The sequence below is a fragment of the Rattus norvegicus genome, chromosome 19 (assembly GCF_021556685.1).
Source record: "Rattus norvegicus strain SHRSP/BbbUtx chromosome 19, alternate assembly SHRSP_T2T, whole genome shotgun sequence".
NCBI classification, from domain to species: Eukaryota; Metazoa; Chordata; class Mammalia; order Rodentia; family Muridae; genus Rattus; species Rattus norvegicus.
The window spans coordinates 36,275,122-36,347,210 of record NC_141552.1 but is presented as its reverse complement, the minus strand read 5'-3'; the positions used below and the strand labels follow the sequence as shown (position 1 = coordinate 36,347,210).

At 40.7% G+C, this 72,089-nt stretch overlaps 2 protein-coding genes and 2 pseudogenes across 4 annotated transcripts; 2 read left to right on the top strand and 2 right to left on the bottom strand.

Annotated features, from left to right (window-relative positions):
* Positions 1-2,970: 2,970 nt before the first annotated feature.
* LOC103694302 (mitogen-activated protein kinase 4 pseudogene) lies at positions 2,971-14,410 on the bottom strand (annotated as a pseudogene). Its single transcript, XR_015643985.1, has one exon. The product of XR_015643985.1 is annotated as a mitogen-activated protein kinase 4 pseudogene (transcript).
* A 7,463-nt stretch (positions 14,411-21,873) lies between these two features.
* On the bottom strand, positions 21,874-57,799 carry Vps35 (VPS35 retromer complex component). Its single transcript, NM_001105718.2, has 17 exons — positions 57,737-57,799; positions 53,220-53,318; positions 48,756-48,852; positions 46,566-46,689; positions 45,143-45,325; positions 42,954-43,167; positions 40,787-40,870; positions 40,052-40,161; positions 37,505-37,601; positions 37,245-37,393; positions 34,110-34,317; positions 32,831-32,986; positions 29,864-29,986; positions 25,553-25,732; positions 24,716-24,955; positions 23,492-23,635; positions 21,874-22,794 (listed from the first exon to the last, which is right to left on the bottom strand). Exons 1-17 carry the CDS (start codon positions 57,737-57,739, stop codon positions 22,615-22,617), a joined length of 2,391 nt encoding a protein of 796 aa, NP_001099188.2. The 5' UTR covers positions 57,740-57,799; the 3' UTR covers positions 21,874-22,614.
* LOC120098671 (U6 spliceosomal RNA) lies at positions 43,447-43,544 on the top strand (annotated as a pseudogene).
* A 132-nt stretch (positions 57,800-57,931) lies between the features above and the next one.
* Orc6 (origin recognition complex, subunit 6) lies at positions 57,932-65,702 on the top strand. 2 transcript variants are annotated; one of them, NM_001033690.1, is given in 7 exon segments: positions 57,932-58,276; positions 59,092-59,221; positions 60,431-60,594; positions 60,962-61,051; positions 62,736-62,848; positions 63,865-63,966; positions 65,205-65,701. In NM_001033690.1, coding segments are annotated over 7 exon segments (789 nt in total). In that variant the 5' UTR covers positions 57,932-58,211; the 3' UTR covers positions 65,330-65,701.
* The last annotated feature ends 6,387 nt before the right edge of the window (positions 65,703-72,089 follow it).

Genomic DNA, 72,089 nt, shown 5'->3' with positions numbered 1-72,089 from the left:
CCAAAACTATACAGAATGCCCAGGACACAACCTTCAGGACTCAAGAAGGTTAACAAGATGAAGGGCCCAGGTGAGAATGCTTCAATCCAATTGAGAGGGAGAAGGAAGCAATCACAGGGGGAAAGAGGGAGGGAGGGGTGTTGATTGGAGAGAGGACAGGGACAGGACATGAGGAACATGGTCAGGTTGGGAGGTGGGGGAAAACAGGAGTGAAGCCCTGAGGGCCAGCAGAAAGAATGGAAACAGGCAACCCTCAGAAGGTAGGAGGTGGAGGGACCCTCTAGAATGTACTAGAGACCTGGGAGGTAAGAGACTCTGATGACTCAAAGGGAGGAACCTTAGATGAAATGCCCAACAGTAGGGAGAGGGAACTTGTAGAGTCTGTCTCTAGTAGAAAGACAGAGCATCAAGTGGAGGGATGGGTTTGCCATCACACAGTCAAACACTCTGACCCAGAATTGCTCCATCTAAAAGAACTGCAGGGACAAAAATGGAGAAGAGCCTGAGGGAAATGAGGTTAAGTGACTGGCCCAAACTGGGATCCATCTTAAGGGGAGGCTCCAAGGCCTGACACTATTACTGATGCTTTGATGTGCTTACAGACAGGAGCCTAGCATGACTGCCCTCTGAAAGGCCCAACAAGCAGCTGAAAGAGTCAGATGCAGATACGTACACCTAACCAATAGACTGAAGCCAGGAATGCCTGTGGTTGATTTAGGGAAAGGCTGGAAGAAGCTGAGGAGGAAGGTGACCCCATAGGAAGACCAGCAGTCTCAACTAACCTGGACCCCCAAGATCTCTCAGACACTGAGCCACCAACCAGGCAGCATACACCAGTTGATATGAGGCCCACGACACATGTATAGCAGAGGACTGGCCTCAGTGAGAGAAAAGACACCTAATCCTCAAGATACTTGAGGCCCACAAGACTTGAGGTCTTGTGGGTAGGGGGTTGGAGGATGGGGACATCCTCTTGGAGATGGAGGTGGGGGAGAATGGGATGAAGAACAGTTGGAAGGCTGACCAGGAGAGAGAGGAGGATGACTGAGTGTATAATAATAATAATAATAATAATAATAATAATAATAATAATAATAATAGAAAAGGAAGGTTTAAATTGGAGTAGGTGGTGGGAAGGCCAGTGTCTTAGTTGGGGTTTTATTGCTGTAAAGATATACCATGACCACTGTGCCTCTTATAAAAGAAATCATTTAATTGGAGCTGGCTTAAACTTCAGAGGTTTAATCCATTAACATCATGGCAGAAAGCATGGTGGCATCCAGGAGACATAGTACTGGAGAAGGAGCTGAGAGTTCCTCCTCTTGATCTGCAGGTAGCAGGAAGAGGCAGTCGCACACTCCCTCCAACAACATCACTTCTACTCCAACAAAAGCCACACCTTCCAATAGTACAATGCCCTATGGACCTATGGGGGCCATTTTTATTTCAACCACCATAGCCAGGTAAAGGAGAAAACATGAAGAGAAACAAATAATAGTAAAGGCTATTAGAAAAAAAAGTCATACAGAAACTAGAAGTTTTCTAAAAATATATACATATATACATGTAAAAAGAATTTTAATAGAGCTACCCTACAATGGGGGACAATACCCCAACTAGACATCTCATGTTATGAAACAAAAACCCTAGTATCTAGAATGGGTTACTTTTTACATTGTTAGTAATGGGATCCCACAGACCCCTCCCCCTCAAGCATTGCAGACTCTGTCTCCCCTCCAGAATTCGGCAGTACGATTCTATTGCTAAAGACACCAAACAGCTGAGTCACAGAAGATGGTAAAAGAAAAGCATCAAGCTTCATTCCTACTGGCTAGCTTATATGGTGCTGGAATGTTCTAGGTATGCTGCCAGAGAAGAAAAGTATCAGTTTTCCTCGGCTATGAATTCTGCTACAACAATGACTGGTCTGACAAGCCATGCCCACTAGGGTGATAGTGTTATAAATGTTATGGGAGTAACCAACCAATTTCTGCTTTGATCTAAGGCCTGTTCCACAAGATGGAACCCATGCCTTGCACTGGTATAGGTGCCAAGAACCTGTCTGTGGCTAGATAAATCATGGGCTGAAAGGGAGAAAACAGCACTATTTTCTGCTAAATGGGTATAGAATTAAAATGACTCCCAGTGACATATTGCCATACCCCTACAGTATTTTTCAACCCTCATCAGAGAAGCTTCTCTTGGTAGTATATGACAATTAACAGAGAGACCCTCAACTAGTCAGTGTTGGCATGTTTCTTTTTTACTATGTTATTGGGTTCTTATATCTCTACCTCCTTTTTTATTTATTGATTGATTCATGTATTTATTTATTTTTACTGAACTGTCACTGATAGATGCTAGGACACTGGAAATCAGTTTTTTCCAATAGAGTGACTGGGTATATCAACCACTCCAGGTCAGGCCTTGTGTTCAGGAGTAGTTGAACAATATCCAATAGACCTCCTCACAGTGTGTGTGTGTGTGTGTGTGTGTGTGTGTGTGTGTGTGTGCGCGCGCGCGCGCGCGCGCGAGTGCTTTTATTTGGTTACAATTTGTTGGGTTTTTGTTGTTGTTGTATTTCCCTTTTGTGTGTGGTTTTATTTTGTTTTCTTGGTTTAGGGTGGGGATTTGTCATTGTACTGGGCTGTTGTTTTTTGAGAAAGAATTTTAAAGATGGGTGGGTAGGGAGAGGATATGGAAGGACTTGGGGGAGGGAAAGAATATGTTCCTGCATGTAACTACCCTCATTTCAATTTAAAATTGAAAATTGTTTTCGATAATAAAAAATATAATAAGAAAGAAAAAATCACTGATAATGGTGTTGACTTGTACAAACAAGGGGATCTGACCAAGTGTCTGAATTCACTGTTCACCTTGGTTAACTTCTGTGCAAATGAATGTGTGAATCCTGCTTCTGAACACTCAAGTCATTGAACACTCCCTGGGAAGATAATAATTCTGAGACACTTTTTGAAACCCACAAAGTCTTTAATTTTCCAGCCATTATTATGCTTGTAGAATGAAGTTTTATTGAGGCAATGAGACCATCTGTGGAGGAGCTCAGCTTCCTGGGCTTGCTAGGAGCACTGGTGCAGTGCTGGATACCGACTCTAGGCAGAGGCGTTCCCAACTGAATCATTCTCCCGCTACCACGGCAGGGCAAGCATCCGCATTGCTACTTTACAGATGGACAAAATGAAGCTTTGTAAACTGGAAAGTGGTATCAAGGAGTAAGCCCAGGTCCTGTTATGCTCGAGCCAGCGATTCTCAAGCTTCAGCCTTTCAGTCATCTGAAACTCAGAAGCTGGATCCAGTCCAAAGCTCTGGATCCATTGGATGACCGGGGAAATTTTTCATGCCCAACAGCTTTCCCCAGAGCCCGAAGCTGCACTACGGAACCAAGCTTCTGAGCCATCCCTGCTGTCCTATTTTGTTCAAGCCCCACTTCATTTTCTTTTCAGCAGCTCGGGAGCCATGTCTCTCCTCCCTGCACCTGCAAGAGTTCCATTGAGTCAGCATGTTTCTGGGACCTTAAGCCCGTAGCCCTCATGAGTGGCTGCTGGGGTCACCTCCTGTCCCTGCGTGTAACTACCCTCATTAAACACATTCTATTTACCATCCATGTAGACAAGCTTGGCTGAGCAAGGGCTGTGTCTGCACCTGATGCCCAGGCAGTGCCAAGATGGCGCTCCAGCTGAGTCCTTGTCGGAAGGTTCTCTGGGCTCTGTTCGGGGTCAGGGCTACCCTGAGTTGTCCTTGAAAAGCTGCAGAGCCTGCTTTAGCATCCTCTTCCATCTTTCCAAGCAAGCCCTGAGACCTGAACTGAAGTTCAAAGTCAGGGCAGGATGGTGTTCTCAGCCCTCAGTTCATTGGGCAGATGAAGGCCTCTAGAAGCCCTTAGGGTTGAGGCTGGGAGGGCAACTTGATCAGGTGTAGTTCGAGAAAATGCATCCCAAACTATAAAATAAGCACATGAAAGACCATTCTCCACATCTTTTTTAAAAATGAGGTCTGTCACTGAACGGATTCAGCCAGGCTGTCTGGTCAGCACGCCCCAGCAATTTTGTCTCTGGCTCTTCAGTGCTAAGATCCTAGAGTGAGCTAACATGCTTGCCTTTTTTGCACGGGAGCCCAAACATCCGAACTTGGGACTTCATGCTTGTGGATCACGTCAGGCACTTCATTAACGAAGCCATTTCTTCAACTCCCTTGTGTGATCTGCAATTCTTGCCAGCCCAAAATCCCTGATCTTCAGCACGAGGTCCTCCGTGCTGATGAAAATGTTGGCGGGCTTCAGGTCCCTGTGCAAAACGTTGGAGAGTGGATGTACTTGAGCCCACGAAGAAGCTGGTACATGAACAGCTTAGCTTGCTCCTCGGTCATTGTGACCAGGCATGCCAGGTCAGTTTCCATGTACTCTTGGACAATATAAGCCACGCTTAACTTGAAGAGCTCGCCCTACGGATCGCTACCCTTGGGTCCCAGTACCTCATACACTTTGACAATGTTGTCGTGGTCCAGGCGCCGGATGATTTTGATCTCTCAGAGCACGTGCTTCATGCTTCGAGCATCGCTCAGCACGATCTTCATCACGGTTACCTTCCGGCAAGCCCTGCTATGCGTAGCCGACAGCACCACCCCGTTGACCCCGAAGCCAAGGGGTTGGAAGTCAGTGAAGCGCCCACCAAGGTCGTACCCGTAGACACTGGCGATGCAGTCACCTTTCTCAGCCATTGCTGCCTCAGTGGTCTGGGACTGGCTGTAAAACCCAGGGGCAGAAACTGGGTTCAGTTGCTGGCAATCCATAAATTCAGGTGGCGTGGCATATCTCTGTAATTCCAACATTTGAGGAAAATGGTTTCAAGGTAAGCCATGGCTACACAGAGAGTGCAAGGCTAGCCTGGGCTACATAATACTTCCTATAAACAAAACTGATCAGTGGTTGACAAACTGAGAAAATGGTTGTTTTAACATATGAAGGAGCAATGGGCTCCATCTATGTGGGGAGCACACACACTTCTGGAAGTAACCCCTTCCTTATGCCTTGAGAGTAAGCTCAATAAATGCACTGTTTTTTCCCAGGGTGAACTTTGAGGGAAATTGTGTCTGTGTATCATTGGGACCATTGGAGAATGAGGAGGGGTAGACATTATTTTTAGCTCTTGAGGAAAGAATTTAAGCAACATTTGGCATAGTTGGCAGAACAAGACTGTACTGGCTGGTTTTGTGCATCAACTTGACACAAGCTGGAATTATCACAGAGAAAGGAGCCTCAGTTGAGGAAATGCCTCCATGAGATCCAGCTGTAAGGCATTTTGTCAACTAGCGATCAAGGAGGGAGGACCCAGCCCATTGTGGGTGGTGGTGTCCCTGGGCTGGTAGTCTTGGGTTCCACAAGAAAGCAAGCTGAGAAAGCCAGGGGAAGCAAGGCAGTAAGTAACATCTCTTCATGGCTTCTGCATTAAATCTTGCTTCCTACCCTGTGTGAGTTCCAGTCTGATTTCCTGTGATGATGAACAGTCATGATGTGTTGTGCAGGAATAGAAACCCCAACTAAGAGAAATTGGTACCAGCATAGTGGGGTATTCCTGTGACAACCTGACCACGTTTTGGGGAGGACTGTGGAAGGACTTTGGAACTTTGAGCTAGAAGAGCCATTGGGATGTCAAGAGCTCTGTGGGATATTCTGTAGGAGCTTGGAAGATAATGTGGAGAGCAATGCAGAAGATGGAGGCCTGGCTTGTGAAATTTCAGAGGGAAGATTAAAGACTCTTATCAGGGCCATGTTGTTTTGTTAGTGAAGATTCTGTGGGTTTGGTTAGCTGGGGCTGGAGAATCAGCTGTGATTAACAAGATCCCAGAATCACTAAAGCAAAACCTTTGCATTCCTGGGACTATTGATGCTGTCAGCTGGAGCTAAGAAATTAGTGCTGATTAAGAGACCAGCATCATTGAGGTGAAGTCTTCTGGGAAGTGTTTTCTGAGGAAACAAAGAGGCTATGTTCAAGAGATAGCCACGGTTTTATCTCATGCTGTGGCTGGATTTGGTAATGTGTAAGAGTCATCCAGGTGGTACTTGTTTGAAGGTATGAAGGGGTCATGAAGAGCAGCTGAGGCTGGGCGCTATGAGAGGCCATGGAAGGCCATTGATGAAGATGCAGCCTCAGCTGCAATTGATGGCCCAGGACTGAAGGGGTCATGCAAAGGAGTTAAGGCTTGGCACCATGAAGAGAGCCTATGAGAGGCTATTGGTGAAGCCTAGTTGCAGCACAAGATAGCAGTGTTTTGGAGATGCCAGTACCATGAGATGACCACCAAGAACAGCAGCAGCAGTGGAATACAGGCATCTGGAGCCTAGAAGACAAGGTGTGTGTTACAAAGGGCAGAGCTGGAGAAGTAACCCAAGCTCTTGGAGGAGCCCAGAAGATTGTGAGTGGATTCCAGACATTGTACTGTTAGTTTAATTTTGATTTTGATTTTGACTGTGCCCTGATATTTTTCCCTCTTGAAGGAACAAAGTATTTTAGTGGAGCCCACAGGTAAGAGACTTTGAATTGGAAAAAAGATTGCATTTTAAAAGAGATTGGAAATATTTAAAGGGATTGAAATTTTAATATGTAAGAATTTGTAAAGACTGTGGGACTCTTAAGATTATTTAGATCTTGGGGATGAATAAGAAAGTAAGGGTTGAGGTTTAATAGTGATGTGCTTGTGTTTCAGGTTGACCAGGGGTCAATTGTACTGGCTGGTTTTGTGTGTCAACTTGACACAATCTGGAATTATCACAGAGAAAGGAGCCTCAGTTGAGGAAATGCCTCCATGAGATCCAGCTGTAAGGCATTTTGTCAACTAGCGATCAAGGGGGGAGGACCCAGCCCATTGTGGGTGGTGCTGTCCCTGGGCTGGTAGTCTTGGGTTCCACAAGAAAGCAAGCTGAGCAAGCCAGGGGAAGCAAGGCAGTAAGTAACATCTCTCCATGGCTTCTGTATAAACTGCTGCTGCTTCCTGCCCTGTGTGAGTTCCAGTCCTGACTTCCTTTGGTGATGAACAGCAATGTGGAAGTATAAGCTGAATAAACCCTTTCCTCCCCAGCTTGCTTCTTGGTCATGATGTGTTGTGCAGGAATAGAAACCCTAAGACAATGTCAAAACTAAAAATGTTTGGGAACAGCAATTGTGTCTCTGATATGGATGAGACAAAGAGCTGAAGTGAAGTTGCATGGCTGGAGGAAATGATGTTTGCAGAGAAAATTCTGATATGGTGGCTTGTCCCTATTGAGATTGCAGAAGTAGTGCTTGGGGCATGGTCAGTAGTGAGACATTTGGGACCTTAGGAGAATGAGGAGGAGTAGACATTGTTTTTATCACTCCCAAAGAAGGAATTTTAGCTACACTTAGCATAGTTGGCAGAACATGACAAAAGCAGCAGAAACTGGGTTCAGTTGCCGACAGTACATAAATTCAGGTGGAGTAGCTATCTCTGTAATTCTAATATACCAAGGTGAGGTAACTTAGGTGGAGGATGTTGGTGGGTGAAAACCCAGGATGGCATTCTTTTTCCAGATGGTAAAGAGTGGTACACCTGCTTGGTAGGTGGAATCCACCAGGGAAGTATAGAGATGATATGAGGTCTAGAGCAGACAGAGATTAATGCCCTGGCAATGGCTCATCTTTGGCAGGGGTATCAGCCATCACCTTCAGAAGCAGCCTGGATGCTGCAATCTGTAACACATTTATCTGAGGCCGAGCTGGCATCCCAGAGGGAGACTGGCTGTAAGGAAGGAATCATAGCAAGAAAGAGATATGAAATATGAGACTGAAATCTATGGTATTAGACTCTCAATTTTTAAAGGCTATGAGGCTCAAAATGAGAAGAAGTCCAGAATTCCTCCTAGGACTCCAAAATCAGGAAGCGATGGGAGTAGTAATGTATAAATGAAGAAGGTAGCAACCTGGAAGTGACAGAAGAAACTGACAGAAGCAGGAAAGACATCCAAAAATGCAGTCAAAGTTGAACTTCAAACTACCAAACAAGTGGAAGCCATAATACAGTTGGTGTTAAAAACTCTCATATCCGACAATGTGGACTTGAAAGTAAGACAAGCCAGAAAAAGAGGGTCACCATGTCACAAAGCAAGCAAGTCATAAAGAGGACATAACTGTTGTCAATATTTTTACACCAAATATCAAGTTTCCAAATTCATAAATCAAAAACTAAAATGCATAGAACACAGATTCTGATAGAGTATTAGAAAACCTGAGTATCCCACTCTAAATTTCTTCCAAACTAAAAATCAGCAAAGAAATCTGAGATAAACTCTGCCATAGATCAATGGTATTTAGTAGATACCTACAGAAAATCTTACCCAATTACGTAAGGAAAAAGCATTCTTCTCAGTGGGGCATGGGAGCTTTATTATAACTGTCTCGTTACCAGATGCCAACGAGCTGGCTTTGTTTACTAGCCTCTTTGCCTCTCCCCTTTGTTGAGTATAGACTTTTGTAGTAGGATCTGATGATTTTTTGAATTTTCTCAGTTTCTGTTGTTAAGTCTCCCTTTTCATTTCTGATTCTGTTAATTTGGATACTGTCTATATGCCCTCTAGTTAGTTTAGCTAAGGGTTTATCTATCTTGTTGATTTTCTCAAGCAACCAGCTCCTACTTTTGTTGATTCTTTGTATAATTCTTGTTGTTTCTAATTGGTTGATTTCAGTCCTGAGTTTGATTATTTCTTGCTACCTATTCTTCTTGGGTGCATTTGATTCTTTTTGTTCTAGAGCTTTCAGATGTGTTGTCAAGCTGCTAGTGTATGCTTTGTCCACTTTCTTTATGGAAGCACTCAGAACTATGAGTTTTCCTCTTAGCACTGCTTTCATTCTGTCCCGTAAGTTTGGTATGCTGTGCCTTCATTTTTGTTTTAATTCTAAAAACTCTTTAATTTTTTTCTTTATTTCTTCCCTGACCAAATTATCATTAAAGAGTTGTTCAGCTTCCATTAAGTATGTGGGTTTTTTGTTGTTATTGAAGACTACTCTTAGTCCATGGAGGTCTGATAGAATGCATGGGATTATTTCAATTTCCTTGTGTCTCTTGAGATTTGTTGAAGAAGGTAGCATGAGGTGCTGAGAAGAAAGAAGGTATATTCTTTTGTTTTAGGGTGAAATATTCTGTATATATCTATTAAATCCATTTGGCTCATAACTTCTGTTAGTTTCACTGTGTCTCTTAGTTTCTGTTTTCACTATTGCATGAGGTTCAATTTGTGCTTTGAGCTTTAATATTTCTTTTACAAATGTGGGTACCCTTGCATTTGGGGTATAGATGTTCAGAATTGAGATGGCATCTTGGTGGATTTTTCCTTTGATGAGTATGAAGTGTTCTTCCTCATCTTTTTTTAATGACTTTGGTTGAAAGTCTATTTTATTGGATATTAAAATGGCTACTCCAGCTTTTTCTTGGGACCATTTGCTTGGAATTTTTTCTTCCAGCCTTTTACTCTGAGGAAGTGTCTGAGGAAGTGCTGTCTTTGTCACTAAGGTGTGTTTCCTGTATGCAGCAAAATGCTGGGTCCTCTTTATGTATCCAGTCTATGGCTTTTTATTGCGGTATTGAGTCCATTGATGTTGAGAGATATTAAAGACCAAGGATTGTAGCATCCTGTTATTTTGTTGTTAGAAGTGTTTGTGTGGTTCTCTTCTTATGAGTTTTTGTGAGATTAATTTTTTGGTTTTTCTTGGGTGTGGCTTCCCTCCTGTGTTTGAGTTTTCCTTCTATTATCCTCTGTAGGGCTGGTTTAGTGGAAACATTGTTTAAATTTGGTTTTGTCATGGAAAAACTTCATTTCTCCATCTATGGTAATTGAGAGTTTTGGTGGGTATAGTAGCCTGGGCTGGTATTTGTGTTCTCTTAGGGTCTGTATGAAATCTGCCCAGGAGCTTCTGGCTTTTAGAGTCTCTGGTGAGAAGTCTGGTGTAATTCTGATAGGTCTGCCTTTATATGTTACTTGACCTTTTCCCCTTACCACTTTAACATTCTTTCCTTTTTTGTGCATTTGGTGTTTTATTGTGTGACAGGAGAAATTTCTTTTCTGGTCCAGTCTATTTGGAGTTCTGTAGGCTTCTTGTATGTTTCTAGGCATCTCTTTCTTTAGGTTAGGGAACTTTTCTTCTATAATTTTGTTGAAGATATTTACTGGTCCTTTAAGTTGGCAATCTTCACTCTCTTCTATACCTATTATCCTTAGGTTTGGTCTTCTCATTGTGTCTTCGGTGTTGGATGTTTTGTGTTAGGAGCTTTTTGCCTTTTGCATTTTCTTTGATGGTTGTGTCAACGTTTTCTGTTATCTTCTTCCCCTGAGATTCTCTATCTCTTGTATTCTGTTGGTGATGCTTGCATCTATGCCTCCTGATCGCTTCCCTGGGATTTCTATCTCCATGGTTACCTCCCTTTTTGATTTGTCTCTATTTCCATTTTTACTTTTAGATCCTGGACAGTTTTGTTCAATTCTGTCACCTATTAGATTGTGTTTTCCTATATTTCTTTAAGGGATTTATGTATTCCTCTTTAGGGTCTTCTACCTTTTTACCCATGGTCTTCTGCATTTCTTTACGGGAGTTATTTATGTACTAATAAGGTCCTCTAATATCTTCAAGAGATGGGATTTTAGATCAGAATCTTGCTTTTCAGGTGTGTTAGGATATCCAGGGCTTGCTGTGGTGGGAGAACTGGGTTCTGATGTTGCCAAGTAGCATTGCTTTCTGTTGCTTAAGTTCTTGCTCTTGCCTCTGGCCATCTGGTTATCTCTGGTGTTAACTGGCCTTGCTGTCTCTTATTAGAGCCTGTCCCTCCTATGAGCTTGGTTATGTTGGGCTCCCTGTGTCTGGGTGTGGGAGGGGGTCTAGAGAGCCTGATCTGAGAGCCTGGCTGTGTCAGAACTTCTGGAGGTCAAGGTGTCTCTGGGTGTGGATAGGGTGAGGAGGGGGGCTGGAGCACAGGATCTGCTCCCTGGTGTAGATGCTAGCTGAAAGGAAGGTCTCTATCATAACTTTCAAAGAAGATTGTGGTGCTTTGGATAGGAATGGCCCCCATAGACTCTTGTGTTTGAATGCTTGGCCATATGGAGTGGTACTATTAGAAGGTACCTTGGTGTGACTTTGTTTGAAGAAGTGTGGTCTTGTTGTTGGAAGCAGGCTTTGAGGACTCCTATGCTCAAGCTACTATGCCCAGTATGGCACACAATCTCCTTCTACTGCCTACAGATCAAGATGGAGAACTCTCAACTCCTTCTCTTCATGCTGCCATGTTTCCCACCATAATGGGCTAAACCTCTGAAACTGTAAGCCAGCCCCAATTAAATGTTTTCCTTTAAAGGAGTTGCAGTGGTCATAGTGTCTCTTCACAGCAGTAAAACCCTAACAAAAGACAAAGATCTACAGCCGATGCTTTTATTTTATTCAAAAAATAAAAAAATAAAGGAATTGGGCACTTCCAAATGCTTTGTATGAATCCACTATTACTCTAAAACCAACACCAGGCAAAGACACACACACACACACACACACACACACACACACACACACACACACAAACGCCAATATCCCTGATGAAAAATGGAAAAGCATCAATAAAATACTAGCAAGCTAAATACAGGAACATATCACACAGGTCATCCATCACAATCAAGTGGCTTTATCCTGGGAAAGCAGAGTTGGTTATATGCCAGGGAGGTGGGAGGGGGTGGGTGAGTGGGTGAGTACCCTCATGTAGAGAGGGGAGGAATGAGGGGTTTCCAGAGGGAAAACCAGGAAAGGAAATAACATTTGAAATGTAAATAAAGAAAATACTCAATTTAAAAAAATGACAGGAAAGCTTCACTTATGATTCCTAAACAATATGGCTACCTAAACAAGATCTGAACATGAACAAGACCAATAAGCATGCTAATGTGAAAGGAAGAAATCTCATAGGACATCCCTAGATAAAGAATTAAGTAGTCTTCCTCCCATAGTGAAGACCCCTAAAATTGAATATCCAACACTGTGTTAGTTACTGTACTATTGTTGTGAAAGACATCATGACCAAGGCAACTCTTAAAAAACAAACAAGCATAGTGCTTTGGCAGTAGCTGAGAACTATATATCCTATCTGTGGGCAGGAGAGAGAGGGAGGAGCGGGGAAGAGGTGGGGGGGGAAGGGAAGAGAGACACACAGTCAGACAGCGAGAAAGACAAAAGCAGAGACAGAGAAAGAAGAAAGACACAGGGCCTGGTATGGGCTTTTGAAACCTCAAAGCCCATCCTTCGTGACACACCCCCTCTAACACAGACACATCTCTCTCTCAGTTCCACTTACTGCAGATTTAGAATTCAAACATGAGCCTATGGGGGCCATTCTCATTCAAACCACCACAAACACCAAGTGATCAGCCCTTAAATCGTGTACACATAATACTTAATTCTTAGGCTGTATCTATATATTTCATACCTACATGGGTACACACACACACACCACCAACAACAACAATTAAAGGAGGAGGCTGGAAGTTTCAGAGGAAGGAGCATGGTACAAGTTTGATGAACAAAATAGAATAGGATGCTATGATATTTTAATGTTGAAATGTCTATAAAATTAGGATCACGGGACCAAGCAAGATGACATACACCATTAACCCAAGAACTCGAGGCAGAAGCAAGTAGATCTCTATGAGTTCAAAGTCAACCTTACCTAGTGAGTTCCAGGATAGCTGGGGTTACACAGAGACTATGTGTCAACCCTCCTTGCAAAGAGAATCACAGTTACATGAAAACATACTAAATAATGTATTACAACTGCAAAAAAAATTATATTTCACTAAAAATCCTAAATGAATTTCTAGTGTTGTATCACTACCAAAGTTAAACCTAGATCTAATAAATGCACAATTTAAACAGATCTGTAACTAACAGATCTGTAACTACATTGTATACCTTTATGAAATCCTCAAAGCATAATTTAAAAATATTCTTAAAAAAAAAACAAAACAAAACCAGAAGGGCTTATGGTAGAAGAAGCCTGTAATCCTAACACTGAAGAGGAAGATGTACAGAGTCAGAAGTTTGGAGCCAGCTTGTGCTGAAAAAGGAAAACCTATCTAAAGAAAAAAGTTGGAACATAATTCTCTTGAGTATGGGATAGACTTCTAAGATCAGGTTATCACACGGTATTGTGGTAGCTCCCAATCCCCCGCTCTTTCTGGGGTGTATCCTAGAGAAGCCAGATGCCATGTAAAAACGACCCATAAGCTACGCTATGGGAAGGGCCATGGGACAGGAACTAAAACCTTCATAACAATCATGGGGTACACAAACAGGTCAGTCATAACCAAACCTTCAGATGGCAGCACCCTAAGATGTGATAAAACGGGCCGACCTAGAACCCCAGCTAAGCTGTTCCCAAATTCCTGATCTAGACTACCACAACATAATAGGTTGGCTCCTGAAACTCTGACAAGTAGTAGTGAGGAAATGAAGACATGACAGACAAACAGGTAGAGGAAACCTGGGAACAGGTTGGGTAAGCTAAAAGCCCAAGCAACCAAAAACCTCATAGTGTTAGGAACAGCACAGAGGGAGGGAGGAAGTCTTGTAGGTGAGCAGACAAATACCAAGAAGGAGGAAGCTACAGTTGGCAACTGTCCACAAACACTAATACTCAGCTTCTAGAGAAAAGCCTTGGTATTCCTCTTTAGCCTCACCCAAGTAAAGCTTTACTACACATGTGGATGAGGCACTGGAGTCCTCTATGTCAGTTTCTATGGCAACTATACATATTTATTCAAGACTTTACTTATTCAGGCCTTCCACACTGGACACTACTTCCTACACTGGACAATAGTGAAATGAGTGATTTTAGGCCGTTCTGAGAGTAACTGTTAAACAGTGGTTAACTACACAGGTAGAGAACTTTTAAGGATATTATGGTAACTCCTCATACCCTTAAAAAAAGGGGCGGGGTGATTGAAGGAGGTAATTAGCTGTAAACACCTAACAGATGGTACCTTATTCACTAAGTGCTTACAAGTAGAGTTAAATTGGTAAACACCAAGCAGAAGGAACTGGCACAGGTTAAGAGAGCTTCCTGGAGACCAGGTCTGTTTTTGCACATCTGCAACGGATGTACCTCAGAGAGGCACAGCCCACCCCCACCAAGGGCAGTTATCTCTAGACTGCCTCTTGCTGCTCCTGTGCCTTCTCATGTTTGTCACTGCTATGTTCCTCCTGTATGTGTGAATGGGTGTGGGGAGGCCCTCACTGCCTATAGTCTGGCAGGATTGCTTTGTGAGAGACAGCCCACTCTGTTGGGCAATTTTCCTGCAGATCAACATGAAGATGAACTTTCATAAAATAATAGTTTAGATAAATTAATGATTTTACAAATTTCTGATTTAAATAGTTATACAAAATTAGGGTAGTTGATACAAAGTTTAAGGAGATGGTTTATATTGTTTTGCCAGAAGGATCTAATAGAGTAGAATGTGCCTCCTCCTTGTATTGAGGGCTGCATAGGTTAGGAAAGGAGTACAGTGAGCTTTCATACGTTACAAGCACATAATTGTACTTGGGAGAGAAAATAGACTTGAAACAAGTTAATGATCAAAGAAAACATTCATTCCAGGTTGGGTCTAAATTCCTTGATCTTGTAATCTAGGGATATGTCATAGGTTTCAGTGTGCGCCATGAAAAGGGGTTATGGATGAAGAGTAAATATAAGAATAGAGTCAATAATTAGCCAGTTTAGCTGAACGAGACGTCAAACATAAGTTGGAAGAAGATGATCTGTTGCTTGGTAAATACAAGTTGTCAGCTTAGCATTAGGAAAAATTACTAAAGACTTGATCTGCATAAACTTTGTTAGTCAATGACAAAAGAATTAGTTTCAGGGTTATGATGAATTGTAGAGAGAAAGAAAGATGGAAAATGTTCAGTTAGGTTTGATTTCAAAAGAATAATATAAATCAATAATCCTGTATTAGTCTCCTTTTGTGTAATGACTTTAATCCGTTTTGGAGAATATGTTTTTGTGGTCTTAGTTTGGGGAAAATATATAACTGGGTGTATAAAGTAATCTTTTTTTCTTTCATAAAGTATTTTTGTCTTAAAAGGCTAAGAGAAGAGAGAGAGACCCAACCGCCTGGTCAGGTGGGCACTCCTGAGGCTGCAGAGCGGAAGAGACCACCAACACTGCTCACCCCTGCCCACATCCCTGGCCCAAGAGGAAACTGTATAAGGCCTCTGGGCTCCCGTGGGGGAGGGCCCAGGAGCGGCAGGACACCTGCCTGAGACACCACCAGAACCTGAAAGAAACAGACCGGATAAACAGTTCTCTGCACCCAAATCCCGTGGGAGGGAGAGCTAAACCTTCAGAGAGGCAGACAAGCCTGGGAAATCAGAAGAGACTGCTCCCTGCACACACATCTCGGACGCCAGAGGAAAAAGCCAAAGACCATCTGGAACCCTGGTGTACTGAAGCCCCCGGAAGGGGCGGCACAGGTCTTCCTGGTTGCTGCCGCTGCAGAGAGCCCCTGGGCAGCACCCCACGAGCGAACCCGAGCCTCGGGACCACAGGTAAGACCAACTTTTCTGCTGCAAGAAAGCTGCCTGGTGAACTCAAGACACAGGCCCACAGGAACAGCTGAAGACCTGTAGAGAGGAAAAACTACACGCCCGAAAGCAGAACACTCTGTCCCCATAACTGACTGAAAGAGAGGAAAACAGGTCTACAGCACTCCTGACACACAGGCTTATAGGACAGTCTAGCCACTGTCAGAAATAGCAGAACAAAGGAACACTAGAGATAATCTGATGGCGAGAGGCAAGCGCAGGAACCCAAGCAACAGAAACCAAGACTACATGGCATCATCGGAGCCCAATTCTCCCACCAAAACAAACATGGAATATCCAAACACACCAGAAAAGCAAGATCTAGTTTCAAAGTCATATTTGATCATGATGCTGGAGGACTTCAAGAAAGACGTGAAGAACTCCCTTAGGGAAACACAGGAAAACATTAATAAACAAGTAGAAGCCTACAGAGAGGAATCGCAAAAATCCCTGAAAGAATTCCAGGAAAACACAATCAAACAGTTGAAGCAATTAAAAATGGAAATAGAAGCAATCAAGAAAGAACACATGGAAACAACCCTGGATATAGAAAACCAAAAGAAGAGACAAGGAGCTGTAGATACAAGCTTCACCAACAGAATACAAGAGATGGAAGAGAGAATCTCAGGAGCAGAAGATTCCATAGAAATCATTGACTCAACTGTCAAAGATAATGTAAAGTGGAAAAAGCTACTGGTCCAAAACATACAGGAAATCCAGGACTCAATGAGAAGATCAAACCTAAGGATAATAGGTATAGAAGAGAGTGAAGACTCCCAGCTCAAAGGACCAGTAAATATCTTCAACAAAATCATAGGAGAAAACTTCCCTAACCTAAAAAAAGAGATACCCATAGGCATACAAGAAGCCTACAGAACTCCAAATACATTGGACCAGAAAAGAAACACCTCCCGTCACATAATAGTCAAAACACCAAACGCACAAAATGAAGAAAGAATATTAAAAGCAGTAAGGGAAAAAGGTCAAGTAACATATCAAGGCAGACCTATCAGAATCACACCAGACTTCTCGCCAGAAACTATGAAGGCCAGAAGATCCTGGACTGATGTCATACAGACCCTAAGAGAACACAAATGCCAGCCCAGGTTACTGTATCCTGCAAAACTCTCAATTAACATAGATGGAGAAACCAAGATATTCCATGACACAACCAAATTTACACAATATCTTTCTACAAATCCAGCACTACAAAGGATAATAAATGGTAAAGCCCAACATAAGGAGGCAAGCTATACCCTAGAAGAAGCAAGAAACTAATCGTCTTGGCAACAAAACAAAGAGAATGAAAGCACACAAACATAACCTCACTTCGAAATATGAATATAACGGGAAGCAATAATCACTATTCCTTAATATCTCTCAAAACCAATGGCCTCAACTCCCCAATAAAAAGAAATAGATTAACAAACTGGATACGCAACGAGGACCCTGCATTCTGCTGCCTACAGGAAACACACCTCAGAGACAAAGACAGACACTACCTCAGAGTGAAAGGTTGGAAAACAACTTTCCAAGCAAATGGTCAGAAGAAGCAAGCTGGAGTAGCCATTCTAATATCAAATAAAATCAATTTTCAACTAAAAGTCATCAAAAAAGATAAGGAAGGACACTTCATATTCATCAAAGGAAAAATCCACCAAGATGAACTCTCAATCCTAAATATCTATGCCCCAAATACAAGGGCACCTACATACGTAAAAGAAACCTTACGAAAGCTCAAAACACACATTGCACCTCACACAATAATAGTGGGAGATTTCAACACCCCACTCTCATCAATGGACAGATCATGGAAACAGAAATTAAACAGAGATGTCGACAGACTAAGAGAAGTCATGAGCCAAATGGACTTAACGGATATTTGTAGAACATTCTATCCTAAAGCAAAAGGATATACCTTCTTCTCAGCTCCTCATGGTACTTTCTCCAAAATTGACCATATACTTGGTCAAAAAACGGGACTCAACAGGTACAGAAAGATAGAAATAATCCCATGCGTGCTATCGGACCACCACGGCCTAAAACTGGTCTTCAATAACAATAAGGGAAGAATGCCCACATATACTTGGAAATTGAACAATGCTCTACTCAATGATAACCTGGTCAAGGAAGAAATAAAGAAAGAAATTAAAAACTTTTTAGAATTTAATGAAAATGAAGGTACAACATACCCAAACTTATGGGACACAATGAAAGCTGTGCTATAGAGGAAAACTCATAGCGCTGAGTGCCTGCAGAAAGAAACAGGAAAAGAGCATATGTCAGCAGCTTGACAGCACACCTAAAAGCTCTAGAACAAAAAGAAGCAAATACACCCAGGAGGAGTAGAAGGCAGAAAATAATCAAACTCAGAGCTGAAATCAACCAAGTAGAAACAAAAAGGACCATAGAAAGAATCAACAGAACCAAAAGTTGGTTCTTTGAGAAAATCAACAAGATAGATAAACCCTTAGCCAGACTAACGAGAGGACACAGAGAGTGTGTCCAAATTAACAAAATCAGAAATGAAAAGGGAGACATAACTACAGATTCAGAGGAAATTCAAAAAATCATCAGATCTTACTATAAAAACCTATATTCAACAAAACTTGAAAATCTTCAGGAAATGGACAATTTCCTAGACAGATACCAGGTATCGAAGTTAAATCAGGAACAGATAAACCAGTTAAACAACCCCATAACTCCTAAGGAAATAGAAGCAGTTATTAAAGGCCTCCCAACCAAAAAGAGCCCAGGTCCAGACGGGTTTAGTGCAGAATTCTATCAAACCTTCATAGAAGACCTCATACCAATATTATCCAAACTATTCCACAAAATTGAAACAGATGGATCACTACCAAATACCTTCTACGAAGCCACAATTACTCTTATACCTAAACCACACAAAGACACAACAAAGAAAGAGAACTTCAGACCAATTTCCCTTATGAATATCGACGCAAAAATACTCAATAAAATTCTGGCAAGCCGAATTCAAGAGCACATCAAAACAATCATCCACCATGATCAAGTAGGCTTCATCCCAGGCATGCAGGGATGGTTTAATATACGGAAAACCATCAACGTGATCCATTATATAAACAAACTGAAAGAACAGAACCACATGATCATTTCATTAGATGCTGAGAAAGCATTTGACAAAATTCAACACCCCTTCATGATAAAAGTCCTGGAAAGAATAGGAATTCAAGGCGCATACCTAAACATAGTAAAAGCCATATACGGCAAACCAGTTGTTAACATTAAATTAAATGGAGAGAAACTTGAAGCAATCCCACTAAAATCGGGGACTAGACAAGGCTGCCCACTCTCTCCCTACTTATTCAATATAGTTCGTGAAGTTCTAGCCAGAGCAATCAGACAACAAAAGGAGATCAAGGGGATACAGATCGGAAAAGAAGAGGTCAAAATATCACTATTTGCAGATGATATGATAGTATATTTAAGTGATCCCAAAAGTTCCACCAGAGAACTACTAAAGCTGATAAACAACTTCAGCAAAGTGGCTGGGTATAAAATTAACTCAAATAAATCAGTAGCCTTCCTCTATACAAAAGAGAAACAAGCCGAGAAAGAAATTAGGGAAACGACACCCTTCATAATAGACCCAAATAATATAAAGTCATACCTCGGTGTGACTTTAACCAAGCAAGTAAAAGATCTGTACAATAAGAACTTCAAGACACTGAGGAAAGAAATTGAAGAAGACCTCAGAAGATGGAAAGATCTCCCATGCTCATGGATTGGCAGGATTAATATAGTAAAAATGGCCATTTTACCAAAAGCTATCTACAGATTCAATGCAATCCCCATCAAAATACCAATCCAATTCTTCAAAGAGTTAGACAGAACAATTTGCAAATTCATCTGGAATAACAAAAAACCCAGGATAGCTAAAGCTATCCTCAACAATAAAAGGACTTCAGGGGGAATCACTATCCCTGAACTCAAGCAGTATTACAGAGCAATAGTGATAATAGTGCATGGTATTGGTACAGAGACAGACAGATAGACCAATGAAATAGAATTGAAGACCCAGAAATGAACCCACACACCTATGGGCACTTGATTTTTGACAAAGGAGCCAAAACCATCCAATGGAAAAAAGATAGCGTTTTCAGCAAATGGTGCTGGTTCAACTGGAGGTCAACATGTAGAAGAATGCAGATCGATCCATGCTTATCACCCTGTACAAAGCTTAAGTCCAAGTGGATCAAGGACCTCCACATCAAACCAGACACACTCAAACTAATAGAAGAAAAACTAGGGAAGCATCTGGAACACATGGGCACTGGAAAAAATTTCCTGAACAAAACACCAATGGCTTATGCTCTAAGATCAAGAATCGACAAATGGGATCTCATAAAACTGCAAAGCTTCTGTAAGGCAAAGGACACTGTGGTTAGGACAAAACGGCAACCAACAGATTGGGAAAAGATCTTTACCAATCCTACAACAGATAGAGGCCTTATATCCAAAATATACAAAGAACTCAAGAAGTTAGACCGCAGGGAGACAAATAACCCTATTAAAAAATGGGGTTCAGAGCTAAACAGAGAATTCACAGCGGAGCAATGCCGAATGGGGGAGAAACACCTAAAGAAATGTTCAACATCTTTAGTCATAAGGGCAATGCAAATCAAAACAACCCTGAGATTTCACCTCACACCAGTGAGAATGGCTAAGATCAAAATCTCAGGTGACAGCAGATGCTGGCGAGGATGTGGAGAAAGAGGAACACTCCTCCATTGTTGGTGGGATTGCAGACTGGTACAACCATTCTGGAAATCAGTCTGGAGGTTTCTCAGAAAATTGGACATTGAACTGCCTGAGGATCCAGCTATACCTCTCTTGGGCATATACCCAAAAGATGCCCCAACATATAAAAAAGACACGTGCTCCACTATGTTCATCGCAGCCTTATTTATAATAGCCAGAAGCTGGAAAGAACCCAGATGCCCTTCAACAGAGGAATGGATACAGAAAATGTGGTACATCTACACAATGGAATATTACTCAGCTATCAAAAACAATGACTTTATGAAATTCGTAGGCAAATGGTCGGAACTGGAAAATATCATCCTGAGGTAACCCAATCACAGAAAAACACACATGGTATGCACTCATTGTTAAGTGGCTATTAGCCCAAATGCTTGAATTACCCTAGATGCCTAGAACAACTGAAACTCAAGACGGATGATCAAAATGTGAATGCTTCACTCCTTCTTTAAATGAGGAAAAAGAATACCCTTGGCAGGGAAGGGAGAGGCAAAGATTAAAACCGAGACTGAAGGAAAACCCATTCAGAGCCTGCCCCACATGTGGCCCATGCATATACAGCCACCCAATTAGACAAGATGGATGAAGCAAAGAAGTGCAGACCGACAGGAGCCGGATGTAGATCGCTCCTGAGAGACACAGCCAGAATACAGCAAACACAGAGGCGAATGCCAGCAGCAAACCACTGAACTGAGAATAGGACCCCCGTTGAAGGAATCAGAGAAAGAACTGGAAGAGCTTGAAGGGGCTCGAGACCCCAAAAGTACAACAATGCCAAGCAACCAGAGCTTCCAGGGACTAAGCCACTACCTAAAGACTATACATGGACTGACCCTGGACTCTGACCTCATAGGTAGCAATGAATATCCTAGTAAGAGCACCAGTGGAAGGGGAAGCCCTGGGTCCTGCTAAGACTGAACCCCCAGTGAAGTAGACTGTTGGGGGGAGGGCAGTAATGGGGGGAGGGTTGGGAGGGGAACACCCATAAGGAAGGTGAGGGGGGAGGGGGATGTTTGTCCGGAAACCGGGAAAGGGAATAACACTCGAAATGTATATAAGAAATACTCAAGTTAATTAAAAAAAAAAAAAAAAAAAAGGCTAAGAGAAAAATGTTGGTGGAGCTTGTTGGAACCTCGTTTCCTGTACTCTGTGTGTGTGTGTGTGTGTCTGTGTGTGTGTCTGTGTGTGTGTTTCTCCTTATTCACTGGCCCCAGAGAATTAAGTTTTGTTCCCTCACCCTTTATGCCAGCCCCAGAGAATTAAGTCTACTGAGTGATTGATCACTGATTCCATGCTTCCTCCTTAGTTTACTTAACCTGTCAAAACTGGCCTTCAGCATTAAATACGGTAAGCATGAGACTACATGGCACTCACTCCACAGGTAATCTACTAGTTTCCTTCATTAATTGTACAAAAAACAAAAATAATCCAAAATTGTTAACAGCAACTTTATTATTTCACTGATGAAAAAGTTGTAGTTATGATGCATTTCACATAAATTTACAATAGTGGAGGTTATACATAAATTATATTAAGTCACAAAATTTCTATTTTATAGAATCAAATTATTTTGATGTATCCAGATGATGGCATAGTTCTTAATGGATAGCTGAGTCCAAATATGCAAAATATAGCTTCTGCTTCTGACCGTGGTGCTTTAAAATTCTTCGACATGCATTAATATATTCTAGTTGTAGGGAATATATTACACATAGGCTCTATCTTGCATTCAGGGCAAGCCCAAGCTGAATTTCACACACAGTACTCCTGTCCTCTAAAGTAATCTCAGATAGGACCAGAGAACAAAGAAACAAGTATGTTTGGGTTAGTATTCTCCATTAATTTAGAAAATACACAATCAACAATGCATCAAAATAAAAATAAGAAAGGAGAGCTCCATTAGTAGCCAGAATAAGTGAGTTTTGCTTTCAGGTTTCACGGATCACAGAAGTTTAAAAAGCAGATCAGTCATGCTACTTGGGATGATCAGACAGACTTAAACAATTATGCAGTGAGTTAAGGTCCTGAAGGTGTCTGGAGGTGCTGGGTAAACACATCACAGGTAAGGAATGGGAAACCTACCTCAGCATTTCTGAAAGGCACAATCTATGGAAGGGAGACCTAGTTAAGCCCTTTCTGATGTGTAGAAAGGAGTATGCTGAGCTGTCTTCTTTTAAAGGATGAGACCTTCATAGATTGGCCCCTCAGACTCTGGTGATTCCCGTCTTGAGCGCAAGTGCTCCAACGTGTTGTGAAAATGCTTGTTAATTTGCTCTGTTTCTTCACTGGACTCAAGGTTTGGGAGATCTTCTCGAATTTTTTGAATAAGTTGGTTCAAGACCTGAATTGTTACCTACAAAACAAACAATTGTGTAGCAGGCATGTACCACAAAAGAAAATTTAATAGCACTGTTTTAATAGCACTGCTTTAATCAAATAACTAAGTAACTATGAGAAAGAGATGAAAATGATTCTGAGTTTAAGCAACATCTATTAGCTATTCTTTAGGGAAGAAGTAAGAATTGTAAAAACTCAAAATATAGAGCAATAGAAACCAGCAAAGGAACAAAAAACAAATTGTATTTAACCTAAAAATCTTGTTTTAATGTATTTATTTCTATTTATATGCATTGGTATCTTGCCTGAATATATATCTGTGTGAGGGATGATTGTGTGAGAGTGTTGGATCCTGGAGCTACAGACAGTTGAGTTGCCATGTGGGTGCTGGGAATTGAACCCAGGTCTTCTGGAAAAGCAGTCAGTGCTCTTAACTATTAAGTCATCTCTCCAGCCCCTAACCTAAAAATCTTAATGATTACCACAATGTTACAAATGGACAATGAGCTTAGGACTGACTCTGAACTGCTACACAGTGACAAATCAAGCCTACAAATTGGAAATGTGTATTTGGTATTTGGTTAACTACAAGGTCTGTGCAGACAGAAAAGGATTCTGGGTAATGGAAATAGATTGCAGGAAGACTAAGCAAAGTTAAATTTTCACAAATTAAAAGTATCAAACCTACAGAAACAAAGAGCTATTTCACTTACCGCATCATTTTCTTTTTCATAGAAATAGATGTACCTGTTCAGAATCTCTATAAAGAGCTGAACTTGTAGAGAGGGGTCCATGCACTGATTTGCTATTTTTAGTGCCTTCTTTAGGCACTCCATGACCCTTTTACCTCCATGAAGCTAAAATAAAGGGCATGAAAATAGTAAAAGGATTAATGAATGAGAAATATCCCATTTTATCACCACCCTTAGAAATACAACACTATAAGGCTTTTATGCAACAAAGGGATACAACAAAATGAAGCCCTAAAACAAAGCAACTGTATTTAAAAACAAGTGCCAGGTGTGGTGGCAAATACCTAACTTTAACCCCAGTACTCAGGAGACAGAGACAGATAGATGGGTCTCTATGAGTTCAAGGAAACCTAATGTACAGAGTGAGTTCCAGAATACCCAAAGCTACATACAGAGATCCCAACTCCAAACCAAAAGAAAATTACAACTAGTAGTAAACAAGCTGTAGTGGCAATTTTGGCATTTTGGTCTCTTTAAAAAAAAAATTACAAAAATATTTTAAGAATATGTTTTGTTTTTAATTCCAGCTGTGGGATATGGACTGTTTCAGATAATCCACAGTAGCTGACTATGATCTGCCTCATGCTCTAGCAGGGGCGTGATTCTGTCAGCTGTAGGTAGTTTCCACAACTGTGTGACGTTTGGCATGCTGAGGACTCTTGAGAGAGTGTGTAAATGCTAGGGTCCCGAGAAGCAGGGTTATTGTCAGTGGATTGCTGGTTGCTTGCTCTCGGTCACAATCTGTTAAGCAGTGGTGCACAAAGACAAGAAGAAGAAATTAAATATCCTGACATCGAAGATCAAACTTGCCCTAAGGAACTCAACATCCCTAGTCAGCAGAAAGTGGTCTAACTTGCCCCCTTTTCCCCCTCTATCCTTTTCTCTCTTATTTAGTGTTAGGGAATTGAAAGGGTGGAAGAAAGGAGAGGAGAAGGTGGAAGAAAGAAGAGCCCACAAAGTAGCAGACACGGGCTACACCAGTTGCTATAAACATATACTTTAAAAAGTGGACCCTTTACCACAGGGTGAATGCTACTTCATGACCCACTCATTTCCTCTAATAAAGCAAAACAATTGTCTTTGTCATATTTCCAAGCTCCCAATGTTTCATGTCCAAAGCACAATGACAGGTGACCAGTCCCTGTTACCAATTCTATCTCCTCTAACAACCAAGAGGAACCTCACCTCTTCCCCATTTTTGTCTGTGTTTCGGCCAGACCAAAAGAGATGTGCACATGTGCTCACAGCTCGGCCTTGGTCCGGTTTTTTCAGAAGTTTTGATGCAGCAAGTGCACACTGAGTTCTCAAGGGCTCATGATTCTCTTCACTGAAGCATTTCATCCTCTCAAAAGTACCAATGATCAAAGTGATAGCAGCCAGCTGTGCTTTGGAGTCACTGAGTTCATCCTCATATAGAGAAAACGCCTGGCGTACACAGAACAAAGAACAGTCATGAACCAACCATCAACAGGAGCACCTCCAAAGTTCTTCCAAACCCCATTCCGTGAGATGGTTCAAGTGCCACTCACACCACTGCAAGGTGTGCCTCTCAATGAAGAGGCACAAGCTACAGCCGAAATGGAAAGGTCGCAAACAGTTTAAAATTAAGAAACCTATTCCAGCTTTCTTGAGTTGATACTTCTCAACTAAACTAACCACGGGAACTTTTAATTCATGAAATACTTTCATGGCTACCTGCCAGTAAATCTTGGTGTTTCTTCCATTCCTGGCAACTCAACAATCCTGCTACTCTGCACAGGCAATGACACTACTATATGACTCCCACATGGTCAGAGTTAGTCATACATAAAAAAGTGAGATAAAAGTGAGGGCCAGGCACAGTGGTGCATGCCTTTAATCCCAGCATTCAGGAAGCAGAACAGGTGGGTCTGAGTTCTGGATCAGCCAGCTCTACATAGTGAGACCCTAGTTAACACCAAGTGTATTACCTCAAAAATAACGGACCAGTGACCCAACCCAACAAACTGGACAGGAAAATCCAAGAAGGAAGAGAGAGCTCACCTGGGACATAAATTCATATGCTACTGTTTCATGATTTTCGAAGCCAATCTCCCCAGCAGCTAATGCTCCTTGAAGAAAAAGTCTCAGTGGTAACTCAGCCAGCTCGGCTTTAATCAAAGCACTGATAGTCTGATGGGCAAATGAAAAAATCTTCTGGCATTTCTTTTCCCATTTGTCATCCTGAAACAGGAAAGACCTATCAAGCTCAAGGGCAATTTGTTCATTCTACTGAAAACTTCTAATAAGGCCTCTAAGCAAAAGTACTGAATCTGAGTTCGGTTTTTCTGTCATTTTTCTTCTCTCTCATTTAAGGAACACAGAAGTAAACCCAAAACTAAACCCATCTAAAGCTGCTGCTTCTGTAATTTATATAGATCTGATATTTCTTTTTATGATTAGAAAAGCAACACATCCCTAAATTGAGGAAAATAACACAAAAAAACTTAGAAAATACAATCAACCCTGGTAACGTGGTTGCTAATGTCTTCCTGTCCACTTTTTGTCTATGTAAATATAGTGGAGTATTTGTATGTAGTTTTGTGATGTTTGCTTTAAAGCAGATCACTGAAAAACAGTTAAAATTGGGTTCATACTACAAACTATTTGTATGTAACTTTTTGTTAAGTTTCCTCGTAACACTAACTTATTTAATATTAATTACTTTAACAAGGAAATATTCCTTCAACTCATTTATAACCTAATTGGTTATACTGCCCCCCCGCCTAGAAAGCATCTGTGAAAGCATACTGAATGGTCAGTATATATACAAAGCTTCCCCCCCCCCCTACCACTTCTGGCTTTATTCTCTCCACACCCCCCCCACTTGATTATGAAAGTTTTTTTTTTCATTTTTTTTTATTTTTATTTTTTTTTATTATTAACTTGAGTATTTCTTATATACATTTCGAGTGTTATTCCCTTTCCCAGTTTCCGGGCAAACATCCCCCTAATCCCTCCCCCTCCCCTTCTCTATGGGTGTTTCCCTCCCCATCCTCCCCCCATTGCCACCCTCCCCCCAACAATCTAGTTCACTGGGGGTTCAGTCTTAGCAGGACCCAGGGCTTCCCCGTACACTGATGATCTTACTAGGATATTCATTGCTACCTATGAGGTCAGAGTCCAGGGTCAGTCCATGTATAGTAGTGGCTTAGTCCCTGGAAGCTCTGGTTGCTTATACAAAGCTTTATTAATACCCTAATTATGTGCCAAGTGCCAAGACCCAGCAGGTATAAAGATTTGCCATACAAGTCAGATAACCTGAGCTCAATCCTGGAACCCCTAAGGTGGAGCGAGAGGGCTGACCTTTCGCCCTCCACATGCACACCACAGCATCATCCCCAACCCCTCATACATACAATAATAAAAGCATAATGAGATTTGAGAAACTTCCCTATTATCTTAGTATAAAATCTTAGAAGAGGAACTACCGCATTTATAACACTACAGTTACACATTGGCAGCATACTAAAACTGTATAGTAATTCACATTTCTACCTTTATTAGATTACATTCTTAACATTGTCATTGCTGAAAATTATTTTTCTTTTCCCTTTACTATCTAATTTCTAGAAAGTTGTAAAAATACCAGTGAGGTTAAATACTTCATCGGTGCTACACCATCCAAACTTCTCTAAAACTAGTAAGTACTCTTTACTTTTTAAAGATGATATAATAAGATTTGTTACAAGGATAAAATACAATAATCCAAGTCTGTAGTCCTTGTTACAATACAAACACCAGTTGCTACTTGAGGAGAGTGTCTTAAATCCTGTTTTCCCCTTTACTTTTTTGTTGGTCCTCAAATTTTTTCATCTGATAACATTCTGTATAATTTGCCAGCCACTGGTTTACTGCTGACAGTTTTAGATTAGACATGTGAGATTAACTGTTCTTTCAGTAACTGGTTATTTTACTCAGCATGCTGTCTTCCAGGACCATCTATAGCATCACAAATGCTAGGGGTTCTTTCATTTTATTCATTAGAATAATGTTCCAGTATATGAATGCACATATGTGTATGCATACACACATCACATTTTCATTCTCCATCACTGAGGTGTTGGGCCATGGCCACTGTAATTAATGCTGCAATGAATATGAAAGTATACAATCTCTCAGAAACAAAAACTGACTTCATCTCCTATGGATATTTATCCAATAATGTGCTCTACCTTCAGCCCAACTATTAAGTTTCCCTCTCACACTTCTTTCCTTCCTTCCCTACTCTTCCTTTTTTTTTTCTTTTTTTTTTTTTCTTTTTTTTTTTCTTTTTTTTTTTTTATTTTTGAGACAGGGCTTTTCTGTGTAACAACCCTGGCTGTCTTGGATGTTATTTTTGTGAACCAGGCTGGCCTCAAACTTATAGAGATCCACTTGCTTCTGACTCCTGAGTGCTGTGAGTAAAGGTGTGTACCACCAGGCCTGGCCCATGCTGTTTTCTATCGTAACTGCACTATCTTTATATTCTAACAGTGGTATGAGGGGGTTTTTTGTTTGCCTGCATGTGATGCCAAGGACTAATCCTAAAGCTCTCTGCATGCAGAGTAGGTGATCTACCAGCAGGGCTACGTTCCCAGCCATTGCACTAAAGATGAGCCATGCATAACTGCCCTTTTCCTCTGCATTTCCCTCCTGACTGAGTAACATCAGTTACTCAGCATCTTCTCTGAGAACTACCATCATCTGTATGTGCTCCTCGGGGAAACGTCTACCCAGGTCCTTTGTCTCTGTTTGTTTATTTGCTGTTTTGGAGACAGAGTTTCATTATGTAGCCCAGACTGGCATCCTCTGCCCATCTCTGCCCATTTTTAGACCCAGTTATTTACTTTCTTACTTCTGAAGTGAGTGTTTTATTGTGTTTTATGGGGTGTTAAGATTTATTTCTATTGTATGACGACTGCTTGCTTGCACGTATGTAAGTATATTGTGTGCAGGCTTGGTGCCCATAGAGGTCAAAAGGGAATGAAAAATACCTCAAACTATACCATGTGGGTGCTAGTAATCAAACTCAGGTCTTCTGTAAGAGCAGTAACCTCTGAGCCATCGCTCCAGCTCAGTGTTCCTTATTTCGGATCTAGCCCCTTATAAAATGTACGGTTCACAGATACCTGTTCTGTTCCATACACTATCTCATTGCACTGCTGGTTCCTTTGCTGTGCAAAACTTTTTAGTTTTATACAATCTATTTGTCTATTTTTGCTTTTGTGATCTATGCTTTTAGTATCCCCTCTCCTTAACACCAACAAAAAGACCAAGGTCTAGTTCCTTAATCCATTTTGAGTTTACGTTTTGTGCATGATGTGAAATAAAGATCCAATTCCATTCTGCTACAAGTGGATATCCAGTTTCCCTGTCCCCTTCATTAAAAACTGTCCTTTCCCCCTTGTGTTTCTGGCATAGAACAAGGATTTAGGGAAGATGATACACTAGATGGGCCAGAGTGGCGCACATCTTGAATCTTGGCCCTTGAGAGGAGAGGCAGGTGGATCTCTGAGTTTGAGGCCAGCCTGGTCTACACAGAGAAACCTTAGCTCAAAACAACAACAACAAAACAAACAAAAACAGATAATCTGATCACACGTTTGGTTTTCTGGATACCTTCTCAGTTCCACTGGTCTATTCACATATATTTCTATTAGTACTATAGCATTTTGATCAGTAGAGCTTCATAACATGACTACTTTTACTGTTAGAGTGACAAATACCCTAGTCATGAAGTGCTGGAAAAAAAAAAAAAAAACAGAACAGAAGCTATCCCGACAAAAACCTGGTAAATAGGCTGGTAAAAATATTAAGATATAAATGTTTTTAAAAAAATTATTAGAAAATCAAATTTACTGAGCTGTATTCCTAACATAAACCTGAATGTTCAACTTCTATGTCTATGAGACTGAGGAATTTTCTTTAAAATTAGGCCACTAAAGACGAGCCATAATTCTGCTTTAAAAAGAAACAAACTCATAGAGTAGTTGCGTGCGATTCATCACATTATTCAATTACAAGTTTTTTTGAGAAGTGATTATACAATGCTGGACCTTATCACTAGGCGAAGCTACACTGATTCAGACCGTATGGAAAAGTTTTAGCACCAATTTGAACTGATTCAGTCCCATATTTCCAAGTGCTGGTATGTGTGGCTCACCAGTGTCAGTTAAGAACAGCAAAGGGTGAGTAATGAATGAATCAGGAATTCTGAGGATGGGATCTGGTATCATTATCACATTTTGTGTGTGTGCTTGAACTTTTCTACAACCTAGAAGATACAGTAAAGAAAAAGGACAAATGTAGTGACAAGTTTCAAAGTAAACTCACCATTTGAGAATTCTCTTTGTACCGAAAAGCCAACTGATAAGCTGCAAATACCAAAGGTGGCAGTGTGAAGCGAATCCGCTGATTTCCACCAGCCCCAAAATGTTTTCGTGCTGTATTCAAAATCTGACAAAGAAAAAAATTTAAAAATACTTTTCCATACTAGGATTGTTTACACAATTACATGGGAACTCTATTCCATACTGCTAGTATTTATTATAGACCAGGCTTTATTGAGGCACACGGTTCCTATACTAATCACTCTAAAATACTAACCCCTTTTATATATAAGCAAGCTGGAAGCTCACACAGGCTGTATTACTGGCCTTAGGTAACTTGTAAAGAACAGATCTGCTCTTTTCAAATGCAGGTATATACTTCATTGACAAAGAACACAGGCAGATAAAGAAAATCAGAAGCACACGTGATGGTAGATTCTAGTCCTCTCTGCCCTTTACTACTGCTGTGTAGCAATCTATTGAAACATTCCATCCTGGAAAGATGCTCCAAAGACTCAGGAAATAAATAACCTTCCAAGTCCCAGACAGCTTAAACCTGTAAGACTAACAAAGGCCCTACTCAAGGACCAGTAAACCATGCTGATAGAAGAGACTGACCAGCAAGGCTGCTTGGAGGAGCTTCTCCAACAAGGAAGCTGCCAGCAAGCCATGCAGAGCTCCAGGATTGCAGATTTAATGAGCTGTAACCAGTACCAGAGTGGGATTTTCAGTTATGGCATTGTCTTTGAGATAGCCCTGTCCCTGTGAATAACTCCACCCTCTCATTGCCCCCACTCCTGTAAGTAATCCCAACTCACTAGTTGGCCAAAGTGAACATTAATAGAATCATTATGTGGGTCTGTCATCTATTCCTAATAGCAGTGAAGAGATGTCTGAGTAGTGATTCCCAAGAATAAGTCTCATACAACAACTGTCTTCCTCTTAGCTCAAATTTCACTTGAAAAATGAGGTAGCGCACTCCTATATAACTGTTAGGAAGATTAAATGACACAAAATTTAAATTGTGTAATCAATACCTTGCACAAAGTATGGGCTCAGAAAAATAGGCAATGGAAAAACAGCTGTGAGGGATCCGTGTGTGCGTGTGTGCATGTGTGCGTGTTACCAGAAGTAGAAGAATCACTCCTAAAAGCCAAGGCCCTACACTGAGTTCACAGTTCCAGGAAGCCAGCTATTTGGGGATTGTAGAGGCAAAGCTGCCTCAGACACCTGGTGGTTGCAGAAAATGATGACAGACCCTACAGTCTCAAAAAACAAATTTAAAAAAAAAAAAAAATCAGGTTATGTAAAGAAACCAGCTAAATTCCCCTTTCCACTTTTCCTATCCTTAGCTTCGAAAACCCCAGCCTAAGGCTACATGTAATCTCTCATTCTCTTGAACTCAGACCACTGAGTGACTGGGTCCTATGCCCTAATTAGTTGGCCAGAATTAGAGAAACTACTTTTCTAAAATTAAATAAAGCCTGTTCTAGCTGTTGGGAGCTGTCTAAATTCTGATCTTTTAGTTCTTCCTATAAACTTAATCATTTATCCTTACAGGTAGAGCAAACTTTCTAAGCACATTTAAATTAAGAAGAATACCAATATAATTTAAAAAGCTGTGTGAAACAAATGTATGGACGGTTCAGAAAGAAAAAAAAAGAAAAAGAAAACCAAAGGATTGGGCAGATGGTTCAATCAGTAAAATTCTTCCAGCACAAGCTTGAGGAACTGAGTCCGGTTTCCTAACATCTACCTAACATCTACTTAACATCCACCTAACATCATCCACCTAACATCATCCACCTAACATCTACTTAACACCCACCTAACACCCACCTAACACCCACCTAACATCTACATAAAAGGCCAGGTGCAACCAGGCAACTGCAGTCCCAGCACTGGGGAGGCAGAAGCAGGTGACTTCATGGAGCTCACTAAGGAACCCTACCTAGAAAAATACAATGGAGAGCATCTGAGGAAGACACTTGATGTGCACCTACATAAACATGCAAATACAAACACCAAAGAGGATAAGTGAGTCCACGTAAAATACAGAATGTGATATATTTGGGTCTTGTGATATGGAAGCATACAAACATAATCCGTCACAAATATGATCATGCTACAGAAAATGCTACACACACACACACACACACACACACACACACACACACACTCGGGAAGGGGAACAACTTAAAATATTTAAAATACAGTATTCACTGTACTGTCCCATAGTGCATAAAAACAATCTCTCCCTAAGCCAAATCAAAGGTTATCTCTCCACTAACAGAAATTAGCTTTTTAATCATTCACTGTCAGATGCCAACAAACCTACTTAGACCACATTTAAATCTTCATTTCATAAAGATTAACCGAGGACTACAATAAAACAAAGAGCTTTGTCTGATTACTAAACTTCACACGTTTTTCATCTGACAAAAAAAACATCTTCCTATCAGAGCACAAGTCAGCCTAGGAAGTCTATGAAGTTTATTATGACAAATAACTAAACATTCCAAATGCACTACGCTACTGAACAAGAAACAACACAGAATAATTAATGTAATTTCCAACTAAAGAAAAGCAAGCTTTTCTGCAATTCTCAGGTTTTCAAAAGAAGCAGGAATATCTAACTTGCTCCTCTGAGTGCCAACAGCTTACTCATTTATACAAAAATAAAATCTCAGCTGTGCATGGAGGTACACCCTAAAATCATAGCACTCCGGAAGCTAAGGCAGCAGGATCATAATTTTGAGGCTAACTTGGCTACAGTGAGACCCTGGCTCAAAAAAAACCCCAAAACAACAACAACAAAACCTAAATATGTTAATTTTGTAAGGCCATGAACTTTAAATTCAGTAGCAAGCTTTTCAACATCTTAAACTAAGGCAAAAGCTGCATTAAACCATTTAAACACTTCTCTGCTCATTATGTGTGATGAAAGGTTACAGCAAGAGATAACTCATACCAAATACTGCTGATCAGGGTCTTCAGAACGCAGAAGGTGAATAAATCGGCCAACAAGGCTCTGTTCATCAGCAAAGTCTTCTGGGTCAGGGTCTTCTACAGGCTGGTCTGGCTGATCCTGAATCAACGTGGACACCAAATTCATTATGGAATCTACCTGCAACATGGAAAGTAGAAAATATTAGCGTGAAACCAACATCAACAAAGGTAACAGTTTCTAAGTGTATACGCAATGAAACAGTATCAGCAAATTAATTCAGGGTTTTGTTTTGTTTTTGTTTTTTGTTTTTGTAAAGAAGTTGGTATAAACAGTCTCAACCAGCTGTGAACCTTAGAAGCTACAGTAACAACCCGTTTGGCAAAATCAGTCCATTAGTATAATAGTGGAATGAACGTTTTAGGAATAACCAATGACTTTCTACTCAGACTTAAGTTTTGTTCCACAGGGATCCCGTAAACCTGGCCAAGAACCCAAGTATGAAGTGAGAGGCCTGAGGCAGAATCTACTACTATTATTTTGCTAAATTCACACAGTAACAAGCTGCCTTCTAAATACTTACCCTTCCACCTATAGCTTCCTCCCTTATCAATGATGCTTCTTTTGCAGTGGGTAACAGTTAATACAACTCAAAGGGTAGAAAATAAATGACTATGGAGTGTTAAGTCCTAAATAGCATGTCTTTAGCATACCCTCCCCAACATGGCTCAGGGAACACTGAAGAGGGAACAGAAAGATTATAAGAGCCAGAGGTCAAGGATTACTGCAAAATAACACCTTCCCACGGTAGCTGTGATTGCCTGCCCAAGATCAAGCTCGTCAACGCGCATGCTGGATAGGGAGGAAGTTCCCAAGGATCCAAGCCCAGTTGAAGAGCTATTGGCAGTGCTGGCTGCTAAAAGCAGCAGAGTCATTTCTATGGGAAAAGCTACTGGAAAGTTGCTTATACTCCCAGCAGGTGACCCTCACCCATTCACATACAAGCAGTAATAATTGAACTGAATGGGGGGGGGGGGGGCAGGGACTTTGTTTCAGAGGCATTGAAAAGTTAATAGGTCAATATACATTTATGCACAAAAATCTGAAAGAAGATATGCCAAATGTTAATCAACTGTGGTTATTATCCTTTTGGTGAAATCAGACGTATTTAATAATTCTATGTACATCTCCAATTTTTAACTTCTATAATAAGCTATTCATAGTTTTTATTCTGTTACCTCCTTCATTTATTACCAGTCTATAGCTCAATGTCCCCTAAAAGAGAGTATCTGTATTCTCTTACCTGGTCCTGAGAGACGATTTCTGTGTTATAATCCAGAACATTACTAAGCACATAACAGCTCATGCTCTTTCTGGACTCGTAGTCAAAGTACTCAAAAAGTGGGTGGAAATGCTTTAACTTTAAGACTGTTAAGATATTGTTGTAAGTATCAACTGGAATCTTCAAAAGTCTGGTAAGCTCCTTTGAAACTGCACTACTGGTAGCAATACTACAAAGAGAAAAACAGCAACCCTTTCATGAATAAAATTAATCTTTATACACATAGTACTTGTTTCACATATTTTTTTTAAAAAAAAAGCTTCATTTACCAACTATGGCAGGCAGAAGAGTTGGCCCCAAGGTCATGAGAGTAGAAGAACTGGCCATGTCCCTCACTGGTTGCAACATTCAGGTGAACAGGCCCTGCACCTCACCTGGACAGCAGGGTAGAGCTGGCCATGCTTCCAGGGGTTGCTGGTGAGCCAGCCCTAAGATGGGGAGAACAGGAGAGCCCTCGGACTGACTAGCTCAGATACCTTGCAGGCCCAGATCCAGGGCTTTGGATTGCCTTACCCCAACATCTACTGCATTTATGGAACTGCTGGAGTACGTGAAGGAGCCTGTCCTACAGATGTAAACCTACAGGCTATCCATGGCACAGGGCAACAACAGAATATCCAAGAGGAGTCCCAGTGAGGCAGCAGAAGTCAGAGGCCTTGTACTAGACCAATGAATGAGTCTTTACAATGAACATTTGCAAAGAAGTGTGGACAAAAGGGTACCCCATGAGATACACTACAGTTTGCATGAGATTTTTTTTCCCCATTGGGGAGAGGCTGCAAGGGTGGAGGGCAGGTACAGGGGACAGGAGAGATGAGTGTGACTGGGGTGCATGGTATGAAATTCACAAAGAAGCGATAAAAAGTTTTTTAAAATTCAATTACACATTTAAAGAAATAGATCAAGCAAATTGAGAAAATAATACACTTAATCTCTATCCTATTGGTTCCTAGGATAGAGAGCAAGTATTATGAAGAAAGTAAGTAGGAGAAAAATCCATGCAAAAACCACCTAGAAGATGGTGATTCAGGGAGACCAAGTTGAATTTAAGAGGTAGCATCTTATATAGGGGACTGCGCATATTTTAGCATTTACAAGACCTTTAGACACTGGCATTTCTAGTTATTTTAGTAACTTTTACTTTAAAGTTCATCTTGGAGGGATAAAGGAAAACAAAGATATCATTTACTTTTCTCTCTTACTTATGTAAAAGATCTGTACTGTGTTTCAGTTCACAGGAAAATGGAAATGACTAATAAAAGGGAGTAAAGGAGAAAGGAACTTTCCTGTTGTGTCCTAACCAACGGGTGGAAACAAGAAAAGAAAAAATAGTACATTAACACCCAAATATTACAAGTAACTTAGAGAAAAGCAGGAAGTCTAATTAAGGGACTCAAGGGGCAACTGTTGGGGAAAAGACACATATCACAGCACCAAAATACTCAAGGAAACAGAGGCAGTAGGGGATCTGAGTTCTAAGTTCCAGGCCAGCCTGGTCTAAGAGCAAGTTACAGAATAGGTAAGGCTACACCAAGAAACCTTTGTCTCAAAAAACAAAAAAACAAAAACAACCACCCCCCCCAAGTGGCCCTTGTAGGGTGCCACAGGTCTAGGACAGCATGACTAAGGAAGCATCCAGTGTAGGGAACATTATTGTAATGGTTTGTATATGACCAGGCCAGGGAGTGGCACTATTAGAAGGTGTGGCCCTGTTGGAATAGGCGTGGCCTTTTTTGGAGTAGGGGTGGCACTGTGGGTGTAGGCTTTAAGACCCTCATCCTAGCTGCTTGGAAGAGAGTCTTCTGCTAGCAGCCTTCAGATGAAGATGCAGAACTCTCAGCTCCTGCTGAACTGTGCCTGCCTAGATGTTGCCTTGTTCCCACCTTGATGATATTGGATTGAACCTCTGAACCTGTAAGCCAGCCCCAATTAAATGCTGTCCTTATAAGACTTGCCTTTGGGGCTGGAGAGATGGCTCAGTGGTTAAAAGCATTGACTGCTCTTCCAGAGGTCCTGAGTTCAAATCCCAGCAACCACATGGTGGCTCACAACCATCTGTAAATGAGATCTGATGCCCTCTTCTGGTGTGTCTGAAGACAGTTACAGTGTACTCATATATAATAAATAAATCTTAAAAAAAAAAAAAAAAGAGTTGCCTTCGTCATGGTGTCTGTTCATAGAAGTAAAACTGTAACTAAGACCATTTTCCCAACAGTTATTAAAACCAAAGCTCAAATATTGTTATACTTTGAATATATACATATGTCCCTAATTTTTCAACATAAACATACATACACCCTTATTGTTTACAATTTACTCATCTGCAGTAAACCTTTTTCTTTTTTGCAGTGGTGAGGTGATGTGCGGTAGGATGGGGTAGGGAGGCGTGGTGGTCAATGATGTTTCCCTACTAGTTTAAAAACTGGCTCATTCTTGAGGTTGAAGAGATGGCTCAAAAGGTTAAGCACTAACTGTTATTATATTATAAAAGACCAGGTTCTCTCTCCACCACCAACATGGCAGCTTGTAACTGTCAGTGACTACAGTTTCAGGGTGTGCCAACCCCCTCTTCTAGTCTCTAAAGGCACTAAGTACACACATGATGTGTATACATACATTCAGACAAAACACTTATACACATAAAATACAATAGTAAAGACAACGAAACAAAAACTAACTCAGGAAGGGTTTTGAATTGGAGACACAGAACTTTGAAGACTGTCTACAGATCTTATAGGTCACTAACCACTTCACTACCGTATACTGTATACAAGCAACTAGCAAAACTTTTGATCCTGTTTAGCACCACACAGGAAAATCTCAGCATATACTTCAAACATTTCAAAGAAAAACTGAGAAAAGAAAAACTAATACAATGCTAAGAATTTTTTTCAATGTTGTAACTTTGGGGTATGGCTCAAGGGGTAAAGACACCTGCCACTAAGCCTACTAACCTGAGTTCTATCTGCAGAAGCCCCTGGAAGAGACAAACAACTAAAGCAAGTTTTTCTCTCACCTCCACATGTGCATATTTTCTAACTCCTTCCCCAACAAATAAATGCAGTTGAAAATTTTTTAAATATAATATTGACTTACTGTTCAAGGTTAAGTTTATTGAATATCTCCACTGTTGTTTCTAGAACTTTATCAACATAGTCCACACGATCAGGGTAACATTTCATAGCAAGATTAATGAGAGAGACTTGTAAAGATACAACGTCCTCTGATGGCATGTCTTGTCTGGACTGCAATGTTTAGAAAATTATATAATTTATTTTAAACAATTACAAAAAAAAAAAAGATAGACCAATAAAGAAATTCCAAAGTTGAGAACTTACAGAAAACGCTATACAAACCTGTATCACTGTAGCCACCTGTTGTGAAAATATGTCAAAAAGTTTAATCTCAGCTGGAATTCCAGGTCCATCTTCACGATGAGCAAATAAAGCTAATCTAAAAAAGAAAACATTTTTTTCTTTTTTTTTTAAGATACAGGATCTGAGCAGTGGGTTCATTTTTTCTTTATTGCTTTTCTCTATTTTCTGAGTCTATTTCTTAGAACATTAAGAATGGCTGTTAAGATTATAGCTAAAATACCAAGACATTACTATTAATTTTTGGTGAATTAATTCCAAACAAGACTTTGGAAATTTAGCCTAGATGCTACTGTGATGGAAGGAACTTATTTTAACAATAAATGTTACTGCCTTTCCATTTAGGGTGGGAAGGTTAAAACAAGAGCTACAATGTATGGCTTTTTACTCAATTTCTTAACTAAGTTTTGTTAATGATGCCTTATTCCATTGGCAATCATGTTTGCTTACTTATTCACTTACTGTATGTAGAACAACCCAGCCTAGAATTTATGGTACTCCTGTCTCTACTTCAGAAGTGCTGGGCTTACAGTCATGTGCTACCATACCTGGATTAAATAAATAGAGGCTGCAGGGATGGCTCAGTGGTCAGAGTACTTACCACTCTTACAGAGAACCCAAGTTCAGTACCCAACATCTATATGGAGCCACTAGACATAATGTTCACTTTTATAACCTGCATCTTAAGCTATTCAAACTTGTGCACACTGCATTACCTGTCAAGGTCCGAACTACATCTGCATTTTGCTATGCATTAGAAACCCACACTGATTGGGATTGCTAAATGGTATTACTCCTGCACAGGACAATCTAGTTAGCCATCTTTCTTTAAGAGTAGGCCCAAAAAGCATGCAATGTATGCTGCCTACGACAATCTGGAGACCTCTGCTTTATTAATTTCTAGACTAGTAACTTAAGACTAGTAACTTAATTAGATAGCTTGAAATATATATATATATATATATATATATATATATATATATATATATATATATATATATATATATATAAAGTCTGGAACAACAATGCCAAGCAACCAGAGCTTCCAGGGACTAAGCCACTACCTAAAGTCCATGGACTGACCGTGGACTCTGACCTCATAGGAAGCAATGAATATCCTAGTAAGAGCACCAGTGGAAGGGGAAGCCCTGGGTCCTGCTAAGACTGAACCGCCAGTGAACGTGATTGTTGGGGAGAGGGCGGGAATGGGGGGAGGATGGGGAGGAGAACACCCATAAAGAAGGGGAGGGAGAGGGATTAGGGGGATGTTTGCCCGGAAACCGGGAAAGGGAATAACACTCAAAATGTAAATAAGAAATACCCAAGTTAATAAAAAATAAAAAAAAAAAAAAGTCTGCTGAAATACATCTTTGGTGTTGTTTCTAACCTCATAATGATATATACTCACAGTAGGATAAATTATGTGTTATTTATCATATAGCAAGGCTACCAAGCAGTCATTCATTACAAATATTATAAGAAGCCAAGTTATACATACATATGCATTATACACATATATTTATATAGATATAAATGTTAAATATACATATATGCACATACATATTAATATATGTAAATATATAAAATTAATATTACAATAATTTTATATATTTGTGTGTGTGTGTGTATATATATATATACATATATACACACACACACAAACTAAAAAAGTTTTACTTTTAAATCTTGAGTGTAAATGCAAGTATCTATGGAATCCAGAAGGAAGGTCAGGTGCCCTGGAACTGGAGCCTCAGGCAACTGCGAGCCATCAGTGTCAGTGCAGGGAACTGAATTCAGGTCATCTTCAAGAGTAGTATGTGCTCTTAACTGCTGAGCTAATCCTAATTTTTATATGTTTTATCAATTAAAACTAATGGCTAAAAAACTATACTTAAAGGAGATAACTAAAAATGCGGTTCTTAAAAACTCTTCTTTATGAAAATGTGACAGCAGAATGAATACTTAAGCATTCTTCCAATTTTAGTATATGTGCTGCCGAAGCGAGCACTACTTAAGCATTCTGAATCATTCTTATGGTGTTGCTACTTAAAAAATAAAAACTAAATCAAGTAAGTTACCACTGAAAGATAATTTACATAATTCTGAGAAATTCTGTTCTTCAATGAACTTTGGACAAGGAAAGCTTTGCACAATAATATCTACACATATCAGTTCAACAGATTAAAGAACTCATTGTAAACCAGGTATGGTCTAATGCCAGCACCTGAATTAAGTCAAGAGAATCAGAAATTCAAGGTCATCCTCATGTACAGGCAACCTGGGCTACATTAAAAAAAAAAAAAAAAACACACACATTAAGCTCCTTAAACCTTCAAATGAAAAGGTAAACCTTTACACTTAAGTCAGGCAATCACTAACTAGATATTGAATGCTAAAATATCTATAGCAAAATCACACTAAAATTGGTACTTATAAGTAATAACAGAAACAAAGGACTTATGAATGTTGTTAAGTTGCTTATTTCCATGTCAGAGCATGCATTTCCCTTCCAGTGCTGAACAGTCTTACCTGTCAATTAAAGCAATGATTATGTTTTTCACATTTACATTTTGGTGTAACTCAGCACAAGCTCTAAGAAAAGGATTCAAAGTCTGGAGATGGAATTCATCAGGAAAAACCTAAAAGTCAGATATGATTAATCAATAAAGAGAAAGAAATTCACAAAATATCCAGATCTTATGAATGGTATACAAAATCATTACTTATAGAAATTCTAAATAATTTAACCTTGGATAATTAAAATCAAAGCCAGAAATATTCCATTTCTAGCATACAAGTAAGTCTAATAAGACCTAGAAAACTCAAGATTATTTTCCTATATTTTTGAGTCAAAACAAAACAAAACCAATAATTAGTACAAAGACCAAGCTTGAAAATGGAAATTTTTGAAGGACGTTTCCTATTCAAGAAAAACTTTTCTTTCCCTAAGTTTTTTTTTTTCTTTTTTTCTTTTTTTTTTCTTTTTTTCGGAGCTGGGGACCGAACCCAGGGCCTTGCAGTTGCTAGGCAAGCGCTCTACCACTAAGCCAAATCCCCAACCTCTTTCCCTAAGTTTTTTGTTTTTTGTTTTTTCTATTTCTGAGCATAGTTTAGGCACAATGGCCGGGTTGGCCTTAAACTCAGGGCTTCATCCTCATAACTGGGCTGGAACTATAGGCCATGTACCTCCACACTGGGCTCAGGACTTCTTTTTCCCAAACAAGAATGAAAACTCCTTTTAAGAATTACTGTTCTCCTACTTACCTGAATGATGCACTCCATGAGATACTCTTGAGCCAAAGCATCTCTACAATTCACAACTTGCTCCAAAATGCCTGTTAAAACAATCTAAACACAGCAAGGAAAAGAACAAAGGTGAGCTGAAAATGATTTTGAAAATCCCAAAGGACTTCCCTAGCAATGAACATGAAAATCATTTTACATTGCTTTCACCCACACTTCAATGTTCAAGTTTAAAATTAACTTATTATTAAATATAAAAACTTCATCACATAAAGGTTTTTTTAACTTTGTGTTTTTTTGTCTATCCTAACAAGACTTTAACTAATCCAAGATATGAAGATTATGTTTTTTTCTAGAACTTTTAGATTATATATAAATAAGTCTCTGATCCCTTTTCTATAGTTTCTACACTGTTTGAGAAATGGTCAGGACTTAAAAGTGTCTTTGTTTACACATAAAGTGGGTATTCAATTGTTCCAGAGTAATTTATTAAGGTTACCCTGGGCAGGCATAGTAGTGCACCTCTTTAATCCCAACGCTCAGCAAGCAGATCTCTGTGAGTTCAAGGTCATCCTAACCTACAAAGGACGACCTAATCTTCAGGACAGCCAAGGACTAAAGACTGAACCTGTTTCAAAAGACAAACAGTAAGTCTGCCTTTGCACCTTCATAAAAATGAACGGCAGGGCTGAAGATGTGGCTCAGTTGGCAGAGGGAATCTCTAGGACTCACTCAGGAGGATCAGAACTTGAAGGCCATCCTTGGCTACAAGTGAGTTGGAGGCCAGCCTGAACTACCTGAGATGATCAAGGGAGAGGAAAAAGAAGGGGCCGATATGTGAGTCTAATAATGGACTACCTAATCCAAGGATTGACAAATCTAATTCACTGCCTGAATTTTGGGGGTTTTGTTTCATATTTTTGTTGCTATGGATCCAAATCCAGAACCTGAAGTATATTAAATAGTAGCCAAACTGAGCTGTACTCTAAAATGTCAAGGGACCAAGCCCTGCCCTGATCATTTTCTTAATGTTTTTCTGCCTGTGCCCCATACCCATCTAATTTACTACTTTTAACTAATAACTTACAAAACTCAAATACTTACCATCTAGCTAGCCTTTTGGTAAGAGCACTGGCTGCTCTTCTAGAGAACCTGGGTTTGATTCCCAGCACCCACATGGTGGCTCACAATCATCTGTAACTCCAGTTCCAGGGGATTAGACACCCTTTTTTGGCCTCTGGGCACAGACACACACATGGTACATAAACATACATGCTGGCAAAAAACCTCACACACTTTTTTTTCTTTTAAAGTCCTTAGACAAGTGTGCAGATCCTTACTTTATCCCCCTTCACTGTCTCATGTGTCTGTCCCTTTCATCACTTCCCCTTTATGCGTCTCTCCACTGGTTTCTATTGCCACCACGAAACACCATGACCAAAAAGCAAACTGAAGAGGAAAGGGTTTATTTGGCTTACACTTCCACATCATAGTTTATCACTGGAGGAAGTCAGGACAGAACTCAAACAGGGCAGGAACCTGGAGGCAGGAGCTGATATAGAGGCCATGGAGGGGTGCAGCTTACTGGCTCGTTCCCCATAGCTTGCTCAAACTGCCTTCTTTCAGAACCCAGGCTCACCAGCACCGGGATGGTACCACCCACAATGGGCTGCACACCCCCACCCCCTATTGATCACTAATTGAGAAAATGCCATACGCTGGATCTCATAGAGGCATATCCTCAACTGAGGCTCTTTTCTCTGCAATGACTAGCTTGTGTCAAGTTGACACAAAAAACAGTCAGCACAACTGATATATATCAATACCACAAACTATCTTCACTTCAGTGAAAGTAAACTTAGGTCCTTTTGTCCTAGTCTTTTAAAATGGCTGTGGGTATTATAGGTTCTCTTCTCCTTCTCATATACTTTAGAATCAGTTTATTGACTTTATAAAACAGAGTTAGGTATGACTGAGACTCCACTGAATCGATAGTTAGATTTAAGTAAAACTGCTACCTTGACAGTATAGAAATCCCCAACCCATAAACATGATAGTGCTTTTAACTAGATCATTTTTAGTAAAAAAGTTAAAATATTTTTAAATTTAACAAAAATATATTTAAAATAAAATTTTCAGTTTAGATCTCACAATGTAAGAAAAAAATGACAACAAAAAAGATAAGAACCTGTTTGTAACGTTCCACATTTACACCTTCCAACTGACTAAGGCGCACCAAATTAGTTCCCACTAAAATTCTCAGTTCTTGTCTCTCTCGTTCTCTTTTTTCTCTATCTCGACTATGTCCTTGATGCTGCATCCGCACCCAGAGCTTATTCATTTCTGCAAAGTTGAGTAGTACAAAATCCATGGAATCACTGATATCACCAGTTGTTTCTTCACTGCCAAGAAAAAGTTAGAAAAATCTTTATGCACATGACAGGATCAACTTACTACTCGTCCATTCATTTCTTCTTACTTCTACAAATACTCATGCTTCAAAAGCCATTTTCAACTTCATTTCATTTGGCCTAATGCTAATTAAATTTCAAGAACAGACTCTTGCATGAAAAAAACTAGGGAAAGAACACACATTTATGGGGCAAATCGCTTTCCATGACTCCTTATTCTGAGCTCACTGGACTTTGCCCTTACCGCAACTCACTAGAATATAAAAAGTTGTGCTCAATTTAGCAGCACACGAACTAAAATTGAAACAGTACAGAGACTAGCATGGCCCCTACAGTGACAAGCAATCTGTGAAGCACCCCGTATTTTTAAGGGGGCATGACAGGGCTTCACATGGTACTGGCAGCTTACATTACACTCTTCAGCAACTACACTTCTTACAGAGAACTCAGACATGCATGGTGACACAGTACTACTGAAGAGGGGTTAGTATGGAAGGCACTGCACTTGGAAGCATGATGGCGTCCCAGCTCCCACCATAAGGAATCCAACTACAGCCGAATCCTTACATATCCTGATTAAAAAACAAAAATTAAAAAGTTTCTAAAAGACCCCAAAACTTGACATTTAGGATAGACCAATAACTGCTGCTTTACTGTTATATTTTGGCTTCAAATGAAGTATGAGCTTTATGAAGAAAGACCTTATTTTTCTATATCTTCTAAGACAGGAAACTTAGTTTTTCCAATATTTTACTGATTGTCTAAACGTTTAAAATTCAGAGTCAAATTATAATAATAAAAATAACATCATCCTCTTTGTATACTATTAAATCTTTTATGTATGGTTTAACTTAATACGAAGAAGAAGAAGGAAGAGGAAGAGGAAAAGGAGGAGAAGAAGTAGTAGTAGCAGCAGCAGCAGCAGCAGCAAACGATTCTCGGCATAGTGACGCAAACCTGTAATGTAGACATTTGAGAGGCAAAAGGAGGAGGATTGCATGCTCAAGGGAAGCGTGAGTTATACGGTGAGAATGTTTTTCAAAATGAGAAAGAAGGGAGATGGCTAGTGCAGTGGTTCAGAGGGTAGAGGCACTGGCCATGTACTCCTGGTGGTCGGAATTTGATTCCCAGAGACCATGTAAAGGTAAAAGCAAAGAACCAACTCCACAGTTATTCTCTGACCATCACACACACACCATGGCACACATTCACATACATGAACACACACACATCATTACACACAAATATACATATAATAATGTATTTTTAAAGGGATTGATGCAGATAAACTACTGATTTACTAGTCTTAGAAATTTAAAAAACAGGTAAACTTTGAATAAAAGGAAATTATTAGTTCTTCAATCTAGGGACCCATCACATAAAAAGTTTACCACACCTAGCAGCAATCCGCCATTGCTGGGGAAAAAAGGTGTCATGGATTTTAATGCTAGAATGGAAGCTGCAAAAGAAACAGAGGCCTCTATAAACTATTTTTAGTTTTTTTTTTCCAAGTCAACACCTTTAAAGGTTACAGTCACAAAGATTATCTAATGTAATGGGAAGATGTTCTAAACTATATTAGATGCCTATAATCCATTATTTGAGAGTGTGCATACAGGAGAGCTACTGAAAATTCAAGACCAGGCTAGGCTACAGTGAGTACCAGTCACTCAAGGCCACACAGCAAACCCTAAACAAAACAAAACAAAAACAAAACAAAAATAAATAAATAAATAAATTTTTAAAAGCAGATTCTAAAGAATCTTTCTAAATATATAACTGAATATGAGTACATTTTGTCTCATACAATTATATATCTCAGTGAAAGACTAGACACAAAATACTACATGAATTTGAGTGGTAAAACTACTGACACGTGTTCTTATTTCTGTATACTTTTCTACAATTTTAAGACATTTCACTACAGGGTTGGTGGGAACACTACAGCTACACCAAGATTACTTACTCTGTTGGCTCTCCTTCATCAGGTAAAATGTTCCTAGTACACTGAAGAAGATAATTTCGAAGAAACAAACCCCTTAGTGGATGCTGCACGCCACGGCACATTTCTACCAAATCTTTCAGAATATCTTTCCTGGACTGAGGAAATGACTTGACATACACAACTCCAACTGTGATCAAGAGATAACTAGGAGAAGCAAAGAATCCATTTGATTAGAGACAGAATATGTGAAAACTTGATTGTATTCAAACACACCACACACATATTAAATAAATTAAGACAGAAACTATATCATCTTAAACAGTATTCTTTATGGTGAGAAAAACCACCTAACTTTAAATATAACTACAAAAATATTTGAAAAAAAAAAATCACTGACTGATCCCAGTGGTCAGTCAGTCCCTCTGACTCATGAAGTATACGATCCAAGACAGCCATCTGCTAACTGATACTGCAGCTGGTATGTACGGCTATTCTCTCTCTCTCTCTCTCTCTCTCTCTCTCTCTCTCTCTCTCTCTCTCTCTCACACACACACACACACACACACACACACACACACACACACACACATTTACTAATCAGTCAAGGTGATTAACCACAGTAACTAACACAACTGTAACAGTATTGTAACAAAAGATAACATGAGTGAATGATCTCTCTCCTCTATCTTACTTACTATGCCATATTCACCATCCTTGAATTTGAGACGATACAGTAACTACCCAATGAGAATAAAATAGGTGAGAGAAGATGAGGTAGCATTAGGCTATCTCAGCAGCACAGCTATTCCAACAAGCAAGAAGGCTAAGAAGAGACTAAAGGGTAGATAACATATACAGTGTGATCAATAAAACGATGATTCACACCCCCAGTGGAACAATAATCAGGCTACTTAAAATGTACAAAAGTTTAAACTTAAATTACTTCTATCATTTTCCTTTCAATATTCTTAGACTATGATGACCATGGTTGCTTGTGGAAATTACTACTGATTTTTTTTCTTTTTGATTTTCTCATACACACACCTGCTCTTTCTTACTACCATAGGCCCAGCTGACTTAGATACTTAGTTGCTATGTAAACCAGGCTACCCTTCAACTTGCAGCAATGTCTCTGTGGCAAAGAGCTGGGATTACAGGTATATGACACCATGCCTGCCCCTTAAAAAAGCCAATGTCAGCTAGTCATGGAGTGTCATCTCTGCATTCTCAGCATTTGGGAAACTGAGCCAGGAGGTTCGTGAATTCAAAGCAATGAGATGCTGTCCAAAAAACAGAGAGGGATAATTTCAAAAAAGAAAAAAGTATCTAAGTCAAGAAATGCAAAGAAAGAGGAGTTTTAAACTAGCACTAACTTTTGTTGGGTGAGACTTCACCTCTACACAAAGCCTAGAAAGTGTGGCTATAAAAGACGTTAATTACTTACAGCCTTGGAATAATGTTTCCAGCATACTGTACAAGTTCATAGAGATCTGCCACCTTTCTTCCTTTAGCAAATTCATCAGTCAAATAGACCTCCAAGTAGTGCAGCTCATCAGAAATAGCCATATCTTTAATTATGGTTAAGGATTAAGAACAAAGGTAAATTAATTTAAAAAAAAATACACACACACACACTTCACAACTACTGTTGGGATAATTACAACTGTTAGGCAGGGCCAGTGATACAGTTCATTAGTGCAAGCATTTACCTCTCACAGAAAAAAGTCTTGTATTTTATTTCCACCACTGACAAAACAAAACAAAACCGCACACACTTTTGGACTGCCTGGCAGAGGTCCATGGCTATAATACCAGCTACTCATGAGGCTACAGAGAGAGGGCCAGAGTTCAAAGGAAAGGCCACTTAATGTTTAAAGGGAAGAGAGAATTTCAGCTGGCTTTCATTGCTCTACAGTAAAGATCACTGGAGCAGAGATGGGTTAGCAGTAAGAACACCTGCTGCTCTTGCAATGGGTTGGGGTTCAGTCCCCAATACCCACAGCATAGTTCAGGACCATTCCTAGCTCCAGTTTCAGGGGATCTGATACTCTCTTGACTACCATGGGCACCAGCTACATGCATATATGCAATGCAAACAGCCATATATATAAAAGTAAATTAAACTTAAAATTTTTTTCATGCTGGTATAACAGCACATGTCTGAAGTCAGACCTCAGGCAGAAGAACAGTAAGTTCAAAGCCAGCCTGAGCTACACCACAGTACATTGTCTCAAAAAGAAAGAAAGACTCCCAGCTACCTGGGAGGCTGAAGATGGGGATCAGCTGAACGCAAGAGTTCAAGCCTGGCCTCAGCATCTTATAAGGGGGACTGAAGGGAATGCCAGGCATGGTGGCATGCACCTGTAATGCCAGCACACAAGAGGCAGATGCCAAGAGGATCACTGCCAATTAACAAGCCAGGGAAGGCCACACAACAAGATCTTACCTCTGAAACAACAACAACAACAACAACAACAACAACAACAAAAACAAAAACAGAAAACAGATGCTTCAATTTTTTTCAAAAATTAAGAGCAATTTATTTTGAGAAACTTAGACATATGGGTATGGATTTAGTTCAATTGGCAAATTGTCTGTCTAAAATTAAGGTCAACAGCCAACACTGTGAAAAGGAAAGGGGGGGGAGAGGAGATTTATTCTTGGAAAAAAAGGGGCATTTTTCTCATTTAGAATATCTGCTTGGAGAAGGACTATTTTGTCTAAAAACTAATAGAACTACTGACTCCACATATTTTTAACAAAGAACAAAAGCCAGGCATGATGGTTCATCCCTATAACCCTACCATTCAGGAAGTTGAGGCAGGAGAACTGTGAGTTTGAGGTTAGGTTGGGCTAAAAAATAAGCATCCATTTCGGGGGGGGGGGTTGTGATAGAGGGGAGCACTAGTTGCTTTTCCAAAGGACCTGGGTTCAAGTTCCAGCATAGTGGTTTCCAACCATCTGTGACTATAGTTCCAGGGGATCTGATGCCTTCCGGCCTCTGCAGGCACTAGTCATGAGTGTGGTCCAGATATACACATATGCAGATAAAGCACACACACATAAATCTAAAAACAAAGAGTATAAATAAAGGCCTTAAAGGCCCTCCCACTCTTAAGAGTTCTTTCCTCGCTTTTTCTTAATAAGTCTGTATTGGTTCTGCTTTAAATACAAATCCAACAACAACAACAAAAACAATTGGCCTTATCAAGAAGTAACTATAAGCCAGATGAGGTGGCACACACCTTTGCTCCTAGCACTCAATAGGCAGAGGTAGAGAGGCAAAGAGAGGCAGAGAGAGGCAAAGAGAGGCAGAGAGAGGCAGAGAGGCAGAAAGAAGCTGAGAGAGAGGCAGAGAGAGAGGCAGTGAGAGAGGCAGAGAGAGGCAGAGAGAGGTAGAGAGAGAGGCAGAGAGGCAGAGAGAGGCAGAGAGAGAGGCAGAGAGGCAGAGAGAGGCACAGAGAGGCACAGAGAGGCAGAGGCAGGTGGATCAGCCTGGTCTGCAGCGTGAGTTCCAGGGAAGCCAGGAACTCAGCCAGGCTACATAGAGGGAAACAAAAACAAAAACAAAAAACAAAACCAAATAAGAAATAAGTATGGCTCAAATGTTAATCCTTCAACAGTCAAAGGATACAAAGTTCATAGTAACTCTTTGGTGATAACATAGAAGTCCGGAGTTCTCCAAGCATATTCGAGGCATGTTTCAGAGCGTCCATCAGCTTGTTTTTGTCCTACAGAAATACCAATAACTTATGAAAGTACTTACTTAACTAAACGTTTATCTTGGTTCTATTTAGGCAAAACTGTTACACAGTTTTAAGAGTCTACAGCACTTATTTTAGTCACATAAAAATCAACTTCACAAGTTTCCTTTTATTAAAAATTTAAATTAAAAAAAAAATCTAACTCCTCACCAGGGTTACAAAGCTTTCAAGGCTTCCATAACTAAGACAGTATGTTTCATAGAGCAACTCCAAACTTTTGAATTCAACCTCTACGAACTAGGGAATTAGTTCCAATAAGCCATATTTGACTTTGCAGTCAAAGAAGGCATGCTAAGCTTCTTCAGCAAGGTATCTATCCTAACAATGGCTCTGTCCCAGAACTTGAGGCTCTTTGCAGCTTGGGCAGTGATTAAACATGTAAGCCTTTCCTTGTGTTTTTCAACCACCAGACAATTTTTGAGACACAGCAAGAAACATTATTCATGCTCAGAAAGAAAAAGAAACAAGAGAAAACCCATTTTCTAAACTAAAACATTTACTTTTCTTTCCAAATCTATTGCTAAGAAAATCAAAACATAAGACATGAGAGAGTTTTAAGCTTTAGAAAAGGTAGAGCTGGGGCTGAGAGGACAGCTCATGGGTAAGTGCTGCCTGTGCAGGCTCTGAATTTGAATCCCCGCCTGCCCGAGGCAGCACATACCTGCCATCCACACACTAAGGAGGAAGGCACAGCAGATCCCTGGGGCACACAGGGAGTCTGGTCTCTAATCTGGTGGACTCCAGATTAGAGACGCCGTCTCAAGAACTAAGATGGAAAGAGAGGCAAGGAAGGGCCACCGGTACTTAGGACCCTGATGTTGTCACTCACACTCAGAGATTAGGGAGGAAAGTCAGCCCACAGCAGTCACCATCTGAAGCCAGGTAGTGGGCAAAGGTTTAGGAACTCCCCACCAGTCATGATCTACGGTCACAGAAGGTACCAGGACATAGTCTCCCATTACTGGTTGCATTCTGTGATCAGAAAATGTATGGAGGCTTGGGAGCCACTGCCAGTGGCACTCTGAGGTCAAGAAGGGAACAAAGGGGCTAAAGAGATGGCTCAGAAGTTAAAAGCATTCGCTGCTCCTCCAGGGACCCAGGTTCATTTACCAGTACCCACATGGCAGTTCACAGATGTCTCTAACTCCGACCTAGGTGATCTGACAACCTCTCCTGGCCTCTGAGGGCTCCAGGTACACATGCAGCTCAAAGACACACATGCAGGAAAAATACATACACACGCAAAATATAGTAAGACATGGACAGGCCCTAGGACTTCAGTCGCACACCAGGTCACCCCAAGGTCAAGGGGCCTGCTGAGACTCTTGCCTTCAGAGCTAAGCTACACCTACTTCTGTTTCCTTCCGATGAGTGTATAAAGGAAAGATGGCGCACATACGCACAACTGAAGCTTACTCAGCTTCAGGGAAGATGAAGTTTATAGTAAGCAGATGGACTAGGAGAATAAACCACGTGAGTAAACACCCAAAGAGAAACACTGGGGGTTGGGGATTTAGCTCAGTGGTAGAGCACTTGCCTAGCAAGCCCAAGGCCCTGGGTTCGGTCCCCAGCTCCAAAAAAAAAGAACCAAAAAAAAAAAAAAAAAAAAGAGAAATACTGCATGATCTTTCCCGCGTGTGCATCTTTGCTTTCAATCTTCAGACTCGTTAACGAGGAATGCCTGTAGACACTAAAAACTAGGAAGGGGCTTGAGGTAGTAAAGGGGGGAGTGAGGGGTGGAAAGCAGAAAGGCCTTAAGGAACGGGTGCAGTAGAACAAAGTGGCATGGAAGTGGGAAAGGAGTGAGAGGATAGGAAAGATTGACATAAGGAAAGGGGTGGAACAGGAGGGAAGGGTGGAGGAGGAAGCAGCAGCAGCAGGACAGCTAACACTAAGGATGTATGAAGAAGCTATACGGTAACCCATTATTTACAAGCTTATTAAAGAGTGCATAATTCTGGGGGCTGGAGAAATGGCTGAGGTTAAGAACACTGGCTGCTCTTCCACAGGCCCTGAGTTCAATTCCCAGCAACCACATGGCTCACAACCATCTGTAATAGGATCTGATGCCCTCTTCTGATATGCCTGAAGACAGCTAACAGTGTGCTCATGTACATAAAATAAGTAATTCTTTACAAACAAAAGAATATGTAATTCTTATAAACAGTTTAACTGGGGTACCCTACACAGGGAGATAATGGTCCTCTTGGAAGCCATACGTTACTAAACAAAAAGTCCTAAGCCAGGTATAGGATATCTCTCTGTGAGTGTTGGTCAGCAAGGCCCCAGAAGCACCCCCAAACAATATAGGCTATTGGTACTGCTCCTGTTTTTCCCACCAGAACTTGGTAAGACCCTATTGCTGAAAAGAGCACATACTCCAGTTGCAGTACTTGGAAAAAAATCAAACTATTAACTGATCAAAAAGCTTCCTCTCAATTGGCTACTTTTCATAGTACCAGAAGGTATGACATAGGGAAAGAAAGTCACCAAGAGTCTTATCCAGATGGGAACCACTGATGATACAATATGAGCAGCCTGGCAAGATGTGCCCACTGGTACAATAGTAGTCATGAATGATATAAAAGTAACCAACCACTTCTTGATTTGATTTAAGGTCCTCCCCACAGGAATATAAACCTCAACAAGTCAGGACTGGAGCTGTAAGAGCACTTGTTGCTCTTGTACAGGACCTGGGCTCAACTCCCAGCACCTACATAGTAGCTCACAATCATCCATTAACTCTAGTTCCAGGGCATCATGCCCACTAGCACCTATGTATATACCTATACATAGGTACATATACACACAAGCAGTTAACAATCATACACATAAAATAAGTCTAAAAAAATAAATAACCCAGGTGAAAGGGCAAAGACTCGTGGGGGGAACCTACTACCTACTACTGTTTTGCTAAACAGTAACACACTGCCTTCTGCATGCTTATAATTACAACACAGATTAGCACAGCTCTCTACCTTCATCACTGAAACACCTTTTAAAGGTAGGGGAGGCTAATACAGAGACTCATAACTGGCCAAAGTGATTGCAGAGTGCCCCACCCTGTCCCCAAGGCTCACAGACCGTCTCAGAAGAGGGTGAAAAGAATGTAGGAGCCAGAAGTTGGGGAGGAGCGCTGTGAAACAGGGTCTGAACCCTACATGGCCACTGCACGCACTGCAGCCATGGGCAGCTGTACCATATGGGGTCTGCCACTGTCTTACCCTGTACGGAGGAAGAGCTCATAAGGTTCCGGTGCTCACTGGGGGACCATAGGCTTTTAATGGGTCCTGGGCGAGAGACTGTCATAAGTTGTTCATGTTCTGGATATAACCCCTCCCTCATACTCATGCAACCCTAAATAATTAAACTTGGTGGGTCAAAACGAAAAGATATAACTTAAGAGGGAAAGAAGAATTTTAGCAGGAAAGAAGTTAATAGAGCACAAAAACAACCAAATTTAAGTTCTGTGCGTGTGTGTGCGTATGTGCGTGTGTGTCTGTGTGTGTGTTTCATAGATATATGAAACTGAAATTGTCAATGAGATCAAGAGCAACTGAGAGAAAACATCTGACATCAATCTCTGGACTCCATACACATGCACAAATACACACATATGCCACATACATGCATGGAAAATGTAAGGCACTTTACAAAGTATCGTCATTACTCCAGCAACTTATAGCTTCAAGTTTCTGCCTATGTGGTTCAACTCTAAGTGTTGACACACAGAATATAAAGTACCTGTGCAGATTATTCCTACTTAGACTATAAAAACATATAAACAAGTATCTGTGTAACTTTTGTTTTTGTGTTTTAAGGGTCTCACCACGTAAACTAGAACTGGCTTCAAGTTCATGGTTCTCTTACTTTTGCCTCCAGAAGTAGTGACTACATGTATCTTTAAGCATAATTTTTAAGCTAGTTCCTACAATAAAAGTACATATTCAAAAGTTCTCAACGATACTCAGGTGAAATAAGCATAGCTGAATAATTCAAATCCATTCACTCATTAAGTATTTAGTGAATACCCACTCTATGTTGAGTTCTCCTCAGGTCTAAGGTGTAAACCAAACAGGCTCAGATACTTAGCTGCTAATGTGCCAATGTGTAACTGAAAGTCAGCATCTCTCCTCCTGAGAGTACATTCACTGGACAGACACAAACTTAGGAGGAAGCAGGGCTCTTTGTCCATAAATATCTACAGTGCTACACAGATGAAGTTGAGGCAGCTGCTGCTGGTGACTAGACTGACTGAAAGCAGAAGTACTACTACATAATTTTACAGCTGGGGGTGCTTGCTTAGGAATTTAATTTCACATTTTCATTCTTACCAGGCATCTTTTCATCTGGAATGATTGAACTTTCACAGCCTGGATGGCTTCATCCAAGAGTTTTTCTTGCTCATCCTGGGGTGATTGCTGTGTTGTAGGCTAAAATGAAGATTTTAAAAATACTTGCATTAGTGGCTCATAAGCACTTTCTCCTGTCAAAAAGAATTTTTTTTTTTATTTCTGTAGTTTTAGTCATAGTCCATTCCCAAAACTTTCACATAAGGCTCATTCAAACTTCCTATCTCAAACTAATTTGTCAATTTTTGACTGACTCAAAAATTCTGGCCTCAGCCCAGCATGGTGAAACATGCCTTTAATCCCAGCACCTGGAAAACAGAAGCAGGCACATCTCTTTGAGCTCAAGGCCAGCCTGGTCTACATAATGAGTACCAGAACAACAAGAACTTCCTAGTGAGACCCTGTCTAAAAATTACTGAAAAAAGAAAAAAGAAAAAAAAATCTGGCATCAAAGAAAACTGTGATGGTAGTTTATAGTTATGTCCTGCTAATATGCTGTACACCCAACCAGAACATAGCTATAAAACCAATCTATTTCTTATAATAACTGTAGTATAAATTCAAAATTTTAAGAACTTCTCTCTCCCTCTCAACAATGTTCACCTACATTTTAGCTTACTTTACACCAACAAATGAGTTTATAAAAACACAGCCCCCTCCATCATAACAAAAACTAAACCACTTGGAAATAGCTAGAATTATTAATGACTGAAAAGAGAAAATGGTAACGATAGTTTCCTCAAATACCTACTATTTTAAATTCACAGATAATCAGCTAAAAACAAAGCAAATCTACTCTTCCATGCCATCAGCAAAACTCTGTTCACAAAATGAACTCACTCTCCCTGTCAAGAAGCATTAACCCATACTTCATGTTAAGTAACACCATGTTTACATTACTACCACAGCGTGCCTAACAATGTAATTATAAATAATGGTGTGTTTGAGATCCAGGACACACAATGTGTGCTTCGTAAATGTTCACTGCACAGATAAGCTGACTCCCGACCCTTCAGATCATATGTTTGATTAAAAAAAAAAGAAAACTAATCAACAAATTAGTGGATAAGCAGTATGTACACACAACAGCCTATTGTTAAGCCATAAAAACGTCTCTAATATTGAAACACTCCTACTATAGAAATTAACCTAGAAAACATTACACAAAATGAAAGAAGTCTGACAAAAACGCATGCTGGAAGACTCCATTTATATGAAATATCTTAAATAGATAAATCATCCACAGATTTACTAATTTAGAAGAAATGGCAGGCAAGCCACTGATGAATGACTACAAAATTTTCTTTTTAGGTAATGGAAATATTTTCGAACAAAAGGTAATTTTTCAAAACCCACTCACCTGGTCATTTTACATAAATTTCAATAAAAAAATTTTAAGACTACTTAGAGGAAAAGTACCTCTCTACATAATGTTAGAAAAAGTAAAAGGATTTACATATAAACATGAAAAAAGATTTCATGTTTCATATCTAAGACAATTAAAATATTTATTCCAATTAAACAGCAAGAAAAATCCACTTCTGAAAAATGATGGTTTACAAAAATTAAAGGCTTTCCCTTGACTTCACTTTAGATAAAGAAAAAAACCTGAGTAATGAGCAACGCCTTCCCTGTGCTCTTTCGTAATAAACTAGTGAATGAGTTTTCCCACAACTATTTCTTTTCAAAAATCATAAAGGACTGAAAGGATAGCACAGTGGTTACGAGTGCTCAGAGAGCTCCTACAGAAGACCTGAGTTCAATTCTTAGCACCCACTCCCTGGGTGGCTCAAAGCCAACTGTAACTTCAGCAACAGGGAATCCAATGCCACTGGCCTCCACAGACATCTGCACTCACATGTGCAACAATACACATGTGCATACAAATGAACACATACATATAATTAAAATTTTTTAATTAAAATGCTTATTTTAATTACAATTGAACTTAAAAGAAAACAAGTATCTTTAACGGAATGTTAATTTATACAGAAATATTAGCATACACCCCCCAATGTCTGTCGGCTAAGCAATTCTACTTTATTTTATAGTAAGTTTTATTACTGTAAGTATCTTATATAGACAGAATTACACAGCTTATTTAGGGTTATGTCCAAGGTCCATCTGTATGAAAGTGTTTATCAGAATTTCTCTTCTTTAAAGACTGTGTAATATTCCAGCATATGTGTTTGTATATGCACATATATATACATATATATATGTGTGTGTGTATATACATTTATTGATTCACTCAATATAAACTTATGGATTGTTTCCAGCTCTGGCTACTGTGTGCAAATAACCTATAAAATGGGCAGTCACAAATTTTTGGTATAGACTAGAAAAATAAAATAGCACACAAAGTCCTGAATGTGCACAGCACTTAGTAATGAACACTCCATAAATGTTAGTTATTACCATATCCAGTTTGAGAGCATTTACCTCTACCAGTTGTAGGAACCTGCTTGTTGGTTAATTTTCCCACTTATAAGCTGCATATGTGATATGACAATATAACATAAATTGTAAAATAAAGTTACAGAATCATCATGTTGATGAATGTTATTTAAACCTGGAAGCACAAATTAATACTTCAAGGAGAGCTGAGGATAACAAAAGAACAGAAACTTTAAAATAATTTGGGTTGGGGAGCTTGTATCTAGGGGTTCAATCCCCAGGACTGCAAAAAGAAAAAGTAAACAAAGAACTCTATCTACAGTTTGGACCCCATGCACACACTAACTCAGCAATGCCCCAGAAATCCCATAATAGAGTATACCATGAACATTAAATGGCAAAATTCTTTCTTCTCTTTGTGGAGAATTTCTGCCCATTCTCCTGAGAATCTGTTTGCATTACCTCCAAAGTCTTTTCTAAGCTCCTAACACAACTCTTTCCCACCATGAACCCAAAGAACTGTATGTTTCAAAAGCACATCTCCGCCATTTATTTCTATCCAGTGTCTACCACATTCTATAAAATGTAAAGTACAGCAGATGTGTGGTTAGTTGAACTGGACTCTGGATTTTTAGGAGTACAGTACCAATGAGATCAACACTTGCTTCCAGATGTAAAAGTGAGACTTAAAGGCTGAATACCTACTCAAATCATAAAAACTGCCTATGACAGAACCGATACCTTAGGTTCCATATTGCAATAAAATTTACAGGGAAAACTGTGCTCCAATCTGGTTCACTCTGCACATAAATGGAGTTTATAGTGTAGCCTCAAATGCTTTGTATTATAAAACACTATGTCAACCAGTAAGTGTTGAAAAACAAGTTAAACTTCACACCAGTCATGTGCCAAATCTCGACTGTACAAAGTTCTGAGGGGGTAAAAACACCATCTTGCAAGGCAATAAATATATATTAAAGTTGTATACATCAGAGATTTATCAAATTATGGGAACAAAAGCTCAGAACTCAGAAAGCTGGAACCAAACCAAAGATGACCATAAATAACCAGCTGATCAGAGTCTAGCAAGAGCATCTCAAACCTCCACTCCAATAAAATCAGTAGCAAAAAGATTTAACGCTGGTTTTTCCTACTGACACACTTAAAGTGAAGTATGTACACAGCACGGAGAATTATGAATACAAAGAATGAATACTGAAATCATGAAAACGGACATAAGCATACCAACATCCAAAAGCACTACCTGTTCTATGCATATTACAGCAAATGCTACTATGATGCAAGTGACAACTTGCCCTGTGGAAAATAGACAGGATTCGAATTTTGAGGAAGTTCCGGTTTATAAGGCTAGTGCCACAAAGCGCCGCAACGTGCTATCATCGCAGAGAAACCTTTGAATGACTGCTTCCAGCAAGTGAGCTAAAATCCTCAGAGAACGAATGCCAAAGGAAGACCTGTCTCCTATCTGATGGTTGGCTTCCATGAAAGAAAGCATGAGTCCTTCGGGAAACTCACGTGAGCAGGTCCCTAGAATTCGCTGACAGACGCTGCAAGACCACAGAAGGCCGGGGAACCACTGCGGCCCCACTGAAAGATATTTCCAACCGAGAAAAGGCGTAGGACCCCCGAGTGCAGCCGAGCACAAAGGTGGAAATGCACCATCTGGGCGCAACCCAGCTACAGCGCCAGTCCTCACTCAGCTACAGCACGGGCACTCCTCACTGTCCCAACTCCTCACAGACCGGGGACTCTGACTCTCAAGAGGGAAGGAAGATGGCCTTTCCACACAAGAGGACGATGCAGGCCTCCACCAACACCCAGAACCTGCAGCCCCAGACACACCTAAGGGAGGCTGCTTAGGGTCGGGGCAACGACGGAATCCAGCGCCACCGCCCACCGCAACCCACCGCAGCCTAACGCGGCCTTCCTCAGCCCGTGCCCTATCCCGCAGGCCCAGCCCGGACAAGACGGGTCTCGATCGAAACCTAGGGTTCCTACTCTGCCCGCAAGGCTCCCGTCCGCTGGAGGAAAGCGTGGGCTGCGACCTGGGCAACCCAGGCCCACCGCTTCCCCTCACTCACCATGGCGACTCCGGGGACCCACAAGCAGCAGCGCCTACTCCGCCGGAGCCGCCCGCCGTCAGGTGACAGAGCCCTTCCGAGCCCCGCCCTCTCTAGCCCCGCCCCCGGCCGGTAGAGGCGTTTCGATTGGCCCACATAAAGTCTCGCGTGGTTTGGGGAGAAAGGGCAGACGGCGGTGTGTAGTGGACGGGGCGGGGCGAGGGTAGTACAGCGTAGCAGCGAGCTATGGACAGCCGGAAGGGAAGCCCTAGTTAAGGGGTTCCGCAGCAGAGGAAGAGCAGCGATAGAACCTTATGACCGTCCACTACGTCTGGGCCAGCGCATCATCGTGTGCACATGCGTAGAAGAAAGACCAGGATTGGTTTGTGGGACGGTCTCAACTTCTTGTCGCAACCAATCTGGACGCGCCGGGGGTGGGTCTTATCCCTCTGACAGTCTGCGCGCGCATTTCTTTCGGCGCGCATTTCGTCCATCAATGGAGTCGGATCTTGTAAGGCACCTCGCCCGGCGCCTCGGCCTCGGGGAGCCGAGTGTACTGAGGTGAGTGTGGCCGTGCATGTAGGGAAACGGCCCTGACTGTGGCCCTGAGTCCTCCAAAGGCACCGCCGGAGAGCACTGGCGATGAGGGAGGACCGCACACTGGTCTGGGTGGTTAGCTTGTAGAAGGTGATCGTCCTTGGAGCCCTCTAGCTCTGTGGAAATCACTATAAATGGCAAAAGCAAGATAGAGTATGGTACAGCGTGAAGAGCTGGAGTGATGAACCGGGCATAAGAATTCAAGAAAGGAACCATTGGCTTTGGAGCTGATTTATTAGATAGTGCCACGCACTAGAAAATATGGCAAGAGTGGCCCAAATAGCTTCAATTTTCCAAGGCCCTTAGATTGGGAAGATCGTTGTAGGATCTGTCTTAGGAAGTAAAGCTACAGCAGGCAAGTGTGTAAAAAGTTTATAGGCCTATTCCCAGGTCTACTGACCAGAAACGGGATGGGACCCAGAATTGTTTTCACAAGCCACCAAAACTGAGAGCCAACCAGTCATGAAGAAAGAGAAAGGGAATTTGATTTGCCTGCTCCAACTCTATACTTGTTGAAGTAATGTTAGAAGGAAAGGGGTTGTATGGGGAGACTTGAATGCATTTTTTTTTTAAGCACTTGGACACAGCTAATAACTTGGAGTCATTTTGGTTCTAGGTAAAGAACTTCCCCCTCTCCAAAGGATGTGCATTCTAGCCCCCAAATGAACTTGCACAGTAGTGAGGTGGAGTACAAGTCCACCATGCAGAATTCAGTTCTTTGCCTGAGTGCTGGCAAGGTTCTGGAACAGTTTTAGTGACCATGCTGCCTTTCTAACCAGGAAAGCAGAGGAGTACCTGCGGCTGTCTAAAGTGAAGTGTGTCAGTCTGTCTGCACACACCTCAGAAACCAGCAATGCTGTCATATGCCTGGACCTTGCAGCGTCCTGTAGGAAGTGCCCCTTGGATAGAGTAAGTTGGCTTCGTAGGACACTTGACTGATCTGATGTGACCCTGAAGCTTCTCTGTTTCGTTCTAATCTTTTTAGTGGTGGCTCTGTTTCTTTCATGGCGCTCAGATAAATTGCCCTGGTAAATACAGTTCACCAGAGATGCTTTTTAATCAAGTTCAATCTTATCCTGACACAGAGATCAAAGCAACTTGAAGAATCTACATGGCATCTACAGTCAGGAAGCAGAGATCGATGAGTCTTTGTACCCAATCCAGGTTCTCCTTTTTTGTGTGTGTATGCAGGATCCCACTGAAGGAGATTATGCCACCTTCAGAGGTCTTCCACCTCCCATTGGCATGCCCAGAGGCTCTCCTTCCAAGTAATTCTAAGTCTTATCAAGTTGACAGTTGAGATTAACTCTCACCATTGGACCAGGTTCTTGTCAAAATCCCTCTTGTTTTATAATTACAGAGTCAGGAAGAGTCACATGTTGAAACCAAATATCAGTATTATTTACAAGATCCATGAGCTGCCAGTTTCTTCATCCATCAAATAAGGATAAAGAATGTCTTTTATTGGATTATTATTCTGACTAAAGAAGATATCTATCTTCTTTATGTAATAGATACACACAGTACTTGTGTCATAATGGATGTATTTATTCATTAAAGTTCTGTTAACTTCTCCGTTGCTGTCTTTAGTCTCTTTTCCCCTGGCCTCAAGCTATGATACTCAGTGAGTTGTAGTTCTGTGCATGCAACACTTTTCCACCCTGGAATGGCCTGCTGCCAAGTTCATTTTTGTCCTAATGTGACTCTGCTTTGTTGTATATCTTTTATAAAGCTCTTCGAGATTTCCCCAGTTAAACTTGGTTCCCTACAATGGTGGGTTATCCTGCTCTTCTCCCCTTTCTTCCAGATATACATCTTCCTCACCCTACACACAATTTCTCTTAGTTTTCCCAGAAAATTTACTGTTTAATCATTTTTAAATTATTTGTAAGCATGCATGATTGTACCCTTTTATAATATGAATTCTTTGAAATGCCTACTTAAAGTGATTGATAAGTTTTGGATTGAATAAAACTAGCATGTAATTAATACCACAGACTGGAGAGGTGGCTCAGCCATTAAAGGCTAGGCTCAAAACCAAAAACATAATATACCACTTAATAAATATTTAAGAATAATAATATTGAAGTTAAAATGTGTGTGTTTTTCCTTTCAAAGGCGTATCTAATTAAGCTCTCTGGTTTGAACAAGAAGATGTATCAGAGCTGTCTTAAATCTTTTGAGTGTTTGCTGGGGTTAAACTCAAATATTGGATTAAGAGACCTGGCTGTGCAGTTCAGCTGTACAGAAGCCGTGAACTTGGCTGCGGGGATACTGCAAAGGTTTGTGTAATCCTATAACATTTACCTGTGTGTACAAGTGTCTGTCTGCATGTTTGTATGTGCACCCCATGCGTGCCTAGTGCTCTCAGGTCAGTAGAGGGCATCAGGTCCTGTGGACTGGAGCTGGGAACTGAGCCCATGTGCTCTGTAAGGGCAACAAGTGCTCTTAACCAGTAAACCATCTCTCCAGCTCCTAATAAAGACTAGAAAAAAGTCGGTAGCACAGCCAACAAACACTAACGACAGGTCAGGACAGCTCAAGTTGGAGGCCAAGTTTTGTTTCGTTTTCTCAGTTATTTTATTGCATTTTCAGTCTCTTTAAAGTATTTTCCCGACAACTGATTTCACAAACATTGCTGTCTTCTAGCTATGAGTCTAGTCTTCCGGAAGCACAGCGAGCAGATCTTGACTTGTCCAGGCCACTTTTCACCACGGCGGCTCTACTCTCAGCATGCAAGTAAGAGTTCCTGGGTAGTGTTTTCTTGTGGGGTGTGTGTGTGTGTCTGAGAGAGTTTCCCTGTGTCATCCATGCTGGCCTGGAAGTCACTGTGTATCATAAGCAGCTTCAAGCTCGTGGTAATCCTCTGCTTCAGACTCCCAAATGCTGACATTTCAAATGCGTGTGACTCAACACCCAGTTAAGCTAACCGTTCTTTTACTATTGGGAAATGTTGCCAATATGTGAGCCTTTCATCCCCAAAGAACCCTTATCGTGTCATTTTCTTCAGCTCAGCACACTTCACACTGGCTCGTGGCCTGGTGATGAGAATCTCGATGGCTGATGATGTAGCCGCCAACCTAGAACTAGTGTTCCAAACGTGTACTTGCCACGTGGCAACCGTGTTTGTGAGCAAGGCCATTTCAGGCCCTACTTTCAGGAAGCGTGTGTTATAAATCTGTCAGGACAGTGAGCATGTTTGATTTTCCAGGGATATTGTTTAAAAAGTACTGCCTACAGCTGTTCATTTTAGTATGAAACATTTCTAAAATAAATTCTTACATTTAAATCATCAAAATAGTTATTAGTATACATACTGAATTATTCTGTTAAGTTTTTATATCTTTGAAGTTATATTATTTTACTTTTCAAGAAAACTTTCCAGAAAAATTATGGGGCTGGAGAAATGGCTCAGTGGTTAAGAGCACTGACTGCTCTTCCAGAGGTCCTGAGTTCAAATCCCAGCAACCACATGATGGCTCACAACCATCTGTAATGAGATCCAATGCCCTCTTCTGGTGTGTCTGAAGACAGCTACAGTGTACTTATATAATTAAAACAAAATTAAAAAAAGAAAGATTCTGTAGTCTGTTAAAGAATATATTTCTCACTTCTGAGTCACTAATTTGCTGTATTTGGCACTTTCAGCCACGTACCTAGGAGTGATTGTCATTCACAGATAATATTCTTTTTATTCAGCAAGAGTGTGTGGGTGTACAAAGAAGGGATGTCATTGATGTTACGGAAGAAACTGAAAAATAGTCAAATTACTTCACTTTGGAACTATATTAAACTGAACATGAAATGGTTGATTGTCCTGTTTGTGCACACGCACAAACATGGTGTGGTGCCTGTGGAGGCAAAAAGAGGGCATTGGCTCTCCTAGAACTGGAGTTACAAGTAGTTGTGAGCTACTGTATGGGAGTTGGAATTGAATTCAGGCCCTTTAAAGACGAGCAAAAGTTCTTAACCACTGAGCCATCTCTCCAGCCCCAGTTATTTTGTTTTGTTTTTGAATTGCTTGCTGAGGAATATGAGCAAGATTTGAGCTTTAGGAGTGGGGCAAAGAGATATGACACTCGTGTGTAAATAGAAACATCCAAAGTGAGGTGGGCACTTAAAGATAGAGTCCATTCTGCAGATAGGTAGCGTCTGAGAGACACGAAGCTCTGTAACAGATGTCTTTATTTGCCCCATTTACTGCTGAACAGATGCATTTTAGCTCTCAGTTTAATAAGAAACTAAGGCACTTAAGAGAGCAACTTTGCAAGCTTTTGGCTAGTGACATTTAAAATAAAAGAAAATCCAGACAGCTGGAGAATTTTAGTAAAGTGGGCAAAGGGTAAGAGGTTTGTAACCTTTTTTACTTGCCCAGAAAGCTGGTGATGTTAGAAAAAAGCAAATTTATGAAATTGTTTTTTAGAATTCTAAAGATAAAGGTGGATAAAACCAAAATGATAACTACATCCGGTGTGAAAAAAACAATATTTGATCGACTGTGTACACAGCTAGAAAAGATCGGACAGCAAATTAACAGTGAGTATTCTGTGGTTGAAAATGCTGATTTTATGGAATATTTTAGTGAGATAATTGACATGTCTGTTCTGGGAATAAATTGGTTTAATACCTGTCTTGGTCAGAGTTTCTACCCCTGCACAGACATCATGACCAAGAAGCAAGCTGGGGAGGAAAGGGTTTATTCAGCTCACACTTCCACATTGCTGTTCATCACCAAAGGAAGTCAGGACTGGAACTCAAGCAGGTCAGGAAGCAGGAGCTGATGCAGAGGCCATGGAGGGATGTTACTGGCTTGCTTCCCCTGGCTTGCTCAGCTTGCTCTCTTATAGAACCCAGGGATGGCACCACCCACAATGGGTCCTCCTATCCTTGATCACTAATTGAGAAAATGCCTCACAGCTGGGTCTCATGGAGGCATTTCCTCAAGGGAGGCTCCTTTCTCTATGATAACTCCAGCTTGTGTCAAGTTGACACATAAAACCAGCCAGTACAGTACCTTTAAAAAATATGATCCTGGTTGGGGATTTAGCTCAGTGGTAGAGCGCTTGCCTAGCAAGCACAAGGCCCTGGGTTCGGTCCCCAGCTCCAAAAAAAAGGAAAAAAAATGTCAGTAAAAATATGATCCTACAAATCTGTGCCGAGAAAATAGATTCCTTAGGACACATCAGTCTCAGCCAGGCAGGATGGTACACGCCTGCTATCCCAGCACTTGAGAGGCAGAGGCAAACAGATCTCTGTGTTCAAGGTCAACCTGGTCTACAGAGTGAGTTCCGAGTCACCCAGGGCTACAGTGAAACCCTGTCTCCAAAGAAAGAAAGCAGCTCCAGTGTTAAATGCTAGGATCTGTGTACATAAGCTAGGACGGAATTGATTCTTATGTCTAACAGAAGAAGCAGCCAGAATGAGAGGAGCAAGACTGTGTGCCTTTCCTTCATATCTTTTTGCCCCTCTGTCATCCAGCTGAGGACTTAGATGACCAAATATAAAATGAATAGAAAAATTAACCTTGAGACCACCTTTTCTTTTTCTAAAAGGAGACTCTGCAGATTTAGCTAGTCCAGCCCTGAAGAAAAAGAAGCCAGCGTTTAGTCCAGCACTGAAGAAAAAGAAGTCAGGGCTTGAACAACCAGCAAAAGGTAGGGCACACTAGCTGTCTTGATGCAGAAATTGGTGCAGTATGATTTATGCACTGAGCAATCCTGTGATGGTCACAACAGTTTACATGACAAGAGCCAGCACTAGAGAAAAGTCTGACCACTAATTACTTGGTGAGACCTATTTTTCAAGCCAGGCTTGATTTACACACCTGTAATTACTCCTAAGTGCTTAGAAGATAAGACACAAGAGGAGGGGATTGCTGTAAACTGAAGGCCAGCTTGATCTATATAGTGAATTCCAGGCCAGCGTGGGCTACACGTTGATACCCTCTCACAACAACAAAACAGCCTTTTAAACAATGATTAAAAGAAGTAACAGTAAGTAAAAGCATATCTGAAGTGGCCAAAGAATAAAAATATTCCTAACTTTTAAAAATATGTCTGGTACAGCATGACATATCTTTAATCCCAGCACTCAGAGGCAGAGCCAGGCGGACCTCTGAGTTCCAGGCAAGCCTGGTCTACAAAGCAAGTTCTAGACCAGTCAGAGCCATACAATGAGAACTTGTTTTAAAAAAACACAAAGTGTGAGTGTTGGCAGCTAAACTGCCTGGGTTCATATTCTGCTTTGCCAGTGTTAAAATCTTTAGGCAAAAAAACAGTTCAAGCAGAGACTGGCTTATAAGTTTGATAGCTTCGAACCCAAAATTGGTTCAGAGAACTCCACCCAGTGGTTAAACAGCGTTTCCTAATAGACTGAACCTAAAAGAATATAGAAAAATCCCATGGAGTCAGGCTACTCATTCACTTTATTTAAGGACGTCTACTGTGATGTCCCTGTTTGGACACCCAGCAAAGTAGCTTTGGTAATTGCCTGCTTTTTTTTTCTCTTAAAATATATTTCCAAATTAGGTTCTAGTTACTTATATAGGAACTCTAGCTACAAAGGTAATCTGATACTAAAAGCCATTTGTTTAACACTCCCTACTGGCTGTGTGCATTTGAAAGTTGACATAATTTCTCCAAGCTTCATTTCCTAATCTGTAAATGTGACTAATGTTAGCACCTACATCATAAGGTTGTGATGGGGTTACTTGATGTACCAACTTGTTTGATGTCTTAGCATGATTAGAGTATAGGAGAGAAAAGTGGGAGCTGCGCTGCTACTCTAGGGTCTTACTCTCCTACGTTAACTGAGGTAAATACTTTCCAATTTTTACTTTTATGCCATGTATAAACTTGAGTTTGAAATTACATTTGCTAACTTTTTCTCACAGACATAGAAGTAATAGAAACCTCAGATAAACTACCGAAAGACGCAGGTCTGACACAGGATTATGAGGAATGGAAAAGGAAGATTTTGGAAAATGCTGCCAAAGCGCAAACAGCCGCAGCGGAGTGATCTCCATTTCCCTGCAGGCCTGTGCATCTGTCTGGGAGGTAAAGGCTGTGGAGTCTTCTCTAGGCTTGTACACCAGGTGTGCTAAGGAGTATCTCCATATCGAGGATGCTCGCACTGGGCACCTCACATGGACATTGGATCAACCATATTGCCTCTGTGGACTCAGATCTGTCCTCTTCTATGAGGTGAAATCGGGACCATTTTGCTTCAGTGTGTTAAGTTTAAGGAAGTTTCCTGACTAAACCGAGAATGCAGATTTCAACCTGAAAGGCATCTCAGACACTTTTTTTTGTTTTTGTGGGTTTTTTTTTTATTTTATTTCACTAAATCAATGTTATATAGCCTAAGTTAATAAATATTTATTTTTAAAGACTTTTTTTAATGTGTAGGAGTATTTTGCCTGCATGATGTTTGTGTCCCACATGTATGTCTGGTGCAGTGGAAACCGGAAGAGGATGCCAGATCCCTGAGCCTAGAGTCGCTGCCGTGTGAGTCCTGGGACTTAGTCCTCTAGAAGAGCGGCCAGTGCTCTTAACCACCAAATAGCTCTCAAGCCCAATAAATTGTTATTTTTATATGCATTTGAGTAGCGATTGTCAGCTTTGAGTAATCTTAATTAGGCCAAAATCTGTATCTACTCAAGAAAGTCCATGTTCCTGTGCTCTGAACCCTACTACCTAGAACACAGACTCAGTCAGACTTCCTGGGTTTAAGACCCAGTCAGAGGGGCTGGGGATTTAGCTCAGTGGTAGAGCGCTTGCCTAGGAAGCGCAAGGCCCTGGGTTCGGTCCCCAGCTCCGAAAAAAAGAACCAAAAAAAAAAAAAAAAAAGACCCAGTCAGTCTATTTTGCCACTTGAACACATAAAATTAACCTCTGTTTGCTCCATCTAGAAAGTGGGAATTGAAAGGTACTCCTTTGGCTGTACATGTGGCTCCGTTGCTAGGGTTACTGCCAAACGTGAAGCCCTGGGTTTTGGTTACCATCACTCCATAAAACCAGGCGTAGTTCATCCCTGTTATCCCAGCACCCAGGAAGAGAAGGCAGAAGAATCACAAGTCCAGAGCCATCCTTAGCTACATAATGAGTGGAATACACAAAACCCAAAACAAAAAACCTGTCTCACTGCTGCCTAGAATAGCTGGGAGGAGCATCAGACCCATGCATGAAAGCACTGTAGTACAATATGTGAAGAAATAGTAAAGATGGAGACCTGGCATAATGAATTACACACTAGCACATATTATAAAACAATCCACCGGTTTATTTCTTTGCTACCCATACACAGAAAAATGTAACCTTAGTAAACCCTTTAACATGGAAGGGGCTTTATAGATTTTCACACAATATATTCTGACCACTTCTCCATCTTCTAGATATTCCCCACCAGCTCATTCAGCTCCATATCGTCTTTCTGTAGAAAACGGGCAAATAAAAGTACAAACAAAAGCACAAGAAACAAACACACATACGCAAGGCCCATAAGAACATAAAATCAGAAACCCTAATATACAAACAATATCCCAAACAAAGCGATATAAGACAAAAAAATGTACCAAAATAACATGGAGTTTGGCCACCTTCTGCTGGGCATGAGGCCTGCCTTTAAGTGTGGCTTTTATAAACCCAGTGACACGCCATTGGAGAAACTAATTTTTCCTTTGTGGTTGTCAAATTGCAATGATTTTTTGGTTAGAACTCATGCCCACCTCAACCTCTCAACATTGGGACCCCATCTGCCTTGGACCTGCGCAGGCTCTGTGTGGACTGCTATGTCTGAATTCACATGTCTGTCAGTCCTGTTGTATCTGTAAGACGTTCCTTGTGTCATCCATCTCTGGCATTCACACTCTCTGCCTTTTTCACACAGTTCCCTGAACCCTGAGGAGAGGAGTCCCATTTAGGACTGTACATTCCAAGGTCTCTCTCTCTGCACATTGTCCAGTTGTTGGGCTCTGCGTTATCTCCCATCTACTACAAGAGAAAGCTCTGGTGATGGCTGAGTGAGACACTGTGGCTATAACGATATCATTAGGAGTCATTTTATTGCTATGTTCCTTTAGCAAAACAAAATTATTTAGATTTTTCCCAAGGCCCAAGGTATGTCTGGCCTCAGATTCTTAGCTACTGGGGCAGTGTCAGGCCTGGGCCATCTCATAGAGTGGGCCTTAAATTCAGTCAGATAGCGGCTGGTCACTCCCACACTGCACTGGGCCTCTATTGCACCAGTGGACCATGCAGGCCCGGTCTCCACTGTGGAACAAAAGGGTTGTAGCTGGGTTGGTGTTTACCTTTCTCCTCTGGTCGTGTGCAAAGTGCCTTCCAGTACCATGAACACTAATAGAGATGAAGACTAGTTAGGCACCAGCTTGACTTCTACATAATGACATTGTAAGCACTGTTTACAGCAATAGGGCCTTACCATCAGTTTGTAATAGCATTGGCAATTGCTAAGTTATTTAAGGGTTTTCATGAGGCCCCTTTGTCCAATAACTCAATTAGATGGAACTAATTCTTGACTACAGATTTCACTTGGCAGCATTGTCTTCATTGTTTGATGACTCTATTTAGATTTCATATATACATATACATATATATATGTGATCTCATATACCATTTGTATACCATATATAAAACATATATATGTGTGTGTTTTAAGAAGCTTCTACTGTAGTAAGTTTCCAGATGTAGAAGTAAGGGCCTTCCTCAAAGGCCCATCACTCCATAAGTATATATTCTTATTTTCCTGTTCATTGAGAGATCTCTCCCCTCTCCTAGTCCCTTACTCTGTACCTAACACCTGTGATTACATGAATTGTAGCACGCCTGTGAAAGGCTTAAAAGCTAGCATCTACCTGTAAAAGAATACATACCATGAGGGTGGTTAACAGCACTGACTGCTCTTCCAGAGGGCCTGAGTTCAATTCCCAGCAACCACATGGTGGCTCACAACCATCTGTCATGAGATCTGATGCCCTCTTCTGGTGTGTCTGAAGACAGCTACAGTGTACTCATATATAAAACAAATAAATCCTAGAAAGAAGAAAGGAAGAATTACATACCACATTTGTCTTTCTCAGTCTGGTTACCTCACTCGGGATGATTTTTTTTTTCCTATCTCCATCCATTTACCTGGGAATCTCTTGATTTTGGTTATTTCATTAGAATAGCTGAATAATACTCCATCATGTAGATGTATCACATTTCAACATTGTAGGCTGCTGTTAAATTCTGGCTATTATGAGTCGAGCAGCAATAAACACGGATGAACAAGTATCTTTGTAGTAGGATGTAGAACTCTTTGGGTAGAGGCCCAAGAGTGGTAGAACTGAATCTTGAGTTAGATCTATTCCCAGCTTCCTAAGGTACTGCCACACTGGTTTCCATAGTGGATGTACAAGCACTACCACCAGCAATGGACGAGTGTGCCCCATGTCCCACCAGCAATGGACAAGTGTACCCCGTGTCCCACCAGCAATGGACGAGTGTACCCCGTGTCCCACCAGCAATGGATGCGTGTACCCCACATCCTTGCCAGCACAAACTGTCCTTTTTTTTTTTTTTTAATTGCTTTTGGTCATTCTGACTGGTATAAGGTGAAATCTCAGAGCAGTTTTGATTTGCATTTTTCTACAACTAAGGATGTCGAACATTTCTTTCAGTGTTTCTCAGCTAATTGTGTTTCAGCTTTTGATATCTGTTTAATATCCCTTTTTTAGTTGGGTTATTTGTTTTCTTAATGTCCAATGATTTTTTTTTTAGTTCTTTATATATTTTAGGTATTAATCCTCTATCGGATGTGTAGTGGGTAAATATCTTTTCCCATTTTGTAACCTGAACTGTTTGAATGACAGTGTCCATTGCCATATAGAAGCTTTTCAGTTTCATGAAGTCCTACTTATTAATTTTTGTTCTTAGTGCCTGTGCTATCAGTGTCCTGTTCAGAAACTCCTCCTTGTGTCAGTGAGTTCAAGACACACTTTGTCTTCTATCAGATTTGGAGCTTCAGGCCTTATGCTGAGGTCATTGTTCCTTGGGAGTTTAGTTTTGTGCACGGTAATAATTATGAATCTATTTGCATTCTTCCACATGCAGCCTAGGGGCGTCTAGTTCCTTGGGGCAAACTCAAGCTTGCCATCAGGATATCCAGTCTGACTTGCACCATTTGTTAAATATGCTTCTTTTTTTTTTTCTGTTTTTATTTTTACTTCTTTGTCAAAAATCAGGTATTCATAGGAGTAGTGTGGAGTTACGTCTGGAATTTCAGTTCTATTCCATTGATCAGCATGTCTGTTTTAATGTCGATAGCACACTGTTTTTAATGCTATATCCCTGTACTGCAACTTGAAACTCAGAATGGAGGTACCTCCAGCAATTCGTTTATTATTCAGAATTGTCTTAATTATCCTGGGGTTTTGTGTTGGTTTTTTTTAATGAAGCCGAAAGCTGTCCTTTCAGTTTCTGTAAATAATTATGTTAGAATTTTGATAGGGATTGCGTTAAATCTGTAGTTTGCTTTTAGTAGGATGGCCATTTTCACCATATTAATCTTATATATCCATGAACATGGGAGGTCTTTCTATCTTCTAAGATCTTCAGTCTCTTTCTTCAATGTCATAAAGTCTTATCATATAGGTAGAAGAACTTGTTTGATATGTGTGTGTGTGCATATATGTGTGTATGTTTGTGTGTGTGTGTGCATATGTGTGTGTATATGTGTGTGTATGTGTGTGTATGTGTATGTATGTGTGTATATGTGTGTGTATGTGTGTGTGCATATGTGTGTATGTGTGTGTGTGTGTGTGTGTATGTGTGCATGCTATTATGAAACCTATTGAGTTGATTCCGATTCCTTTCTCAGTCTGTCTGTCTGTCATTTGTACATAGGAAGGCTTGACTTAGACCAGCAAGTCACTTTTCACTGACAGGGTAGAAGGTCCAGGAGGTGGGAGAAGTCAGGAGAACTTTTTTAAGCCTAAGGCTTGTGCCATCTTACTTACATTTTTCCTACTTACGGAAAGAGTCAGCAAAACCCATCATACAGTGGGACAATGTCAGCAGGAAGCTAATTAAGCAGTGTTCCACAGAGGAACAGGATATCTCAAGGATATCACGGACCAAGCACACAGCGGCCTTAGGACGAATAACTCTGTTCTCTTCCATGAGGAAAGCCAAGTTCTCAGGAATCAAAACATGAACCCCTCAAGGCCCTAGCCCCAGCCCCAGACTGGACCTTGACAAGTCTACCCCTGGCCAAAGACACAGAACTAGGTCCCTTTTTGTAACTTGTCTTTGGCCGTTTTCTGGGGTCTTCGTTTTTCCACCCTTCCCCACCTGTTTTCCACCCTTTCAACCTCCTAACTACACAGGAGAGGACGATGACAGAAAGGAAAGGGGGCAGTGTAACTACTTTCTGCCGATTGGGGCATCGAGTTCCTTGGGGCAAGTTTGACCTTTGCCATCAGGACATCTCATTTCTTCTGTATCTTCTTTATACATGACTCTAGAGAGTCTCCAGAGTTCCAAACATCATACAATAGCAGAAACTAGCTGCTGCTGACAAAATCACACTCCCGCTAGAGCACGAGGCAAATCAGAGTCCTCTGCCGTGGACAGTCTGAAGCAGCCCCACACCCGAGATTAAAATGACAGCATATTCTTATAATATTGTTTAAAGAAATGAAAATTCTCAAATTGTCACTACACTTTTTGTCTTTTCAAGGGCCTCTCTTGGCTCAGTCTGGCTTGATCTGGATTTCCTGTTATTACTTTATTCCTATTATTTCATAGATTTTGCCTTTTTATAGCCTCCCAGATTCCTTGGATTTTTTTTTTTTTTGGTTCTTTTTTCGGAGCTGGGGATCGAACCCAGGGCCTTGTGCTTCCTAGGCAAGCGCTCTACCGCTGAGCTAAATCCCCAACCCCTCCTTGGATATTTTTATAGCATCCCAGATTCCTTGGATATTTTCTGCCTGGATTTTTGTTTGTTTGTTTGTTTTTAGCTTTAACATTTTCTTTGCCTGAGGTGTCTATTTCTTTTGCATTGTCTTCCACATTTGAGAGTCTTTCTTCTGTGTCTTCTTGTACTCTGTTGGTGAAGCTTCCTTCTGAGGCTCTTTTGGTTCTTTAATTTTTGTGTGTTATTTCCTTTTTAAAAAAGAAAATTCATTTACTTATTATATAGAAGTGCACTGTAGCTGTCTTCAGACACACCAGAAGAGGGCATCAGATCTCATTACAGATGGCTGTGAGCCACCATGTGGTTGCTGGGATTTGAACTCAGGACCTCTGGAAGAGCAGTCAGTGCTCTTAACCACTGAGCCATCTCTCCGGCCCCTCTTTCAGTTCTTACCTCCTAAATTTTTCATTTCCAGTTTGACCTCAGTTTGGGTTTTCTTTAGTGATCCCACTTCTACTTTCATGTCTTGAACTGTTTTCGTTACTCTGTTACCCTGTTTGTGTTTTCACAGATTCCATGACTGGATTTGTTCACACCCTCTCTAAGGTCCTTGAACATATTCCTAAGAGCTCCTGTGACTTCCTTGTCTAGTGCTTCAGCTGGACTGCATTTCTCAGAGCCTCTGTAGTAGGGTTGCTGGGTTCTGGTGGAAGGAAGAACATTGTCTCTGCTGTTGATGGTTGTGGTTCTGCCCTGGTGTCTAGGCATCTAGGGTAGGGATGATTGGGGTGATTGTAGGTGTTGATACCTGGCCTTGTCTTACTTGGTAGGTGTTTCATTCCTTGGGTTCCTGTGTCCTCTC

What these genes read in the sequence shown, in the direction of transcription:
- Vps35 (NM_001105718.2), bottom strand. An exon ending in GGAAACATTATTCCAAGGCT is followed by an intron (nt 45,326 to 46,565) that starts GTAAGTAATTAA and finishes TGCTTCTCCTAG; the next exon opens with TTATCTCTTGATCACAGTTG. An exon ending in ACAAAGAGAATTCTCAAATG is followed by an intron (nt 25,733 to 29,863) that starts GTGAGTTTACTT and finishes TTCCTGTTTCAG; the next exon opens with GATGACAAATGGGAAAAGAA.
- Orc6 (XM_087594095.1), top strand. Translation starts at nt 60,467, where the DNA reads ATGTATCAGAGCTGTCTTAAATCTTTTGAGTGTTTGCTGGGGTTAAAC. An exon ending in GATCGGACAGCAAATTAACA is followed by an intron (nt 62,849 to 63,864) that starts GTGAGTATTCTG and finishes TTTTTCTAAAAG; the next exon opens with GAGACTCTGCAGATTTAGCT. An exon ending in GCTTGAACAACCAGCAAAAG is followed by an intron (nt 63,967 to 65,204) that starts GTAGGGCACACT and finishes TTTTTCTCACAG; the next exon opens with ACATAGAAGTAATAGAAACC.